This window comes from Tetrao urogallus (genome assembly GCF_951394365.1).
Source record: "Tetrao urogallus genome assembly, chromosome: 1".
Lineage (NCBI taxonomy): Eukaryota > Metazoa > Chordata > Aves > Galliformes > Phasianidae > Tetrao > Tetrao urogallus.
This window is the reverse complement of record NC_136813.1, coordinates 73786149-73858237: the sequence shown is the minus strand read 5'-3', so window position 1 is coordinate 73858237 and position 72089 is coordinate 73786149. Positions and strand designations below refer to the sequence as shown.

The following is a 72089-nucleotide window of genomic DNA, read 5'->3' as shown; positions in this document are numbered from 1 at the left end:
ATTTTCAGAATTGTTGGATGAGCAGTACAGAAAGGCACAGGAGCATCACTTTTCCTGGCACTGGCTTTGACTTGCTGTTATCAAATGGTACACAGGATATACCTACAGCAATGCAAGTAATTGCTGAATATCTTCCCTTCAGCTCTCACACCTCCACCTCCTCATACTCAAGGTAGTAATTTGATGAATCACTGCTATTATATTACAATCTCCTAACATTGCATTGACAGGCTAGATTGATGTCTGTATATTTTCCTTAGTCTCAGAAAACGGTTTCATAACATACAACAGAAAAAGGTGAAGAGCTCTGAAAACACCTTTCATAATCTTCTCTTAGTTTCAGTTATGACATTCCCAATGTATTGGCTGTTCTGACTGCAGATGGTGTTAACTGGCTGTGCAAAATCATAGCATTGTAATTTTAAAGTTTAATTAAAGTTTAATTTTCAATTCTTCTAAAGGGTAGATAACTGCAGGACAAGGGGAAGTGGTTTTAAGTTGAGGGAGGGAAGATTTAGGTTGGATGTCGGGGGGAAGTTCTTTACAGAGAAAGTAAGAGAGAGTTCTTTACAGAGAGTGAGGTGCTGGAACAGGCTGTCCAGAGAGGTTGTGGATGCCCAATTCCTGGAGGTGTTCAAGGCCATGTTGGATGGGGCCCTGGGCAGCCTGGTCTAGTATTGAATGTGGAGGTTGGTGGCCCTGCATGTGGCAGGGGGGTTGGAGATTCATGATCCTTGAGGTCCCTTCCAATCACGGCCATTCTGTGAGTCTGTGATCCTGTGATAAAGTAACATTTTTTGACACCTACTTTATTTTGGTGCTGCCATAAGGTCCATCTGTGAGACTTCCTAGCTTCTTTGAGTAAAGAATATTATCCCAGCAACAGTGTGTTGCCACATAGAGTAGCAAATCTCTGGATCATAGGAAGGATAAGGGTATAGAAATGAAGACAGCGCTGCTGGTGCTAGCAGGGACCCCTCTAATATCTCCTTGGACTTCTGTGAACAGCCTGAGCTTTTGCTGGAGACAGCTGATGGAGATTGCCTTTGATTGTAAGCACCAACAGGAATTGTGGTCTAACTGCAGTACATTAAGTTGTGTCTGTATGCCTTAATATCAAATTATTTCATGGATTATATTTCAGAATCTCTGGACACCTTGCTGGAGAAGCAGGCACTGCTTGACATGGTCATTGTTGTTTTCTCCTTCCCTTTCTGCTGCATTAACCTATGACAATCCACAAATTCTGGTGATGAAACTCAGTGATTCTTAGATGGACTTAGTGTTCAAAGGGGATGGCTTTGCAAGATGCTCTGAAAAGAAGACCAATCTAGAGATGGGCAATCTCTGAAATTGAGCCTGTAAGCTCAAGAACAATGTCTGTAATATAGACTCCTTGTGCTGGGCTCTGGGAATTAGCCTGGTAGAGTCAAGAGTGAGCCAAGAATGATGATGGAACAAGTCAAGCAACTTCACCCCGGGCAGTGACTAAGATTGCTAGAAACTGAAACAAAGATTTTGGAATGACTGAGAAAAATGATGATAAAAAATGAACTCCAGATACAATGGACTGTGCATGGAGAAATTAAACAACTGTTTTCTGCACATAGTGAAGTAGTCACCTATGGCAGAAGTTTTTGCCTGTACATGTAATCACCTTATTATGTAATGCCTTGCTTTATTAGTAAGAAAGGAATTTTGGCACAGAAAGGCCTAATAAATTAAAGCCTCCCTAGGGGTGGTAATCTCTCCCTGAAGAGATTTATGTGATGTGGACACTGTTTTTTTGTTTGTTTCTTTTGTTAACAAAGGTATAGGAAAGTAAGCTTTGTTAATTTGTTAAGAGTTAGAATGTGTTTTGACTAAGTGGAAAGAAAAGTTACTTGAATTCTTAAAACAGGTAAGACATTTAATGAGACAAGTTGCTTCCATTTGAAAATATTTGATATATGTGTAAGATAATCGTGAAGTAAATGCAAATGAAATTAAACCAAAGCAAACCAGGACACTAAGTTATTGAGAGGTGCTATATATCATCTCTAGCTAATTTATAAACATGTAAATTAGGCAGGCTGAAGACAAAGAATGTGTCAATCATTTTTTGGAATGATTTCTCAAGATGATGTCATCGTGCTGTGGAGGACCAATGAAAAAATGAAGTGATATAACACACACTTTTTTTTTTTTCCCCACTACATTGAGGTTGTTAGTATAGATAAGCTTGTCTGTTTTGGTAAAGATGCCTTGGATCTTAGTAGAAAAGGTAGGTTTTTTAGACTTTTTTGACTGTTTAAAGGAACAGATTCCACCCAAGCTACAAACTTCACAAACTAGAAACTTCATTAAATAAGATTAAGGCATAAGAACACAGAAAATGAGGTAAACTTGGAGGATAAGAAAAGAAAATGATTGGAAGTGCTGTTTATATCTAGCTCTAAGGTTAAACACGGAGTCCATCATCTTGAGAAAGAAGAAATTAGTACTTTATGTGAGAGGGAAAGGCAAAACACTGCTACCTGCTAATCAGGTTCATCTCCATCCTGCTTGGACCAAGAGAGACCTCTCCATCTGAGTGCTCAGAATGAGAGCAACATAATATAGTGGCATGCTGAAAAGGAAAAAGTGGTTCCCAACTGCACTCAATCAGGAGGATTAAGTCAGGGCAGCAAAGGGACTTCTATGACAGGGAGGCAGGAGTACGGTGTGATTCCACGTGATCTGTGGGACATCTGTAGTTGTAGATTAGCAGCCTCGTGGCTTTTGGACACTTATCAGACAGAGGCTGCCATAGGGAAAGGCAAAGAGCCCTGCATTTTTAATTGAGTTTTTCATCTCCTTTTCTTTGATTCCTCCTCCTAAAAGCAACGTTCTTAGCAGATCTGAAGGAACGTCTCTCTTTTATTGCTCTCCTATAAGAAAGCATGCAGTCGTTTCCCTGACGGTAACGTCCACAAATATTGATGGCTTTGCAATTAAGTTTTAACAAAACATTTAGTAAAGAGCAAACCAAACTCAAACTGTCAGGGCTGGGTGGCCCTCTCCTGGCCAAACAGTGCCATGCACTTGCCTCAAACGAAACCCCATTGCAGAGTGCACAGCCCGCAGATACCCGTGCAAAATAAAGCAAGAAGCCAAATACATTTCCTTTGGATCCAACGGGTCGCTTTCTTGTTTTATGTGTCAGAACTTTACCAAGCAACACGCTAAGTATGACCAAGCCTCCTTCATCACCTGCAACGTGAAAAATCATCAATAAATGGTTATTTGTATATTGATCATTAAAAGTGGGATCCATTTCTCCTAGCTTAGTCCCTTCAGATCTTTTGTCACCTGCTTTAGGTTAGTGCCCTTTGGTTCTAAAAGTCTTTCAGGTTGAGATGAGTTGCTTGTAAACATGCCTATTTCTCTTCACCACAGTGCTTCCACGCAGAAATTGGCAGGTAGTTTTCCTCATTCGTGTTTCTCCTCTTACTTCCACTACAGTGCAAAACTGCTATTCCACCGAGGTCTGTCACATTGTGTTGTGTGTCAAATGGTATAAATATGTAGGTTGCTCCAAAAGTAATGCCTCCTATATATTTCCACGGAAACCACAACAGATACAAAGCATACAATAACACTGATAGAGCAAATTCTCAGCTACAAAACACTATTTTTCAATATAGTCACCACTATTAGCTATGAACTTTTATCAGTGATGAACAAGATCCTGCATGCAATGCTCATAAAAATCTGCACCAGCAAAGGTGACACACTGTTGCTCTTGCCACCGCTGAAACAAACCACCCAGCACCTCACTGTGCTCACATCCACTGGTTGGTCTCCACAGATGTTTAGCAATCATCAACGAACGTCAGTACATACCATTTTTTCTGCTCAGAAGAATTCAGTGACACCCCACTGCCTCATCCGTCCTTCCATGTCAGATGTCATTTTGCCAGACTGTCCCTCCCTACCATCATGAGCAATCATCATCACCATCATCAGCATTGCAACATGAGGGGATATTGGAGGGAAGGTTCAACCTCTATTTCCATACCAACAATATCCACCTCTGACATCGTGCGCCAACATAATAAAACAGGACATATTTCTTTCAGAGCAGCCCTCGTAAAATAATGAGGCCTAAATCTCTTTAAAGAGAAGGGGATTTATTTTTTTTTTTAATCATTACTGGCATCCTTCCCTTTTCCTCCTTTCTCCTGGTTCTCCTCCTCCCTTCATTCCCCTTCTAGAAGTGGGGAGGTAACCTGAGTTTATGAGTCTTTTCTTTCATCTGGCAACATAGCAAATTCTTCCTGTCTTGTCTTTAAATATTTCACTAGCATATCTGAAATACAGTGCACTGACAGCATGCCTTTCATAAAGACTGATGAGTCACACAGCAGAAAAAAAAATGAAAATGCCCATTAATCATAAAATGCTGATGGTGTTTGCAGGTGACAAAAAAAAGGGCATTGCTAGGTCGCTGTTACAGCATGAGGTCTGAATAGTCTGGTATAGCAGTCAAATAGAAAGGTGTATATTTATTATACTACCACATGCTGTATCGTGCAAGTGGGAACACTAGGATCCCCACAGCATCAGTGACTTTGTCCTGAGAATGGTAGAATCTTTCAATCATAGAATCATTAAGGTTGGAAAAGACCTCTAAGGTCATCCAACCACCAACCTACCACACCATGCCCACTAGCCATGTCCCTTAGTGTCATGCCTGCACATTTCTTAGAATCATAGAATCATAGAATGGCCTGGGTTGAAAAGAACCATAATGATCATCTGGTTTCAGCCTCCCTGCTATGTGCAGGGTCGCCAACCACCAGACCAGGCTGCCCAGAGCCACATCCAGCCTGGCCTTGAATGCCTCCAGGGATGGGGCATCCACAACCTCCTTGGGCAACCTGTTCCAGTGTGTCACCACCCTCTGGGTGAAAAACTTGCTCCTAATATCTAAACTAAGCCTCCCCTGTCTCAGTTTAAAACCACTCCCCCTTGTCCTGCCACTATCCACCCTCATAAACAGCCGTTCCCCCTCCTGTTTATAAGCTCCCTTCAAATATTAGAAGTCCACAATGAGGTCTCCCCAAAGCCTTCTCTTCTCCAAGCTAAGCAAGCCCAGTTTCCTCAACCTTCCCTCATAGGAGAGGTGCTCCAGCCCTCTGATCATCTTAGTGGTCCTCCTCTGGACCTGCTCTAAGATCTCCATGTCCTTCCTGTGCTGGGGGCCCCAGGCCTGGACGCAGTACTGCAGATGGGGCCTCACAAGAGCTGAGTAGAGGGGGATAATCACCTTCCTGTCCCTGCTGGCCACCCCTTTTTAATGCAGCCCAGAAAACAGTTAGACTTCCAGGCTGCAAGTGCACACTGCTGGCTCATGTCCAGCTTCTCATCCATATTTCCACATATCTACATCCACATTTCTTGAACACCTTCAGGGACGGTGACTCCATCACAACCCTGAGAAACCTGTTCCAGTGCCTCAGCATTCTTTCGGAGAATATTTTTCCTAATATCCCACCTGAACTTTCCATATATAACTTGAAGCCAGTCCCTCTCATCCTATCAGTATTACCTAGGAGAAGAGGCCAATCCAAATCTCACCACAACCTTTCTTCAGGTAGTTGTAGAGAGCAATAAAGTCTCCCCTGAACCTGCTCTTCTCCAGACTGAACAATCCCAGTTCCCTTAGATGTTCCTCATAAGACCTGTGCTCCAGACCCTTCATTGTTCTGTTGCCCTTCTCTGGATATACTCTAGGGCCTCAATGTTTTTCTTGTAATGAGGAGCCCAAAACTGAACACAGCACACAAGGTGCAGCCTCACCAGGACTGAATACAGAGGGACGATCACCTCCCTGTTCCTGCTGGCTGCACTCTTTCTGATACAATCCAGTTGGCCTTCTTGGTCACCTGGGCTCACTGCTGGATCATGTAACTTTTTATCCAGGTGATCTTGAGTCCAAAGCATCAGCATGGCCTCAGGAGAGGCAAACCACCAGGGATGAGAAGACGCCACTCCTCCTTTCCAGCTTTCATAAAGCTACATGGACCCTTCTGCTGCAGCTGGCTCCCCAAACATAAACAGCGCCGAACAACAGTGCCAAACAACAACAACATCAATAAACAAAAAAACAAAAACCACCAAAACAACCAAAACAGGCATCAGAGTGGTGCAAAAAGGAAAATCAAAGTAGTGGAAAAAATTCTTCCCTTGTAAAAGACAGGTATCAGCCCACACAGCTTATACAGCGGTGGGCTAAGGGTTTGAACAAATTTTCTAAGACTCAGATGAGAAGAAAACTTGGTTAAGCAGCTCTCAACCTGTGGGATATAATGAGCTACCGGGATGGGAAGCAGATGTGAAGAATTTTCTTCCTAAAATAAAGATAACTGGCATGTATGGAAAAAGAGGAGGAGGTATAAAGGCATAGGGTAACATCTGAGAATGAGACTGTTAAAGGCATGTGGATACCTAAAAGCAAGAAGCAGCTTTTACTGAGCGTTTCAGAAGCATGTGTAATACCGTACTCTTGTTAAATTGTCTCTGCAAATCTGAGACTTGGGGTTAGGTATGAATACATACTATAAATTGATAGCTAGTCTAACCTTTGTTTGCAATCATTTGGAATGCTTAGCACAGAAAGAACTCCTAGGAAGCTGGATATATCACTCTTACTTGCAGCAACGTGATTGCTTTCTGAGGAGCAGGCTCAGGGTATAACAGTCTGGTGATACAAAGAAGAACCTGGATGTCCAGCTAGCACAGAATAGCATCATTATTACAATCTCTTTTATACTCCATATTTACTCATGGAGGCAGGAGAGTTCTGTGTAACCTCAGAGGTGATGAGACCTTCCTAATACTGCCTGTGTTTAGCACATTTTAAACTGCTAGTACTGAATCTGTCTCACACCTTTAGAGCTATCCCACAGCTGACTTCTGTAGATTTTTGCTGTTGGAAGAGCCAACAGTTCGTACACATCCTGTACTTTATATTTAAAGCCCTGAACTCTGAATTCAAACAGAGATCTGCTTCCTAGACTTTCTAGCTTTTTCGCATCTTCCATCATCTGTCCAGTAATATAAACCCCTGTTTCTCTCTGGTAGCAAACACAAAGAGAGCTGTCAAATGCTAAAACATAAGAAGTCTCGGATTGTGAGAATAAAGAAAGCAGCTGCCAAAATGTGCCTTGTCACCTGTAATCAAAGAGTTTTTGATCTAAAGGTCTGAAAAGAAAGAAAAAAACATATTATTTTAGCTTCTGGGGTGCTAAAGCCATTTTGAAATCACATTTAAATGTAGTTGAAATACAATTTTACTTTGAAATGAAAAATCAGTATTTTGTTTAATAGCCAAAAATGCTTCTAATGTTTTTACCTTTTGCTTTTCCAGTACTCTAAGTGATTCTGCCAGTTTGGCTAGAACTTGCAAATAATTTCAGCCATTGCTCAAATGGCTTTTCTTTTTTCCTTTCCAAAAAATGTGCTTTCTTATTCTCTCTAAGGCAGGAGATGGAATGGTTCTTCTTTGCGGTACCTCACCCCCTGCACACAGCACTGTGCCTGATCCTTTGGAGAGGGAGACACGGCTAATTCTTCCTTCAGCTGAAGGGAGAGAGAGCAGAATACTAATGAGCTGCTAGGACATCCCTCTCCTGCTTCTCTCTCTTTTTGTAACTCATGTACACAAACTTAGGTGCTTGTGAGAAAATGCCTTTCCTTTTTCTCCCTAAGAAACCATATTTCTTATAAGTATCTGCCCTTGCACTTTTAGAGCACAGAGAGCACTGCTTGGCTATTTCTAGCTTCAAAATACTGGATTAGACAGAGCAAAGGTTCAGCTCCATACAATCCTACTGCCACAGTCCTTAGCAATGACAATGTCAAGTTGCGCATGTCCTTGTTACTACAGAACAGCACTGCAGCTCATTTTTTTCTAAGTAACGAGCATATGCCTTCAATTTCCCAAAGCGTCTGACTCCCATCCGGAGTTCTACATCAGTGCTAACTCATTCTGCCTCCCTGCTGCCAAGTACTGTGAAGGTGTGGCACCGAGGAACACCATTAGTGGGCATGCTGGTGAAGGGATGACTTCTGGAACAGTGATCTTAAAGGTCATTTTCAACCTCAATGATTCTGTGATTGTATGAGTTTGTACTACACTTATTAAGCAAGAACTGTGCAAGAATGGTGTTTGGTTTCATCTAATGGCTACAACTGTATCTGGAAAAGAAGAGCACTATTAATATTATGGAAGGTGTAACAATTCAAGAGTTACTTAACTTGCAAAACTTTCAAACGAAGATCCAATAAAACTGCTCAGATGCAGCAACTAAAATTATTTCTGCTGTCAGAGTACATAACAGTGAAATAAAATGCATTATTAAAACATCAGTTTGAGAATGACAATATTTTCATGGAAGACTTTCAGTAGAAATATTTTTCTATCATGTGACAGCCTTGAATATCAGCTCTGGGTCTAATCTGCATTATCCAAGCAGGAATAAGCCACAGGGCTTGCATGGCCCAGAATGAGGAGAAGAAGTACATTTTATTTCTCTTTGCAAGTCTTGCTAGATTAATGAATCTGCCTCAAAATAGCCTTGAGATACACAAAACAGCATCCCAGCTGATGGTGAGTGAAATATTTGGCCTTAACTACCTGTAAATAATTTAAGTGCTGAAAAGTTTGGTTGATTAGCCTAAGGCAGTTAATTATCTAACAAGATTCCCAGGGAACTCCAATAGTGTTTTCTTCTTTATTAGGACAATTAGGACAGAATTTTTTTTCTTCCCTCCCCCCCCCTCCCCCCCCAATCTGGCAAATGCCTTCTAAACAGAAAATAAAGTGTGCAAGTTGAAAGTTAACAACTGGTAAAAAAGAAAAAAAAAAAAAAGGCATTTCAATCTGGAGGTTTTTTAAAGAAAACACACTGAAGGCCATGAAGATTTTCATATGTCAATGGATGGAAAACAGAAAGTTTTATCTAGCCTCCATTGCTATTCTCTGCATTGTCTAAAATCGTTTCCTATTATTAAAAGGAAAAGAAGGTGCTGTAAATCAAGGTAACAAGCAGCTTTCCTAGAGCTGCCAACAGAACAGTTACTGTATCACATGCACACATGTAGGCATGAATGCCTTCAACCAGGCACCCCTCGGTTTATGCATTTCATTCTGCATATTAATTATTTTTCTTCAATATGGCTGGCTATGAGTACTTAGGAAATGCCTTCCATCAAAGGACCACGTTACAGTCTCACTGATTTTGAAAATGAAGCCATTTTTCTTTCACTTTTGCTCTTGTAATTTATTGAAGGAATCGAAGACGGCTTTTCAAAAAATGATGGGCTAACCAGAAGGCTTTGAGCTTCCAGTTTCCAGGCTGTTGTAAGGCTGGCTGTCAAGGATGGTGCCTATTTATTGCCCTCTGCTGGTATTGTCCCTATATTTGATATTTCAAACCTGACTTGTCTACCATTTGTCTCATCATTTATTTGCCATTCCCTAACAGTGCAGATGATGTTTTAGAAGAAAGACAGATTTGAAGATTGGTACTGGTAGGATGAAATGTCATGTGCTTAGTTGTGCAGAAATGATGTTCACAAATGAAGTGCTGGGGAACTGAATTTTTTAGGCTGTTTCTTTAATGGGATCTTCAAATGCGAGAAATAACATGAAAACCTTCTCTACAGAAACAGACCCTCGAGAAAGGGAATCATGCTTTGAGGAAACTGAAAAAATTACTGCGGATTTCCTTTTAATAGCAAGCTATTACTAAAACTGAAAGATGAGGTTTGCTATTCTTTAAGCATTCATTACTTCACTAAATCATAAAAGGAATATTTTAGAAAAGAAAATAGAATAACCTAGCAAATAGACTGCAAATTTAACATTCCAGATCACATTTTTACAGACAATATATCTGTTCTTAATACTTAATATAACAAGGGATTAAGCACTTTTGATGAGAAACAGTATCCCTTTCTCTTAGCTACTTGTCCTCAGTCATGGTAACATCTGCCAATAGATGAGGTGCTTCTCAATTACTGGAAATGATAAAAACAGGTTCATACGTGGGGCCTTTCTGTTCCTAAAAGAAGAAACAGCAGCTTAAGTAATGACAGCTTCTGGGAAGTCTCAGGCTGCATGGTCTAGCTGGGTTCCCTCTGGTTTATGATCTAATAATTCAGTTGCACAGCTGAGCTCTTTCTCTCTCTTTTCTACATGTTCCCTCCCCTTCTTGATCCTTCATCCATTCTTTCTTCCTTACTCCTTTCTTCCTGCTTAGCTCCAGTCTTCATCCTGTCATTATCACTTTTCCATTTTGCATATCCAAGGAGTTCAAGACTAAAAGATCTAAAAGAAAGTTTTACACTAATTTACTAAATAAAACTAGCTATAGGCTGCCACCTGAAAAATAAATGAAGCCCAAAATACTGCAGAGATCAAAGCAGATACTGAAGAGCCAGCAAGCCTGGATGAGATGTCAAAAGAAGTCTAAATGATGGTATCCTAAAGAAATTTGTTCCAGGAATTTGTTGTGCTTCCTTCCTTAACACCACTGCCTTTAGAAATGTATATATATATTTATTTGAATCCAACTTCCTATAACATTGTTACAATACATCACTGAACTTTTCATGGATGAAAGACCACTTTGGTGCCTAGCATTTCTTTCTTATGAAAATCACAGAAAGCATATCACCTCTGAACTTGCTTTTAGTTAAGATAAATAGGCTGAAAGATTTAATACTGTCATTATGCTGTATTCGCAGGAGTGTGTTCTCTAATTTCAGCCCTGAAAATAGATCACTTTTACTGAAACTTTCTTTCCTCCAAGGTCCCACTCCTCCACCTCTGGAACACACCAAACTCGCAGACCTCACCAGCCTGCCAACACTCCACACTGAAGTTATACACAAAGAGCAGCAGGGTCACAGCATAACATCCATGTCAGTTGTAAGGCTGCAGTAGGTCCTGGATCTTACAGAATCCATTATCCTTTTCCTAGAATTACTCTTCCTGTAGATTCCTATGAGTCTTTTCCTATTTTGGTACTGAAGATCCCAGTATTAATATAATGATGTTAAGGTGTCCAAAGTATATTTGCCGACAATATGCTGAACTTAGCTAAAAAAATATTACATTTCTTCAAACACAAGCCCCAGTTTACCTGATATGTTTGCACATGTGTTCTGCATTCCACTATACAAGCTATAAACTTCATTTTGAACAAGCATTAGATAACATGTTTATATACTCCTAATTATGCAGTCCCTTTTGACCCTTGCTTTTCACAGACTTTAATACCTATAGAATTACATGGAGAAAGGAAACACTGAAACACCTTTGCTAGTTTTCTGTCCTTTTTTTAAAAAAATCTTGCAAAAGGACTTATGAATATTTATTACAATCATATATTTAAATGGCCCTTATAAAAGCTTTATCCACAAACGAATGGTGCATAGCACAGAATGAATAAGAAACTGCTGAATACATTGGAAATTCTGTATGACTTCCTTTGCGGTTCTAAAGATCCCCTTCTGCTTTTCCATGGAAGAGAGTTATTGAGATCTGCTGCATGAAGCTGGCACACTTCACACCACAGAGGAATACATCAGTCCTGACTAGCAAAGCAAAAGAAGGACCATGTTGCATAAGGAAGGATGAAATTGAGTTGGGCAATGTTAAATTAATGGGTAAAGCTTTCTGAAATACAATTTTATACATGAAGCTCTGCTACTTTCACAAGTTGCCCAAAGCAAAACTCTTCAGTTGAATTATTCACTGAGGGCAGAGAGAATTCTTTTCTCCCCTGAGAAGTGGACTTCTAACCCCCCACCAAAGCTGCATATTCTTCCATCTCAGAGCTCTCCTCCGTGCATAAAGCTGGATTGCTGCTCCGCTGCTTCCATGTTCCCTGGCACCTCTTGCCAGGACATCTTGACAATGTGAAACCAGTTGACTTTACAGCTGCTCTCCTCTTGGCTAATTTGTTCGGGGACACCAGATTTGCACAACTTGTCCTCAGCTTTTCATAGGCTTCTGCTGGATACAGCATCCTTCCTGCTTATTAATCTCTGTGGATCAAACAATTTCAAAATGGGGGCAGGTGCCAACCCCTCCCCAGAGCACCAGTTGGTGCTGAAGGCAATTAAGGTGAACACTCAGAGACAGAGGTTGAGAAAGATTTGAGGTACATAGCATATGCTCAATGTGAGCTGCAACCTGAATGAACAATATCCACTGTTGCATTTTCAGAAAGCCTCCAGGAACTTGCTGTTTCAGCATAAATCTTGTGAGTGCTATGTCAAAACTAGCCAAGAAGCCTTTCTATTTCTCATGGCAGCTGAGTATCACATTCAGTCCCTGAATGTTCCTTGAGCACACCTTGCACGAAATTCTGCAGTGCACAAAACTTCCCCATGTGGGGCCAAGACCAACAGCAGGACTTACAGGAATACAGAATGGTTTTGGATGGAAGGGACCTTTAAGATCACCTAGTTCCAACCCCCTGGAATAGGCAGGGACACCTCTCACTAGACCAGGTTGCTCAAAGCCCCATCCAGCCTGGCCTTGAATGCTTCCAGGGAGGGCACATTCATAACCTCTCTGGGCAACCTGTTCCAGTGTCTCAACACCCTCAGAGTAAAGAATTTCTTCCTAATATCTAGTCTAAATCTACCCTCTTCCATTTAAAACTGTTTCCCCTTGTCCTGTTGCTACGTGTCCTTACAAAAAGTTCCTCTCCAGCTTTCCTGTCAGCCCCCTTCAGGTACTGGAAGGCCACTATAAAGTCACTCCAGAGCCTTCTCTTCTCCAGGCTGAAGAGCCCCAACTCTTTCAGCCTGTCCTCATAGTGGAGATGCTCCAGCCCTCTGATCATCTTCGTCGCCCTCCCCTGGACTATGTCACAGTTCCATGTTCTTCTTGTGTTGGGAGCCCCAGAACTGGACATAGTACTCCAAGTGGTATCTCACAAAAGCGGAGTAGAGGGGCAGAATCACATCCCTCAACCTGTTGGTCACACTTTTCTTGATGTAAGGAACTCCCCTTTCTGGCACTGTAGGGCTTTGTACCTCTGAGAACCTGCTTCCCAACAGTGATTTTGGCAGCAGGCAGCAATTTCAATGCATAAACACATCTTCAGTGCCACAGAGCACTAGTCTTTCTCTGCCCAGCTAGTGCAGCTGAGCTTGTGTTGTCCATTTATAAAACGCAAGTAGGAGCCTAAAAAAAAATAAAAGATGAAGGGGGAAAAGGGACATGCTGGAAAAGTAGGATTTCATTTCCAAGTATATCACCCTGGTCATTAATTTGTCACCTGTGGTCTTGGCGTTACCGCTGCGCCAGAAGCGGTGGGTATAATCAGGTGTCAGCACTGTGAACCTTAAAGCACAGGGTTTATAAAGCTCTGTAGCAATTCTGAAAAGAATATGAATAGCAGGAAGACTCTTTAAGCTAAAAATACGCTGTTCAGTAAGGGCTGCAACATCAGTTCACGTTCACAGGAACTCCTGGGACTGGGAAACATCCCATTTAAGGCCTTCGCAGCTTGAGTATCAGAACTGTTCCAGGGCAGGAGAAAGGAGTGTAGGGCTCTCTGCTGAGGAGGGAGGATGGAAGAATCACAAATGGTCACTGTTAGGTGAGATGAAAGGGTCCAGACACACTGAAGCTACGCTTTCAAACCAAAGAAGAGATGGTTAAGGCACCCTGCTGTCTGACAAGGCTGATAGGGAAGACTTTATTTGGGTCGAAAATCAAGAGAATATAAACTCAGAGAGCATACACCTTGGTGTGGGGGGATCACACTGTGAAGGCCTCAGCTATTTGGAGATGTGGGACCAGCTGTAATTGCTAAGCAGTGTGGAGAATTGCACTTCAGAAATTCATATTTTTGCTCTTTTGTTTGCAGTTCCAATTTCTGAAATGAAATTACCCAGTCATCCCTATTTCTAAAATAAACTTGCTGTTTTGTTTTTAAGTTTGTATGTTATCAAGACTAAGTTCATCCTGGATGACATTAAACAGTAAAGGACCAATAAGTCACAGCCTAAGGAGCCCTTCATGATGTGACCAGAGCTAAAGAAACTCTCCTGGGAGAAAGAGAGAGGCTACAAATGACTGTGCCCCTTGGAAACCTTGGTTTCCTCTAATTATTGCTGCTATCACTTCTAGTGAGATATCCAGACAAATATCACTTGGTGAATAGCCCTTTATTTCTAGAAAAAATTTCTAGAAAAGTATTTACTTCTGTCATTATTCATTTTGCCTCCAGCTATCGTAGCGAGAAGTAAGTTTGCCTGACTTCAGTGCAGAAATATTGCAATCCCCAATCTGATATCAAACAGGCTTAATAACCAAAAACAAATTTAGAAGAAAATAAATAGCTTCAGTCAAGTTGGGAAATTCACCACTGTAGCTAACAGCATTTTTGAGGTTAAACTCAACTCATAACTGTAGTGTACAGCTTCTTCTATCACGAGTTATTTCAAATCACTTGGACCTTTCGATTTCGATAGTTTCATCGAGCAGGGGAGCACAGGTAAGCCAGGAAGATGCCATGAAGAAGGTGTCTACTAAGAAATAAAAAATATTTTGTGAGGTTTCTCTGTTATCCTCTCAGGCTTCATCCAGGGCTTTAGAAGCATATGGAAAAACCCTGAGCAAAAATCGTTCAGACTTGGCAAGCTTTCCTCCACACCAGCTTGTTAAAGAACCTATTAGGGAATTTAATGATGGACTACAAGAGTTCATTGGCCACAAATCATATCAGTCCAAAACCTGGCAGAGGTTCTAGTTAGTGTATTAAATAACTTTTGCCCTTGTGAATGGATCAGGGGGCCAGGGCATGGAAGAATAATGAGCAATATAATATCTGCTCTTACTGAGTAGCCTTTTCACAGCTATTGAGATTCAAGTGTTAGCTGTCAGCGGTGTTTGTATTTTTCCTAAATTGACTGATTTTTTTTCAAAAAACACTACTAATTCAGCTAAGTAGGGAAAGAGAGGGTGACTTGGGAAAGATGCTTTAAAAGAAGGCTTTTCATCAGGCTGAAAGGAAAATCCAGTTTCCTCAAACTCGCACCTAATCTGATAAGTATCTTATCCCAGCATTAGGCTGTTGATTCTCACACCCTACTGCAGCACACTGTGCTGCTGGTTGTGCCAACCACAACATTCAGCTCCAGGCATAATATAAGCTGTTCTTTCATCCTCGACATACATTGCTTCAATGATCTAGTCACCAATGCACTGCTAACACTGCTACATCCTTGCTAGTGGTCTCCTGGACTTGAATCCAGATACAGGTGGCCCCAAGAAGCTCTCTGCAGCACCAGGTACATTCTGAGCAATTCAAGATTTCCACTGCTGTTTTCCCCTTCTTGATTTTACCATGCATCTTCCTGAGGGCATTTTACATCTTGCTTATCTTCCTTGGATGAAGATAATCCTTGATAGTGACAGCTATCAGACAGGATCCCCAAGTGACACGGGTTTCCCACAGATGGAAAACTGCCATCTGTGGCAGTTTCTGCCCAGATGGCAGTAGCTGGCAGCAGTGGCAGTCAGGAAGGCCTCACAACCAAAGTAATCTAGCACATTTTTTTCTGCTGCCCAATTATCCCGCAGTGGGAATCTCATCTCTCCCACTTTGTGCAAGGTCAACAAGCACCATGGGCGGAAGACAGGAGGGTAGAAGAAGAGAGACAACATGCAAGTATTGTGAGTGTCCTCCATCTTAGGGGCTACACTGATAACTCACCATCCCTATCAGTAACAGGTTGGGGTACAGGTTCTTGCTCTGAAGTCTTTCTCCTATTACTCTGAAGGTAATTTAGGTGTATCTATATTATCTCTTCAATTCATTCACTTCCAAAATTGGCAAAATGCCATGGTACAGAATAGGGAAACAGATTTTACAGACGTTAGTTTCATAAAAAACCTATAGACAGATGTTTTGCATAGCTAATTAGCCTTTCTTTTTTAACATAGGACACAAATGACAAAGAGAGAAACTAAAATGTCTTTTGTTTTTGAAAAACTTGCACTGAAGAGCAGAGCAATTTTGCTTTTGGTTTTTCATTTTGAATACTAAGCAGTTCCTATGCTGTAGCATATGCAGGGGATTCTACAGTATTATCAAGAGATTACCATTTTTACAATGGATGACTGAGAATTAATAAAGATGACACGTGCTTGATAGGGATACATTGTTTAAGTCTGTCTAAAATTAGGAAGTGAGCCTGAGACTTTCTTTACCTAAGCATTAGTTCATGGCTTATTGTATGAAATAAATTCTACTGTTCAATTATTTACAATCCTAATAGTGCTGCTTTCCCTTAATTGTTGAATATAGACAATATTTTATTTATAGATAATATATATTATATTTAATATAGCAGCTATGGGAATGCAATAATTAAATACACACAAAATAACTGAAAAACTGCAAATTAAAGAAGTTAATACTAACTGAAGAGACAAAATTATGTTGATATTAGTAGAAAAATTATTTCGTATTTCTGACTAAATTCTACCAAAAATATATTACTGCTGTCCCCGTACTTTGCACTATGAAATTAACTTGTCACTTCCGCAGTAATGCTTTATTGGAGATGTTATTAAGGTCATGTCAGAATTTCTAAGCAATCAGAAATATCTCACAAAAGCAAAGATCAAATGTTAGAAAGTAAATAGGAATCCTACTACAGGATTACTTCATAAGTGAGGGTTTTGGCCACTGAATCTGAGCACATTGGAGTCTGTTAAATATTAACAGACAAGTGCTACAGAAGGATTAGCCTGGACTGTGAGCAGATGTATTGCGAGAGGCAGTGCCTTCTTGTTGGGTCTGAGTGGAACTGACAGAGTAATATTTTCCGACACCTTTGAGCTGAAGGCAGGAAAGTGGATGTCTATTTGATATTCTAAATTGTCAGATTTTTTTAGTCAGAACATAAAGTAAATTGAAATAAAGGCTTTTTTTTTTTTTTTCCCAATTCTTAGCACTGATCACACATTTGGGAGTTATGAAATACTGCAGATAAAGATTATTGCATATCCTTTTTTTTTTTTTTTTTCTTTTTCAAATGAACATCTTCAATTTCACTTGACCATAAGGCCTGAAAACTAGTTTCTGATGGCTATTTACCAGGAAATACAGCTAGTGGGAGCAAGAGGAAAGTTGTGGCCTGGGAGGCTGATGAGGACCTTGTGAATTTTCAATTAATCTTTTAATCTTTCTGCAGGTGTATTTTCACACTGAGTTACTGAGATGCTGTGACTGTCTCTTATTCACATCATCCACATTGTTAGAGAATAATTGTAACCAGCTATACAAACTCAACTGGGACCAGAGCTGGCTTTGGTAAAAGCTCAGCCACTGTATTCAGGTGATTATTTTGCTGCAGGAATCCACCTTAGCATGGTGGTTGGTGGCTGGGTGCCAGAGCCTGGCAGTTCTCCAGGCTGCTATGCCCTGGTGGCACCCAGATTTAAGTACTTCTCTTTGATTTCGGGCTGCTAAATGCTTCCTAGGTAACTAAATATGGGTCATGTAATTTTTCATAATATAACATAATAACAGAACAGTAGAGATTGGAAAGGACTTCTGGAGATCATCGAGTCCAATCCCCTGCTAAAGCAGTTTCCCTAAGTAGGTTCACACGAAAATGTCCAGGAGGGTTTGAATACCTCCAGAGGAGGAGACTCCAGGTAAGTTTGAACTGGTAATCAGGGAAGGATTATTAGGATTCAGAGAGAAGCAGAAACTTGAACTTCAGGAGGAACATCTGACTTTACTGATTAGACCATCTGCAACCATGGCCTGCAGGCACAGCCAGTTCTTTTGAGGACTTCTTAGCCATCCTATTGGAAACACAGCTATAGACCTGTGTCAGCTGAGGATGTGGACTGCTAGTCACAGAGAGCAATGAGCTGGGAAGAGCTTGATGATCATGATAACATGGAAAAATCAACACAATAAAGAGGGCTAGGGTAGGAAAATGATCTAATCTCTGCACGTAACTGTTGTCATGCTGTTGCTAGAATAACCTGTGTACAGGGAGGGTGCAGACAGGAGGGAATTCACGGGGGGAACAAAACTGTGAGGCAGAATGGGGAGGGGATTCCTGTGGTGCAGAGGAATCAAGCTATTCAACATGTAGAGGCACTAAGTCCTTCACTGTGTTCATGAAGGTATCTCACAATCATTTTACATAGGTGAAATGCTGGCACATAGGTGAAATGTTGCTTTTGCAGCTATGAATACATGGGGGATGGGGAGGAGGTGGACATTAGTATGGTTGCAGCTCATTGCCAGCATTGTTTGGGGCTGATAGAGGAGCAACAAGCACAGGTCTCACCTTTTCTCCCATTGAGAGCTGCCTCCAGCCCTGGTTCTCCATCCTGCAGGCAGCAGCTGACCAATGCTTGCTAGCTGGAAGCAGAACTCTGTGTATGTAAACTCAGCCTCCACACAGGACATAGTTTCCTTGAAGTAAGGAAAGCAGCATCTGGAATGCTTTACCAGGGGAATTGCACAGGCTCTTAAAATGAAATTGTGTCTTTCTGAGCTGGCTGTCATCCAGCTGCAGAGAACATCTCCATATCCTGTTTATACAGAAGAGCAAAGTGCCTGAGCACAGGGCTCCTTTCACCTCTGCTGTCTGTGCAAGGCACACCTGACATTTACAGATATTTTGGTTCCTGGTCATGCTGACTCTGCAGCAGAGTGCAGTGCTGACTTGACCCAGGGCAGGATGCGGTGCTGCTCTGTTTGCTTCTTGTCATTGCTGGCAGATGGAGGGAGAAGGGAAATGAATCACTTTTATTGAATTTTTCCCTGCCTTTTTGTTGTTGTTGTTGTTTCTTAGTGTCAATCAGCATCACAGATGATTAAAAAAAATGGGACAGGAATAAAAAATGACAACATTTGGTACAGAATTTCATGATTGCTTGCTTAAATTTTCAAAATAATGTGTGGATGGAGAGAAATCCTGCCTATGCTGGCAGAAGCAGCTGTAAGGAACTGGGTCGCTTGCTCTGGCAGCTGTCCTTCCGCTCAGCTCCATCCATTTGGGCAGGTCTGAGCCCAGAGCATTAACTGCTGTGACTCTGCTGCTGCAGGTAGTATACGCTGGGTGGGACAGGAATATATCCCCCCCTCCCTGGCTTTATTCTACCATCCCAGTGCCTCGTGGCTGTGAAACAGTGATATGCCACTTCTGTTTTACAGATGTTGGCTGATGTTTAATGTGTGTTCAAAGCAAGCTGGCTTTCTTGGGCATGCCAGCTGCAGTGCGGAGTGAAAGAAAGGCAAAGAGGCACTTAAATGAACTATTAAGCCCTCATTGCAATGCAGTGAGAATAAAAGCCTCTCTGTTGCCAAAAAAAAAAAAAAAAAAAAAAAAAATCAATTGGCAGTGGTACAGAAGCTTTCTTTCCCCTGTATCCCATGCTTGGATTCACACCTTTTGCTATATTACTCATCCACAAACTGATACCAGCTTGGACATGGCAACACCTGCCGAATGGAGGTGCTATGGGGCTGGCCTGGACACTGCTCTCTCATCAATGATGCTCATTGGTGAGCATCAAAACGTGGCTCAGGGAGAAACTTAGGGGTAGACACTCTGTGTGCCTGGGCCCATAAACCTGATAGCTGATCAGCAAGCATGGAGTAGCACAGGGGCTATGCATGCAGTCAGGGATGAGGAACTCACATGGCTTGTGAGTACAGATGTACCGCTGCAGCCAGCATGGTGTGAGCCAATACAGCAAAGATGTCCAATGCCTGCAGGCAGGCAGCACACAGCCCATCCACAGAGAGCAGGTCCTACAGATGTAGGCACTGATTTTTGAAAGCAACCCCAAAGGGGTGGGAGGGAGAGCAGCTCCGTATTCACTTATTGCTTTCACTTCCAAGCTGGTCCAGGAGCTAGAGTTGTTTCCAAAATATTCAGAGCTTTGCTGCCCCTCCTATAATGTGGGGCACCTCTACCAGAGCATGTGGGGCAGTTCCAGCAAGGGAACCTTGATGGCAGTTATCCTCTATTGCTAACATATTTCTGCAACCACACTCTTGACTTCCCCATTATTTCCTGAAGAGCCTGGATTAAGAGAAGTGGGGGTTCAGGAGAAGGTCAGCTTGGATAGCAAGATAAAGTTCTTCACCAGAGAGTTGTCAAGCCCTAGAATGTGTTCCCCAGGGAAGCATTTATGGCACTGAGCTAGGCAGAGTTCAAGAAACATCTTGATAACACTCTCAGGCATAGGGTTTGGTTTTTGGGTGGTCCTGTGTGGGGCCAGAAGTTGCACTCAGTGATCACTGTGCATCACTCCAATTTGGGATATTCTGTGATTCTTTGTGGATGTTTATGTTGCACAAAACATAGCCAATCATTGGAAATGGCCTATCAAAAGCGATAGTTTGACTCTTAATTTCACAGGTAATCCTTGAATAACCAAGGGGGAAAAATTCCACATCTAAGTGCACTCAAATTCTATAAGTTTTGTACTCCAATCAGATTTTGCATATTAGTATTCTTATCACTCAGCTTTTTACCTGAGGTTGAGAAATAAGGAAACGTGGAAAACAGATGAGGCAGTCCTAAAAGCTATTTATATCAACCTAAATTATGGGAATCACAGTCTTTCCCCTGAATAATGCTTGCACTACCTTTTTCCAAGCAGTTGCACAAAATCATTACACTTTGCAAAATTAATATGTTTGCTTGACTTCAGAGAAATAAATTGCATATATCAGCATTTTCCTTTCATAAATTCATAAATGATTATGATCTCCAAATGCCGGTTTCTGGGCTATGATTAAAAGTAGGCCATTTTACTTTAAAAGCTTTTGGGTATTAGTGGAGGACCTGGGTTTATAATGAAAACTGAAAACGCTGTGTTAGTTATTTAGCATCCCCAAGCTTCTCAGAAAAGCAAGCTCAAGCCCGCGAGATGAAAATCCGACCGCTAGATGGCATCTCGTTCTCACAGAAACGGGCAGAACTCTTCCTGAAAAAAACATGAAGCAGCGGTGGGCATCTCGGTAACTCAAACCCACTGTGGGCAGAACAGGAGCTCACAGCACTGCCCAACGCGGGTTGGAATGGCAGAAGCAATGCAAGGAGCAGTGAGCTCATCTTCTTCTCGCCCTGCGGGTTCCCTATTCATGGCTCCTGATGGAAATGTTGTTCTCATGCTTTAATTGCTGTCATTAAACAACAGCAAAAATCAGAATCCATCACGAGTGTAATGCGGGCACATGGAGGCTTTTAAAGAGGAAGCTGATCATTGCAGTGGATTTGATAATGACAATATAAGATAGTCTGGCTGATTTTCTTGACAGGAAAATACTTTGTCATTTTCAACAGCGAGGCCGCTGTTTTCTGTAATGCTTCATTTCCAGTACACACCTAATACTTACTGTATGCTTCCAGTTATCTAAGAGTGATGTGAATTCAGCTAAGAATTGCTTTGGTAAATATTACCATGGGGAAAATGTGACTGTCTAGAATTGATGTAGTATGAAAGCTAAATTAAAAAATACGCCCATTTCAGCTGATATTGCTGTTTAAAACGGAAGGCTTTCGACACAAAATTTCTCTTATTTCTTATGTGCCCTATTAGGTAGTACCTTTTTGGTCTTAAAGCACTACCTGAAGGAAGGACTTGACGTGGGGCGAGGACCTTCTCCAGCCCCAGAGATTCCCATTCCCTGAGTGCTCTGAGTTGGGTGGCCATGCCCTGAGGTCTCAGCCAGGGTTTGAACTTGGAAGAAGGAATGCAACAGGGATGAATGCTTTGCCTCCTAGCTGGAGGCTGCTGACATCTTCCACTTGGTCTGAGTTGTTCTGGGGCTATGGGCAGCCCCAAGCACAGGGCAGCTGGGTGAGCAGGCTGAAGGATGTGCTGCCAGGAAGAGAAGTACACCATGACATTCCCAAAGCATCAGTGCATTTGGAAGGGAGTGCCTTGCAAAGCAGGGCCTGTCTAAAGGCTGCTCCTCTTGGGCACACTGCCCGGCACTCTGCTGCTTCGCTGCCGCTGCTCTGCTCCCTCCAAAGTAAAATATCCTGCAAACCTTCTGTAAATCATGACCTAAGACAGCAAAAATGCTGCATTCGGCTGAAGCTGCAGTGCGAGTTTCAGGAGACAAGCTGTTATCATCCGCATTGGATTGACAGCCACCCCCTTACAAAATTGGATATGGAGTTTGAAATGACTGTGAGAGGTCACAAGCCCACTGCAAGGGCCCAAGAGGAAGACAGCACTGGCAAAATACTTAGGCTTCAGCTCATCACTGACCCATGAATATTGACTGCTGCAGCACTCCTGTCTCATTGAAGGCTTTCACTAAAGCGCTGGACAAATATTCTGCTGCAATTAGCATCTGAAATCTAAGAAACAAAAGCACAGCCCTCTTCAGCTGCGGCTTGGAGAAATGCCATATCAAAGTTTTCCCAAGCTCTGCCCCTTGTGTAGCTGTGTAGGAGACTCCTTGTTCCACAACATTAAGCAAATGACTGTGTGCAACTCCCATTAGAGTTTATTAGTGGGAGGCGATACTTTCCAAAGCCTCATCTGTTTATGAACCAAAAAGAATTGCGAAGTAAAAAAAATATAAAAATAAAAAAATTATAAGAAGTGTTCAGAAAATAGCAGGGAAGATATAATTGAAATTGTCCTTCCCTTTCACACAGTGAATTCTGTGTCATTTTTATGCTGCCTGTTTGAAAATGGCTCTGTTCTGTTTGCAGTAGGAAAACAATGGTGTAGACAATTTATTCAGAACAATCACTTATTTGAGATCTGTTATAGTCAGAGAGCTTCGACAAAGCTTGTGTCATCACAGAAGCCCATGAATGCTATTACATATCCACACACACCCGATGCAGCGTTCCTGACACTTCATTGCTGTCTGAATTGCTGCAAAAAATATACTGTAGGACACACTTCAGATCTGGGAGTATCTTGCAAGAGTGTCAACAATTTAAAAGACAGAATTTAGCTGATTTTTTTTTTTTGTTTGTTTGTTTTAATAAACATTGCTAAGAAATCTATGTTCAAAACAAGTATTTTTTTTCTATTATTGCAGTAATTTCAGCTTTTCTCCTCTGTGCTGTTTGCATCCAGGAAAGCTACTGCTATCCTCTGCTGCACCTGGAGAAAAGTCCACCTTGAATGCCATTGTGCCAGCAGCTCCAGAACTTGGGGAATTTTTGGCTCCCAAAAACTGAATACTACAAAGGCAGACATGACTGCTTTGCTTGCTTACCACAGCTACAAGCTCCTGCAGCCAGTGAGGGAGCAAGACAGTCCCAGATTTGAGATCTTTCCGTCCAGTCTGGTCTGGGGACCAGGTCTTCCACTTGCACCTGAGAGCTGGGACTTCACAACAAAACTGTTTAGACCTGAAGATTCCCCCAGTCTTACCTCTGTTACCAAATCTGGGAGCACTCCAGAGAGATGTGAAAACAAAGAACCAAATGTAAACTGGCCTCCTTCCTCTCCTCCACTCAGGAACCCACAGGCACAAAGATAAGCTTCAGTTTAATTGGCTTAAAAGTAGGTTCTCCCAGAGTTTCAGCAATAAGAGATGTCAAAAAAATATGTGATGTAGGTAGCATATGATACATGCAGGCTTCTCAGATTCCAGAATGAGTGGACCTTTCCAATGTAAAGAGAAGAGACAGACAAATGAAACGGTAAAGGCAAAATGTACTTCCCTTGTTTAGTATTCCTCCAAGCTGGTACCGGATCATCCAAGATATTCACACAAGCCCCACAGCTTCCCTTCTGACCACAAAGATTCAGTTGCAACTGAAGGTCAGCCTTATTTGACATGACAAATTCTGTGCTTGAATGCTGTTCTCATCCATCATCCCTTCTGCCAAAACAGCCTTCCTTTTTTTTTTTTCCTAAAACACAGCACACGGCTCAAAATGGCCCATTCTGTGCTAGGATTGTGATCAGCTCCAATTAATACTGTGTTAAATGGGATCAGACAGGGTCCAATACAGACATGATGTCCAAGCCTTAGCCTGGATCAGGGTTAATATAGATTCCCCAGTCACCATAGGGAAAGGAAACCACACAATGTCCTGTCAATATACACTTGGTAATGCTGCCCATGCAGCTCCAGATTTCACATTCCTGCCACACTGTGTCCCATTGTGTTGTACTGTCAGAGATCACGGAGAAACTCCTTGAAGCCATAGGTCAGAAGACACCTTCCAATCTATGGCAGCAACTTCAGGCAGCCTGCCAGCAAATGCTTGCTTATTTAACAAGGCTTCTTTATTTTTCATTTTAAAAGGCATTATCCAAACACATTTTCTTCTGCAGATGTTTTATCTGGATACTTATTTCTACAGGAAGTTTATATTTTTCTTTGCTTGTGCATCTATTCATTGGTGGCGTAAAGCTTGTGAAGTTTTTAACATTTATTTATAAGCACATTATTTTGACACAAAATAAATGTTCCAGTTCAGAGTGCACATAGCCTAAGGACAGATCACAGACACAGAATGCGCCACAGAAATACACCAGGGATGGGTATCGTTCACTGTTTGGTTAGCAACAACCATTTTAGATGGAAATGAACAAAACTTCCCGCTGTGCCACTTCCAGCTGCACCTACTACAAACTGATTTCTGGGTTCAAGCTGCAGTTCTCAACCAAAGGTACAGGTGCTGCTCCAAAGCGGTGGTGAAGATGTCCTGCATGGCACACAGAGGATGGGAAGGCTCATATCAGGCACCACGCAGAGCTTTGTCGTTGCCCACACAAAGCCAGCCAGATCCAGCTGGACACCAGTGGACACAGATGGGGAGAGACGAAGCCCAGCGCTCCTGCATCTGAAAGTGAGGTCTAAAGACAGCTGAATGAACCCCTGGCATAGCCTGTGAGCACGAGGACTGCACCATGCCCAGCACACTGGGTTTTAAAAACAGGCTCTAGGGAACAGAAAATAAGATTTGTTTTCTAGATAGGATTTAAACAAGCACCATAGAATTATTTTAGCAAATAAATAAGTATGCATTAATGTGCTAGATTGCTGCCTCAACTCTCAACTATCATAACCTATTAAAATACCTAAATGTTTCAGGCAAGTCACGTTTTAATCTGTGTGACTTAAAAGAGGATTATGATGTGGCCATACTATTTATGTATTTTTCAGGCAAGATTAAGAAAAAAGTAGTGATTGAGAAGGTATCCCAATGGGGACAGCCAGCATTTATGCGATACGTGGGCTGATTGGAGATTTAAAAGTGCTGTTTGTTATGCAGCAGCCAGTTATGAAACAAATGATCTGGTTCCAACATAAACTGTTAAACTGAAAACATGCCAGAGGGAGACAGCTGTCAGTACATTAAAAAGTCATTTTCTCAGACAACAAAGACTTAAACCAATCATTTTATAAACATATTTCTTTGCCCAACCAGATTTCCGTAACTCTAATGGTTTGTCTGCTGCATGGAGAAATAAAGTAAGTTTTGCTCATATGATTTGTCAGGAATTCTTACTTGGAAAGAACAGATGGTGCTGAAAAATTGAACAAGGATAACCGCATTATCAGGCTTTCAGCTACAAATTTCATTCTTTCTACACATACTTAAAATGGAAACAATGCATACCACAAACCTTTGACCACGGCCAAGGCACAGTTTGCATTTAAATGACACTGTTCACAGTGTATAGAATCACATTTTGGAGTCAGCTTCTCCAGATTTGAGACAAAGAGTTTGAATTATAAATTAAAGTTATGGCCAAACTTGCCAGGGTGTGAACTTATGCATCTCTATTGAATCAGTGAACACAGGGATTATGCAGCAAAAGGATCCTTTCAAACAACCCAGAACAATGCTGTCTTTGGTGTTGGCCCAGGTGACACTTTTCACTTTTCACTTTAGTTCAGTGAACCAAGTCTTGGTGGTGCCATTATCTCTGCTTATATGTGCAATATTGTACCTTCTACTTACCTTCAAATTACAGCTTCTGATGCAGTTTTGTAAGAAGTCTTTTTCTCCTTTTCTTCTTGCTTGCTTGCTATTCCTCTCTTTTTTTTCCTCCCTCTTCCCTTCCCTCCTTCCATTTCCTCCTTTCCTTTTGCACTTCCCTCTCCTCTTCCTCCTTCTTCCCCTCGCCTAAAATCTTAGCCTGCTGCAGAGAGAATAATGAAAAAAGACCTGTGTGGATGCTAAAGACCTAGGAGCTTAGCTGCAATGAAAAGGAAGCCTCCTCCAATATATTTATTTCTAAGTCAAATCATATAATTTGGGGCCAGCCTCCTGTGGGTTTTGAAAACATGGAGCTGATAATAAGGTCACCCACTAGGATTTAAAGCCAGGGCTGCTTCTGCAGCGTGGTACAGAGTGGCAGGTGGCAGCAGTGCACAGATACAATCTGCTAAAGCAATAATAATGATTACTACTCAGCATTCCTCTCCAGAAGCAGCATCACTAATGAAAATGTGAGCTGCTGTAGCCTAAATATGTCATTACTAGCAACTTTTAAGATGAGTTCAATGGCAGTGGTTGCATCCACCACCAGCCAGGCCCTGAGTTTCTGCTTCCCAAGGGATGGAAAGGCTCCAGCTCCACTCTATGGCACAAAAGGGGAAAACATCAACTCCATAAATCTGCTGACCTGGGGTCCAGTAAATCTGCCTGTTTCTCGGGGTTGAACCAGATGCATCTGCCTTCAGCAGGTGGCTGTGGCTGCACTAGGAAACCAGGAGCATTCCCAGCCCCAGAGCTTGCCCCAGTCCCAGCTGGGCACAGTTCCTTGGCAGGGCAGCCTCAGCCCGACTAAGCAGGATGATTCAGCGCCCACTGGATGCTGCCAAAGTCTGCTCCAGTGCAGTGATGTTGAAACTGCAGAGAGATTCAGGGCTCCCAGCCAGTTCCTAGTCTACCCCCATCCATCATCCACCCTTCAGACTGGTGGTTTCAGCCTGGCACTGCTTCCAAGCCCCGAACTGCTTTAGTGCCCATCTGTTTCTAGGACTGGGCTGATTGGCAGTGAGGGCAGAGACAAACCAAAGTGCTGTCAGCCCTGCATCTCTGTCCCCATCTCTGCCACCCTGCATGTGCTAGGGCCAACATGGGTGGCACAAGGATGGGTTGCAGCAAACAGAGCGCAGCCAGCTCTGTGCTCCACTGCCCAAGAGTGGTGCAGAAACAATGAGGGAATGAGAGCATCTTTCAGACCTTGGCATAGAAATGTTCATGCAGTGGGCTAATGTGTAAGCTAGGGCCTGCATAACTCTTGACGCAGGTCCTCAGTGAATAAATACAGCAGGCTGATAGCCTACAAGCATTGCATCTAAATATGCATGCCTTAGTCGTAAGTGAAACTTGCTGTGTGATGTGTCGAATCACGCAGAAAGAATATTTTGAAAGCACGCCACTTCTAATTAAGTAAATGCTCACTCATAGAAGTTGTTTTGAGCATTTACTACATATAAATGAGATAGGATGTGTTTTTTTTCCTGCTGATTATTTTTAATGTAATCAGTTAAATCAGCATATTCTAAATCCCCTTTCAGTTAAGACTTCACTTGCTTTTTTATGAGGTTACTTTGCCACTGTACACAGGATTTTCCCAGCAAGGAACAGAAGAGTGTATTCGGTAATTCTTTTGATTTATAAGTGTATAGTCTTTCATTCTTTTATAGAGATAGCCTCACACACATAAACACATGTTTTGGGCTCATGCTGAACAGAGGTTTCTGTACCCAGGCAGGCTGTGAGGCCGAGTCAGACAGGGAAGTGGTAGTAGTATCCAGATCTCTGGACCACCTGTAGTGATACCCATTTTAACAAGTGATGACCCTGTCCCTTGCCACTAGTTAGAACAGGAACAGGAAATTCAGCTCCTGTCTAAATATTTACAGACTAAACATTCATGTTTCCATTTTTAAATCACTGTTTGTTCATTATATTGCTCATCCCATTTATGGTGATTTAATCGATGTTTTCTTCCATCTCCACTTTGGTATCACAAGCAGTTCCTTCCAGCTGCCCATGAAAATATTATCTTTCTTCTTGAATTTCTGAATGAGTTAGATATACAAGAGAGAGTGGAGCCCAGCTGAATCAAACTGTTTCAGAGGAAGTTAAACAAAAACTATTATCTGTCCAGTATGACAACTCTTAGATATGAGGCATTCTTCTGGGGAAATTCACTTGAATTTATTTCTATTTATTTTATTTTCCTCATACAGCATTTCTTAGCAGATGTTTATGACAGGCATCCATTTGACTAGCCGCCATCATCTGTCAGTCATCACCTTATCTCTGGCTGCTAGTGTGGTGCATGGAAATAAAAGGGTAATGTGGGAAAAGAGTGGCCTAGCTCAGTTTGTCTGCTGAATATTTACAAAGAGAGCAGTGAGATAAATTAGGTCTCTATCTCCTCCGATAGTGTCTGCTTCTATAGCCTCTATAAGATATAATAGCAAAGGCATACTCCATATTTGGGAGAGGAAGAAATCTTCTGAAAATGTTCCTTCGTATACAGACCCAGTATCAGTAAAGCAGGCATCCATGGTGGAGAAACAACTGACCTCCAGTTTTGGATAACTATGCCACTTTTCTCGGTTTTACATTTGGATCTATTTCCTTTTTTTAGCTACTTAGCTGTGTGATGAATTGTAATGGAATTTGTTCTGGATAATGTAAGTTACGAGTGGGCTAAAGAAGGCGAGTTGCTATATAAATTGGGCTGTTTCTTACAGCTTTTAAGGTTGCTTAAAAAGACGTAATGATGAAATGTTGGTAACCATCTGCTACCAATGTTTGTAAATAAATATAAACTAATCTAAATATGCCCTGGTTTGCTGCTCTGTTTCAGGTCTGAATCACTTTTCTGTTTTTCCTTCTTTACTTTTTCTCATTTCCTTTCCCTCTTTTTCTTCTTTTTCTCTGTTTCTTCCTTTCCTTACCCCTTTTCTCTTTCTCCTTTTCTTGTCTAGATAGAGTTTATGAACTGGCTTTATTTCTTCAGAATCTTTGGTTGCCTGGGGGTGATTTCATTACACTATTTTTTGGTACCACTCAATACTAATTATTCATGACTGAATAGAGAGAAAAGATGCCTAATTCTGATTATTCAGTGGCGAAGCAAGATGTTAAACTGTAATTTCTTCATGACAGACTGGGAAGAGAGATGAATTACAAGCTTCCTTTACATGAATTCCTTTTGCAAATCTGAGCAAGTGGGACAAATTTGTTCTACAGATAGAAGTCAGAGACTTCATAGCATTTATGAGCCTTAACTAAAGCTCAGCCATGCTTAGTGTTCTATAGAAATAAAAGCTGGGATTTTAACAGTTGACTCTTTAGTTTTGGACTTACATCAGAGTTGACTGCATTGAAGAATCACAACAGCTCTGGAATACCATTCATTTCAATGCATCCTCTCCCACGCAAACTTTGTCTCTGACTTGTGATCGCAGAATATCTCGTTTGTTTCTACAACAGGTGCTTACTGGGAAAAATAATATTATGAAAATTGTACTAAAAACAGCTGTTGGATACTTCTTCAAGCACTTACCACAATAAATGCTACCTGTCGACTGTTGCTGTCATTTTGTACCATAGTGCCCCAGGGAAATAAAAGCTGCTTGCTCTCAAATATGATTTCCTTTCTGACAGTTTTGTCTCTGCAACAAACAGTGCCTCAAGGTTAAGAGCACTCAAAGGAAAAGTCACATTTTGCGGAAAGCGTTTAAAAATGATGATGAGAGAAATAAGGTCTTGATATCCAGATTATCCTGTTGGTTACTTTCTGACAACTGGTAGTTAAGTTTTACATAATTTTAAAACAACTATAACATATTAAGGGCCTTCTCCCAAGATATCCTTTTTCCTTTTGTTGACACTCTACATTGAGTTATTATGTCTTACAGAACATGACTTCTAAATACATTTGTTAAATCTAACACAGTAGAAACCTATCTTGATTAATTTTTTTAAGAAGTTTAAGTATTCCTCTCTCACTAGAGAGCAAGATCAAATATGAGCTTAGCTGTATTATTTTGCACAAACCAATGATCTTTTTTGCTTCCAGATGACTGCAATGCTTATGAAAGCTGCCAGAATGGATTAAAATCAGTCATGAATTTGTAATAAGGGTCTTAGGCTCCACACAGCAAGTATTTTGCAGTAGAAAGAATGCACTGCCAAAGGATTCATCCTTGTTGATAGCACACTCTGCAGTTTTGAAACACTGGCCTTTCAGAATTGCACAAACAATTGAATCTCCTTCTGGCTTTGTTCCACTAATGAGCCATTGGAACAGGGAATTCTAAAGTCAGAGAGTAAATAGGGTGTTTTTACTGGGACATGCTTACAACAATGTTTCATATGCTACAGCAGAGATGGAAATAAAAAGTAAGGCTTGCATTTGAGGAACAACGTGTTCATAGAAGGAGGAACTATTTGGTTCTCTTGCAGTGATTTCTAACTGATATTAAAAATGGTACTGACAGAGTGTGGGTGGCAGCGTGTGTACACGTGTGTGAAAGCACCAGAAGCAGCAGCAGAACATGTATTAAAAAGGAACAAGATGACCTAAAGATAGAGCATCAGACAAGATGAAGAAACAGCCGAGAGACATAAAATACCCAAATAAATACAACGTATTTATACAACCAGGCACTGAATCCCAAACATCACCTCCTCCCAGAAATTAAAAAAAGGGAATCTAATGTCACTTCAAGTCGCCAGTCAAGAAGAAACTCAGAGAAACAATGAAGATGTAACAGAGAACATTCTCGTCCTGTGTATGATCTTGGCCAGCCCATCTGGACAGACATATTTAGACGCTTCGGGGTATGTGGGTCTGAAAGCATAAAGCTAACAGTACGAAGATTTTGTTTGTAAAACTGCATTCCTTTTTCACAGCATATCACAGTGAGTTGTATTACACGCATTTCCTCTGCTCTTTGGCTCTTCCTGCAAAATCTAGAGAGCACAGGTACATGCTTGCAACTAAAGCACACATCCTCCTGGCAGAGATGTTTACTGTGATTGCTCTTCAGCAGCCTAAGGTAGGACAAGGGTGGCACCACAAAGTTAGGCCTTAATAAGCAAAGGCAACAGTGGGGGCTCTAAATAGCTTGATGAACTATAATCCACACAGATAAAACTTTAACATGCATGGACAAAGCCAGAACAAAATCTATGCATCATTTAAATCATTCTCAAGTTTTCAAAATAAGAAGTAAGTTACAGGCCTTTGGCTGCACCAGTTTTGTACTCTTTAAACAGTTCATCCAAAAAGATTACGTTAAATATTAGAAGATATTAGATATTTTTCAATCAGAGGGTGGTGACGCACTGGAGGTTGTGGATGCCCCATCCGTGGAGGCATTCAAGGCCAGGCTGGATGTGGCTCTGGGCAGCCTGGTCTGGTGGTTGGCGACTCTGCACATAGCAGGGGGTTGAAACTGGATGATCTCTGAGGTCCTTTTCAACCCAGGCCATTCTGTGATTCTGTGATTCTGTGAAGATGGCAATAAATGAAGACCAGAAGCATATGCCATTCCGTTACGTTACCCTCAAGAACTAGACAGGGCATGCAATATATTTTCTTTCTAGACTGATGGAAGAAGTTGGATTGAGTTATCTAGAAGGATATGAAATGAAAGCTTAACATAATACTGCAGGATCAGCGTGGAAGCTTGGAAAACTTGAGAGCCTGATTATGACACTGAACACTTTAGTTTTAGCTTACTATTTCAGATTTAGACCAGTTTTCATGTTCCCATGAAATATTCTATCTGCTGCATAATTAGGACACATGCTGTGCAAGCCTCTATCTTCTATCCTGGTTGCACAAAGCAGCATGCCAATCTGGGAACATCAGAAGTTGGCAAATGGATTGCCTCTTTGGTGCAAAAGGCAGCATCTTTTGAGCTATCTTGAGACTAGAGCAGGATCAAGTGGTCTTGCAGGATCATCAACTGGATGTCTCTAATAGTGAGAACAGGTGTACATACATGATTAAATGAGAACTTCAGTGGATTTACGATGATCAAACTATGTTCAGAAAACCAACACAGTGCATTTTTATATAGCAGAGCAATACTGGCACATACATTAAAAAAAATTCCATTCCTGGGCAAAACTGAGCAGCTTGCAGAAGCTTGCTCAAGTACATCTTTCTCTGAGGAGCAAGACCCAGTAAGTACTTCCTGCTTAACCTGCAGCATCAGCCACTTCACATACTGCAGTCACAGCTACTGCTTTGTCAGGAGCGCCAGAGGATGAACAAGATGTATGTGAGGTGCTTTATTCAATGATTCCTTCAAGTACTGATACAGTCTTACAAATCCCAGGCCCCATCTTTCCTTTTCTTCCTCTCCCTCTTTCTTTCTCTCCCAAGCAAGTAAAAGTGAAAAGCCAACTTTCCTCATGCACCTGCTTTTGAAAATATTCAATTCTTTGCTGCTCTGTGGCACAGTTTGTACCAGAGGAGCAGAGAGGGGCAGCAAGAGTCGTGACAATTTCTTCATAAATCTCTGTGGAGCAGATCATTTCTACTTCATTTCTAGGGCCTTTGAGAACTGCTCCAATATAAACTCCGAAAAAAGATCAGAGCATCACCTAAGTAAAAGAGAGAATCCTGCTGCTGACTAGCCTAACAGACAATGCTGCCAGCTGGCTCATGCATGTTGTATTCAAATGGCTGCTGTGCTTCGCACCAGGCTCAGGCTGATGAACACAGTAAACAAAGGAAAGCCCAGGCTGACTGGCAGCTACCACATTTCCTCACTTCATTTCTGCACGTTCAGATATTTTCAAAAGCAGGTATTTATTTTCCAAGGAAAATCACTTGTGTAAGCCATGGTTTAGGTTCTGTAATTCACATAACCATGCTGGAAGACCGTCACCTCATCTTCAAACTACTATTCCAGCTGTGAAATTCAACTTCAGGGATGCACAGCCCTGATGCTCATTTTGTGGCCTTGCCTATCACACATCTGGCCTGACATCCATGTCCCCAAAGGAGAAGCTTACACAGCTGTTTGAAACCAATCATATTTAAGACGATTTCAATGACCAGAAGTCTCTCTTACAAACCTGTAACACTTACATGGAAAAACAAGCAGATAAGTGTTCCAGGCAGGATCTGATGACTTAGTAGCATCCAGCAATCAGACTACTAGATGGTGCTAAATAGTATTTCATCAAGACAGAGAGCTCCATACTGGAGGAAAAAAAAAAAAAAAAAAAAAAAAAAAAAAGCATTGCAATGAAAACTGTCATTTACGATCTCATGTATACTTACTTTGGCTCCACTGAGATTAAGTGTTCTGTATGAATCAGTGGTACATGATAGTCTGGCCAATGCTCAGACAGTACATCAGGGAAGAGAATTGCATGTAATAATGCAGCATCCTGTTTAGAGGCCTAAGAGGCAAAAATCTAGCGGTAATCACTTCCAAGGCTAGTAACTCAGTTCTTATTGCCTTCATAATGACTCCACAGTTATTCAGTCAATGAAAATGGAGCCTGATATTGTGCATCAAGAAGATAAATTAACAATAAAATGAGTCTCACTGATACATCCACTGACTACTCCAGTGGAGACCGGCAAAGATACAAAATGTGCTTTTAAAGCATGCTGTCTCCTCTTCAGGAAGATGAAGACAGTGAAAAGGGAGGCAGAAACAAAGACTTTTCTAAACATGGGTTGGGCATGTCTGGAAAAAAAAAAAAAAAAAAAAAAAAATCAGCAACCCTGCTTAAATTTAATAAACAAATACTCCATTGGAATTAATAAACAAAAAGCTACTTGGTTTAACCATCTTTTTGGCTAACACTGAAAACAAAACAAAATGCTATCAGGGACTCCAGTTTAGGTACTAAAACACTGCACAAAGTGCCAAATGCCAGGATGCTGACCTCATTCATTTTGATACAAGATCCATATTCCAGAGAAATTCACAGCATCCTAGTTAATTTATAAATAAATGAATATCAAAACTCAACAACTGACACAAAACTGTATCAGGCAAAATCAAGCAAATGTAATCTTATTTTGTGTAAGCTTCCTTCATCTCTCCTTCCCTGTCTCTCTCCCCAGCTCCAGGCAGTTCTTTTCTGTGTCTCCAGTCGTGCTGGAAATAATCTAGAGAGCAAAGTCTTGGCTGGAGATCCCAAATGTTTTATGGTCAATGAACACATCCCCTGCCTTATGTCTAAAACAGAATACAAAGGATTTTATAACTATAGCAGTTACAAAAATCCATCCCTTAATAATGCAGATTGTTATCACTCACAACTTAGAAATCAAACTTCTGAGGTCATTCTTTAAAATCCATCTTGTTAAGGCAGGCCATAAGACAATAAGCAAAGGCTAATGAAAAGAAGATGCAGTGTCTGTCTAAAATTAGAATGCATGACATTTGCATTGTCACGGGTTTGTGGAAAACGTGGAGGCTATTACATTATTGGTTTAAACATCATATGTATCTTTATCAATTTGCTAATTACAGCTGGTTCAGTATATTGCAGGTTCAATGGCTAAGTGACAGGATAATTTCTTACAGGGATGAACAATGGAGTAGGTATAAAGAGGGGTAATTAGTACAAACCACAGCACTGGAGAGGAAAAAAAAAAAAAAAAACAAAACAAAAAAACTGCCAGGAGCAAGTAGTCTGAAGTTCTTGAAAGGAACAGCACAAGCAGAAGGGACAGCATTACCTCTGCTTGTCACCACCCTCCTGACACAGGTGCTGGACCTCGAGACAGACTCATCTGTATAGCTCAAATAAGCCTTGTTGGCAATGCCTTGCTGCTGAAGCAAGAGGCAGCACAAGCTCTTATGGCAGCGACGGGAACAGAGATGGGAATATGTGGAGCTGGGAATGCGAAGAGGAGGTGGGAAAGCTGGGATTTAGACCATCTGAAAACACCACGGAATCACACCTTAAGCTGCTTAAAATAAGCCAGCTCATTTTGAGAGAAATGAGTTAAAGACTGATCACGCAAACAGCAATACCAGCAAGCCTGAGAGAATCACATCCTCCAGCTGAAATGGTGAGGAGGAGACAGGAGCAGGCCAAGATTGGCCTGACTGGACTGCTCCCACTACACCTGACATTTCTGAGCTCTCCCTGCCACAATGACGCTAATGCACTGGAAATAGATGAGATTAAGTGAAACGTGAGTAGGCTGCCGGCTTAAAATCATGATTCAGACGATCCAGAAACACTTCGACTGTGGAGAATCCATGGGATATGGGATGTTAGATTCAAGAACAGGAAAGCGACGATTAGGAACGAAGCACTCTAGTGATAAAAGGGTTCTCCAGAGCGCCAAACATCCCACACCATGCAGAAAACAGGCAGGAACACCTACAACAGCAGCTCCCACTTTCAATGCAACATTAGAATTGCCTCGTCCACACAATTTCATGCGTGTTTTCTTTCTCTTGCAACTATAAGACAGGAAAAGCAGTGTATCTGCAGCTTTCCTCAAATACAGAAGCTGATAGCATTCCCAGAAATGCCAGCAAATTGGCTCTCCTAACTACCCACATTCCACACAAAAGCCTTTCCAGCCCCGCTTTCCACTGCCACAGCTATTTCGTGGCCAGAAGAAATTTATTTCTCTTAACTGCCAATAACAAGAAGAGATAAAAGCAAAACACAGCCCAACGCGACTGCAGTGCCTCCCAGCAGAGGCGCAGAGAGGAGCGCGCTCTTCTCCTCGCTGTCAATCACGGGGTTATACCACCAGACCACCTAAAAGTCTCATCTGCGAAACTCAACCCCCCCTAAAGATGACCGTGATTAATCCAACGGCTCTAATTAAGACCCACAAAGAAGGTGACTTCGGGAAAAAGCCTTTCTGACAAAGCACAGACCCCTCCCCACCGCCATCGGACAGCCGCAGAAACAGCACTCCGCCCTCAGCAGTAACCGCCCCTCCCCGCCGCCTAATGGCTCCCGCCGCGCGCTCCGCCCCGCCCCACCCCGCTCCGCCCCGCCGCCACGCGGGGCACGCACGTGCTAGAAGGAAACACAGCCCTGCGCACGCGCGGCACCGCCACCCCGTCTCTACACCCCCAGCTGCCACTCTCGGGGACCGGGAGAAGGAAGGAGGAGCCTCTGTCTCCGGGCTCCTGATTGACTGATGTCACTGCCCCAACTCCGAGCCTCGCCGGCCCATTGGTGGCTTGAGAACCGCTATCTGCATCGCGCCTTCTGATTGGTTGTTGCCGCGGCGGCTGTTGTCCTATCCTAATTCGGGCCACGAGGATTAAGCCCTTTAACCCCGCCTCCTTCCTCGTCCCTCCCTCCGCCGCGCCGCGCTCTCCAATTGGGCGGCGGCGAGCTCCCCTTGCTCCTCAGCCTTCCCCGCACCGCACATGCGCCGCGCTCCCCGAGCCGGCCCCTCCCTTGAGGCGGCGAACGAAGTTGTGTCCGTCCCCTGCTGGCCCCGCCCCCCCTTTTTCCCGCCCCTCGTCCGGGAGCGGCATCCGTGAGTTCGGCCCCGCCCCGGCCAGCCCGAGCGAGGCGGCGGGTGCGGGGGGGGGGGGTGCGGGGGGGGGGGAGGCGGCCGTTGAGGCGCGCGCGCGCTGGCGCCGGGCTCGAGCCGGCGGCGTCTCCCTTCCCTCCCCTCAGTCCCGCGCGGCGGCCGTGGCGGCAGCAGCAAGCTCGGGAGCGGTGCCACCTCCTCCTGCTCTTCGTCCTCGCTCGTCCTCGCTCTTCCCTCCGGGGCACGGTGAGCACCGCCGCGAGGGGACGGACTCGCCTCCCTGAGCGCTCTCCTGCCCCGCGCTGCGGGACTCGCTGCTCTCCGCGACGCCGCTGACGGCTGCGGGAAGAGCGGCCGCCCGCTCTCCGCTCGCCCCGCTCACACGGCCGCGTTGGGACGGGCGGCGGCTGCCCCGAGCGGGGCGGGCCCGGCCCGTTGCTCCGTGTGCCCGCGGCTCCGCGCCCTTCGGCAGCTGCTCGGGGCTCCGGGAGGGTCCCCTGGAGGCGGGGGGGTGCGGCGGCGGCGGCCGGAGGGAGGGCGGCTGCGGGCTGCCCGTGCGGGGGCTCCGGACTGCCGCCTCCTGCTCGCGTCGGACTGTCAGCCGGGAGCGGGCTGGGCTTCTCCGTGGGATTTCACGTCTGCCGTATCGCCTGGGAAACTTCCTCAGCCCGACATAACTTCGAGCGAAAACGGGGAGGAAAAAAAAAAAAAAAAAAAGCCATTTCCTTTAGTATTACAGCTGCTGGAAAACACAGCCGACAAGTTCCTCTAAAGATATAATTGCAACATCACTCCTGTAGAGGAAGCGAGACCTGGAACGTAGGACCGCAGGGAAAGCACTTAATCTCTACTCCTTTTGTGCAGTGCGAGAGAAGGCAAGGCTGTTCGATGCCGTGGGACTCTCCGGTGGGAGATTTAATGCCTCTTAAAGTATTTTTAAGGCTTTTCAGAAAGATCTTAAGCGCAAATTGCTCCTGCTGTAAGGCTCTAATCCTGCGAATTGGAAATGAGGTTGGGTATTGGAGGAGACGGGTGTGCTGCTTTCTGTTGTTTTCTGTAGTAAATGCAAACGCAACCATACCAGTACTGGACGTGGTTTGCCAGAATTCCGGGTGTAGTCGCTGCCTGCTGGCTCTGACTCGCGGTTCTGAAAGTTGCGCGTGCTTCCTACTATCTCTGCTCTGACTGACCTTGTTCAGCTGAATCCTTTGTGTTTATTGGTGCTTCCGAATCTTGTGTAACATCTGCCACCGTTGTAGAAATACATCATGTAGATAGGCTTTTGGATGGCTATCTTGCTTCCTGCTTGGTTTTCCTCGTAGAAATCTTCTTAGAACTAAGAGACTGAGAATAATCCTTTTTTTCCCCTTCTAATTCAACAGATGCAGTTTATGTTGCTTTTTAGTCGCCAGGGGAAACTGAGACTCCAGAAGTGGTATGTCCCACTATCTGACAAAGAAAAGAAGAAAATCACAAGGGAACTTGTTCAAACAGTATTAGCCCGCAAACCGAAAATGTGCAGCTTCCTGGAATGGAGAGACCTGAAGATTGTCTACAAAAGGTTGTTCTTTCTCACTAACCTCGTAATTGACATACATCAGAAACAGTGTAATAAGTAGCAAGAAAATAATGATGGTTGATTTTTTTTTTTTTTTCTTAATTTATCCTTTCTTTTCTTCCCTCTACTGGCTTTGGAGGAGACTGACTTCCCTTGAATCTAATTTGATAACCAAGTAGGAATCATTCATGTGTAGAAAGTCATTCATGCATTTACAAATGTGCTGAAGAGATGAGGTTTCCTTCTTCTTTCATGAGGAGTGGTGGTTTTCAGTTGTTTAGAAGACCGCAGTAAATAAGTGCATAGAAATATAAGGCATGTAAGCTTTAATGAGTATAGTAAAGAAAAACTAAATTTTATAAACATTCACCTCAGGCAGTGACTTCATAAACTTGCAAATATAATTTGCTTTTAAAGGCTGTTAAAGGCTGTCACAGAAATAAGAGAAACTTTTTCTTGTTTCAGACTACGTAGAATGTTATTTTGCTATGAACACGAAAGCATTTTTCCAGCTTAAAAAAATCACAGGCAGTGTTTTTCTTTTGGTGAAAGTACCATATGATTCTCTTTGGCATTGTTTTTCTTTCTTAGTTGTTCGCTAACATTCTGGAGTGTGTGACAAGAGTTTTCTTAGCTTTATGCTGGTGTTTAGCATGTATGACAATGAAGAGGTGTAAAAATAATTGTCCCTACAAATAACAGTAATTCTCATTGCGGTTTGGTAGACTGCATCTCTTCCATCTAAAGGTAGTGCTACGGAACCTAGAATTAACTCCCTTCCCTAGTTAGTTAGAAACTTCAGAAGGTTTATACATTCTTATTTTCCTCGAGGTAGTAAACAATTCCAATGCTTGACAGTATTGTTACATGCTGTCTTTAGGAAAGACAGAGTTGAAACAAAGGGTTTCTAACATCTGCAATAAGCCAATTGAGTAGAATTAAAAATAAAAAAAAAAAAAGTATTAGATGTATACATGAGAGCAGGACCTACAACATCTGTGTATGTAACATCATACACCTGAAGACTGCTGGTAACTCTGGAATACTAGGAGGAGGGAAGAGGAGGACCAATGCATAAGTCTGTGCTTAGGAAGCATATGTGTTTTCTGCCTTTAATTTCCTCTCAAAACTTCTTGCGTATACGTGCAGACAAAGTTGCTGAAATGCTTTGTGCATTCCCTTCAGCTGAAAAAGCACTTGCATGCATTATCACTTGGCTTTTATGGGACTAGATCAGAAAAACTGGGAATGCATAGGCAAGGCTGTTCCCCTTCCTAGCCTTGCACAGTGGTAGCTCTTCTGGTGGTAAGTTTACTCCACAGCTGTTTTTTCTTGTTTCTTTACTACTGTTAGCAACTACTTTTCATGGGTGCTTTTTGGTTGTTTTTTTTTTTTTTTTTTTTTTTTTTCCTGGCCTAGAGGGCTGATAGAAATCTGAGTATGGCTTTTTGGGTTACTGTAAGTTGTGGTGTTCGTGTATCTCGGTAATGTGCTGTGGGATCTGTGGTCAAGGAGAATAGTGCTTGCTGCTGTGTATCTGTAGACTGCAGTCCATCTGCTAGACTGCTGGTGTGCACAGCTGACTGCAGTAGTAATTTTGCTGTCTGCAAACCAATCTGACAGAGTTAGCCTATGAAATTGCTTAAGATTAGCTTGTATCAAGCTAGTTAATATCCGTTTCTGCTCTGCTTTTGCTTTATTAGCAAGTAACACAAAGCTAAAACATCACCAGAATGACTGGGTGGCAGGGGATAGTGAGTTGAAAATCCTGTGCTTGGTAACAGTAACTGCTTTCGTGTCTCTGTGGAAAGACTTTTTCCAGTCATCTTACTGTAACTAAAGTTGATGAGTCCCAACTACTGTAATCGCTTTGAGAAGACAGATCTGTTACTCAGAAGCAGACAGTAATACTGACAGCTACAGTAGTCAAGGTCCGGTACTTCCTGAACAGCAGTCAGCTAAAAGAGCAAGACGTGTAACAGAAACTTTGCATGGTTTGTGGAATTGCACAAGGTGCATACATTTGTTTGCAGACAAAAGATTCCTGCACATCTCTCCTAAGATCTATTCTTATCTGGTTGAGTATTGGGAAATATCTGAACCTTCCAGTGCAAATGTTTTTCAGTATAAGTTGTTCATATTGCTGTTGTACATTGTGTACGCATAGCTATTATGAGTCTGAAATTGCTGAAATTTGTGCTATGATTGCTTTTAGAGTGTATTAACTGTCAACTTTTCAGGTGCTAGAGTTGACCTAGATATTGCAACTCAAAGAATGGCTGGCATTATTAAAAGTATACTCTAGAGTCTCATTGATGTACCTTTTTTCAAGTACAAAACCAGCTCAAATGCAAAATTGACAAGCTGGTAGCTTTTGCTGCTTTCTTATATTTAACATTTATCAGGAAGGCTGGATGATTTTGATTAGCCTCCTTAGCTCTGTTTTATTTCATCCTTATCATTCACATGGAATGATTTCTGGACGAGTTTTCAAGATGATGGAACTACAGGGGTCTTTAAAATCCATGTGAATATTTTGCTTTTATTTCTTAGTTCCATGTATGTAGCATTGATATGGTTGCACAACTAGGTCAGTCATTGTTACCTGCATTTTTTTTCATTGGAGAAACAAGTTCTTTAGAGATCTGAAAATACGCGTGGAAGTGTGCCCTGTTTTTGACATTGCTCGTGAATTGGGTGGATATGTTCTGCAGTTGGTTTGGAAGAGAGATTTTCAGGCTGGTAGGCACTTAAAAAGAATCTGAACTTCTGATTTCAAGGGACAGATTTGAAGCGGCTTGCTGGATAGAAAATTGAAATATGGGAATCCATTAACAGTTGTGCTTTATAACAATTGAGAGGGAATTGGCTGCGGACAGCTGATTAGAAACGTAGCGAATACTGTTAATGTTTGCTCTTCGTTTTGTCATTTTTTTAACTAGTTGTATTGGATCATATAGGATAGAAGTTCATGCAGCTTTCCCCTTTTGGCAAATAAATCAATATTAAATGTTATGATTTCTAGTATTTTAGTGAAAAAGGACCTTAAAATAGGATTTTTTTTTCTTCAAAGATCTCAACTACTTACTGCTTTAGCTTCTGACAGTGTTATTTATTTTCATTTTGCAGTATATTGCACTCTAGGAAAAAGCGGAGTAAGTTCTTGATGTAAATTTTTCTTGTTAGCATTTGGTATGCTGAGATTGTAGGACTTGGTTATCATTGATAGGTAATGTGACCAAGAAATGTGACTTTTATATGGCAGTTTGGGATTGTGTTTATGTTATATGGTTTTACATTGGCACAGTCTGCACTGCCTTTAATGTTGTGACAGTCATCTGTTGCTGCACAATAACCTTAATCACAGGTTACTTTAAAGCTTTACAGAAAAATAAATTTTAAAACTCCAGTCTCTCCTACTCCAAAGAAAGAGCACGTTCTGCAAGTAGTGTGCATCTCCACTCGAAGCATTTTGATCATCCCCCAATGCTGTCGTGTGGTGAGGGGCACAAGCCCAGCACAGGACACGATCATTATCTTTCCTTATGTGCATCTAATTGCCAGTTGAATCTGTTAAAATATAACTATGGGGTTGAGTAGGTGACTATAAAACTAAATGGATGTATTGATAATAGTTAATTAGGTTTGGTAGTTTAACTTGATCGGGTCCTCTGTGCAATATTCTCATTCGTGTGGTACTAGGAGGACCTCTGTATACTTCCAAGTAGAAGCAGCATCTTTATCTTACAGAGGTTTACCGAGTTTTTTGCACATTTCTTAAACTATTGAAGGTTATAGCCTGCTGAAATTGGAAACTGCAAGATAAATCTTGTATAGCTTTATTATTGTTGTTTATTTCTGTATCTGAATTAAATAGCGATTGCTCTGCGTGTTCTAGAATCTCAGAACTTCCAGTAAAAAAATATGTAATTTCTTTGAAAGAGGAAAAAAAAAAAATCTTTTCCCAAGGAAAATTTTAATGATTAGAACTTTCAGTGGGTCAACTCTGATAACCTGTCAGCAAATCCAAAACTCTCAGGCTATTTGAAGCACCTGTTTACGTGTTAGAGGTGGTGTTGTGGTGTCTTTCAGTTACAGAATCATAGAATTGTTTGAGTTAGAAGGGATGTTTAAAGGCCATCTAGTCCAACTCCCCTGCAGTGATCAGGGACACCTACAGCTACATCAGGGTGCTCAGAGCTTTGTCCAGTCTGACCTTGAGTGTCTGCAGGGACAGGGCTTCCAACACGTGTCTGGGCAACCTGTGCCAGTGCTTCAGTATCCTTACTGTAAAAAAAAAAAACAAACCTTTTTTCTTCTATCCAATCTAAATCTCCCCTCTTCTAGTTTGAAATCATTTTTCCTTGTCTTATCACAACAGACCCTGCTGAGGTGTCTGTCCCCTTCCTTCTTTTAGTCCCCCATTAAATACTGAAGGGTTGCTATCAGGTCACCTCGCAGCCTTCTCCAGGCTGTGCAGCCCCAGCTCTCTCAGCCTGTCATCACAGTGGGGCATTCCATCTCTTGAATCATTTTTGTGGCCTTCCTCTGGACACACTCCAACAGCTCCATGTCTCTTCTGTACTGAGGACTCCACATCTGGATGCAGTACTCCAGGTGATATCTCACCAGCGTGGTGTAGAGGGGCAGGATCACTTCACTTGCTCTGCTGGCCGCGCTTCTTTTGATCCAGCCCAGGATACGGTTGGCTTTCTGGGCTGTGGAGGCATGTTGCTGGTGCTTGTTTAGCTTGCCATCCACCAGTACCCGAGGTCCTTTTTGTCAGGGCTGTGCTCTGTCTTTACATCTGTACATGAGATTGCACTGATAGTGGGAGTTGCCATGATCCTGGTGCAAGACTTTGCACTTGGCTTCATTGAACTTCGTGAAGTTCTCCTGGGCTTAAGCTTGTCTAGGTCTCTCTGAATGGCATCCCATCCTGCAGGTATGCCAACCTCACCATGCACCTTGGTGTGATTTGCAGACTTGCTCAGCGTGCCCTTGATTCTAATGTTGATGTTATTGATGAAGATATTAAATAGCACTGGTTCTATGTGCTGACCTTTGAGGGACACTACTCATCACTATCTCCATCCAGACATTGAACTATTAACCACCATTCTCTGGGTATGATCTTGCAACTGATTTCTTGTCCACTGAATGATCCACCTGTTAGTTCCATATTCTTCCAATTGAATTCTGTTCCTTCCAAGCGCTGTAGGCCTTACATGTCTGTAGTTAGAATTTACCTGCAAAACAACTTAAATGCTGAATGTTCTCAGCTAGCAACTTTACAAACTTTCCAGTGATGTCTTCAGTGGATGTTCTCTCATATAGTAGAGCACCATTAAAACGGTAGGTTTTGCAAGTTAGGCTGTACTTGTAGTGACCTGGTACCTCAGCAGAAATAGTGAGCATAGAGGAGCGCTTGGCTGGAGGATTAATTGCCAGTTTTCGGGCTTCCCACTATTGAATTTCTGTAGCTGTTGGGGGATGTTGATGAATTTGGTTCCCTCCTCAAAAATAAACACCTGTAAAAGTCACTTATCTAAAAGTAGAAATTTGAGTGTTTGTATTGTTTGCAGTTCATTTGCTCTTCCATTCTGTGTTATGTTTTCAAGTGATACTTTCAAACTGTTTTGGATCTTTCTGCATTAGCGCCCCTTTTCTGACAGGTGGATGATGCTTATCATAAAGTATTTCCCTAAACACTTAGAACCAAATTACTTTAGGACTGAGGATTCTACTGAGATGGGGGAAAAAAAACAACCACAGACTACAATAGGAATGAATATGGCAGAGTACTTTTTACAGGTTGGGCCATATTTGCTCTTTAGTGTGGTGTATGGCTTGTGCTGTTTTCAGAATTTTCCTTTGTTTGGTGTACCTTTGAGTTTTCTGACAGACTCGTTAAGAAGAAGCAATACTTCTGCAAGGTAGTTAATGTTTGCTGCTTGCATACAGAAATTTGTTCATCTCTGTATGGTTATTCTTCATGTAAGCTTATCCATTTGGCAGAAAAGTTCATTTATCCACTTTAATATCTAGACACCCTTTTTTTTTTTCTGAAGCCACGGACTACGAAGGAAAAAAAAAAAAAGAGAACAAACTAATACCTTTAAAAAAATTAATCTGAAGAAACTTATATTTTTGTGGTTTCAACATATTCTTAGTAGTAGTGGCTGACATGTATTTCTTATACTGTTTGCAAAGTAGGTATATTGAATCTGCATTTGACAGTTACTACTTAAAAAAAAAAAAAAAAAAAAAAAAAAAAAAAAAAAAAACGAACAAAAAACCTCTTTGGAAAATGTTCTCTGCATATTTTGATAAATACCCAAGACTCCATTTTGTGTTACCATGAGTAGTTTTTGTTTCTTGAGATTCTTTCTCCAAAACTGCAGTTGGCAGAGCTTGAAAGTGTACTCTGCTTAATAGCTGCCAAATGAAGTCTTTCAAAAGTATGTTTCATTTTCTTTTAAATGAGAACACTGAGAGCAGACAGCTTTCCTGGAAAGTGTTCTATGCAAAGTAAAGTGTTTTTTCTCTCTCCCCTTCTTTTTTGTACTCAGATAAAATAATTCTGTGCATCAAAAGAGACTCTCAAGTAATAGAGAAACACAAGGAGTCTCCTTTGTGGATAAATATCAGATATTTAGGTCAAATTTAATGAGATTTATCAGTATAGAATTCAACTTGTTTAAGCACTGAAAGGGAATGGTTTACCCATGCTCATGTGAATATGAAGGAAGTTTTGTGTAGATGAATTTGACCTAGGTGCAGGTAATGAGTGTAAACATCAGCAAAGCAAGCTAATAGTCTAACATGGAGTTAGACTTAAAAAAAAAAAAAAAAAAAAAAAAAAAAAATACTCAGGAGGCTTGAAAACTTCTTTTCTTTACAGCGTAACTCTCCAATACTTTTCTTTTGAACAGCTTTGTCTGAAAGATGTCTTAAACAGATAACATCTTGTAAGCTGCCACAATGGCTGTAAACGTCCTTGAAGTATTAACGAGAGGGAATAGCATAGCAGTGTAAAATCAAAAGAACTGTTCTCAGATAGGACTTAAGATGAGCTGACAAGTCACTGTGGTAGAGATATAAAAGAGCAATTAGTGTGAAGTGTTTCACTGGAAGTGCCTTCACCCTCATCACCCTAAGTTAGGTTTTGTGGGATAGCTTTTTTTTTTTTAATAAGAGTTTAGAACTTTTGTATGAAAGTGTTTCTGATGAGGTGTTCATGATGAAGTAAGCCACGGCAATCTGACTTGGTAAGAGAGAGGGAGTGGAACTTGCAGCATTGTCATGGATGGTGGCTTAGTGACTGGGAGACAAATTGAAACGTACTATAAAATAATTTTTATGTGAATCCTAAATGAAACCTGTGGGAGTTCCTTTTGGGGCTTACGGAGTCCCAGCTGGAAAAATTTCTGTGTAGTGTTAAAAACTTGTATCGATTTCTGCATACAGGAAAAGAATATGCATCTTAAACTTAGCATTTAAATCTTGATGACTTTTTTCTTTTAAACCAGATTGGCTTCTCTATTTAATGCTGCCAGTAACTCTCTCTAAACAGGCAAACCAAAGCAGCTCCTCATTCACAAAAAATATCAATTAAAACAGGTCTTACTTGAGATTTCGTTTCCGCCATGTGTATTTGTGTGGCATATGGTTTTGGCACTTTTCTAAAGGATGAGGAGGTTTTCCTGATTTGGTTTTCCATCAGCTGTTTTTAGGCAGAAATTGAACAACTCTGTGGTAATGCACAGTAGAATGGGATGGTCTTTTTGTTAAAGTGGAGCTCAAGATCATATCAGAGGTAAATAATTCCTTGTATTTGAAGGTGGAAGTAAATGCTGCAGTCAAGCTGATAGCCTCTCCTGACGCCAGAACTGCTGGTAGTAATCAAGTTGTTGACTTAATAGTGACTGGGGTGTATGACCTTAGTCTTGAATTTTTTTGGCATTAGTTGTATTCTCTAAAGACCAAATCCTAAATTACTAGTTCAGTTTATTTTTCCCAGGACATTTCAATTAGATGTTAATATCTATATACCGAACTTGTGTGATATAAATTTAATATTTAATCTGTTGATTAGTATACCATTGCTTGGATGTTGCGAGTACAGTAAACATCTTGCCTCAGAACTGCCAGGAGGCCAAATAATTAAATGTATTTCCTTTTCCAACCACCACTTAAGCTAATTTAATTCCATCAATTAAAAAATATTAAAGACTGAAATCTTGCTCGACTCAGACAGATCCTTTTGTGCCCACGTGCATGTCTGGTGGTCTCCAAGCTGTTGGAGGAACTGTTGATGGAACTTGCATGGCTGTTGATATAGAGTATCAATACTGTAAACTTGAGTTTGAAGGACTACAGAGCATTTAATACTTCTGAAATGCATTCATTTCACTCGCCTTTTGCTAACATGAGGATAACTTTGTTATTACAGATATGCAAGCCTCTATTTCTGCTGTGCCATTGAAGATCAGGACAATGAACTAATAACTCTGGAAATAATTCATCGTTATGTAGAACTTCTTGACAAGTATTTTGGCAGTGTGAGTTAGAAACTTCTTTCTGGTTATTTTTTATGGATTCACTGTCTGTATTGTGTTGTTATTTTATTTTCACACAGCCTTTTTAAGAGCACAAACTAGCTGTTGAAGAGGTATATCTTAACAGTTTTTCTGTTGCTTACCTGGCCAAACTAAACTGACAGTTGCCTGTATAATGCCTACAGTATAAAAGTAAACTAAGAATTTGGAGAACAGTTCTTAATCTGATGTTAATTACCTGTATTTATTTCATTTCTTAGTGGTCTTGCTAGAGGTTAGATAAAATATTATCCTTAGCTTTTTGTCCAGGCTTCCACTTTCGCTTCTCTCTGGCAGTGTTCTGTACATGTGTATGTACATTCTGCCCTCCCCCAGCACTTCTTATGTCTTCTTTCAAATGAGGCAGTTGGTTGTGAACTAGCAAGAAGGGGAAGAAAAGAAGACATCTGCTTTCGCAGATACCAAAACCAAACAACAGAAGCAGTGTGCATTTGCACTTCTGGGAAAACTGCTCATCCTTTTGCTTTCCGACTCCTTTTGACTAGGATACACACAGAGTGAATAAGAAATTGACTGTTAAAAAAAAATTTCTATAAAATTGCATCATCTGTGCCTGGATACTTCAGGGAAAAAGAGAACTGTAGTGATCTTCTGTTGCTTCATGAAGAGCCGTGTCGGACTGATAGCTGTGAATTGAGCACTCTTTGTTCAACAGTGAAAATGCTTTTAAAAGAGGCTGCTATAGTTGTTCAACTTGAGGAAAAAAACAAAACAAAAAAAAACCAACAACAAAAAAAAATCTTGGTTTCAGTTCTGTTGTTAATTTTGTTGTTGTTGTTGTCCTACTTAAAATGTTATAGCCTGAGGCCAATATCTTGATTTGGTGAAGTTTGTTGAAGATGTAAGTTAAGTTTTTTGAGGGTATCCTCAGAGTATTCTCCCACTTTGCAGTAATACTTGATCTTTTCAGGTATGTGAACTTGATATCATCTTCAATTTTGAAAAAGCCTATTTTATTCTGGATGAGTTTCTCTTGGGAGGGGAGGTCCAGGAGACTTCCAAAAAAAATGTTCTCAAAGCCATTGAACAGGCAGATCTTCTACAGGAGGTAAGCAATTTAAACTTATCTGGGCAAAGTATCAGCATGCTGGATTGTAGTTAGAAAAAGCTACCATTTCTTTGAGCTTGTGGAAGGTATCTTCTGGCACGTTTAGCATGTAGCTACTGCTTAGTTGTTCTAATTGTGCAACACTGCTGCATTATCTGCTCTTTCCATCTTGTTTGGCATGAATGTATTGTAACCTACTGTGATTTTTGTGTTCTGCTAGAAACGTAAGTGGCTGTTTGTATGTGTATATCTGGGTAATTATAGATTGTGCAGCTGTAATTTAGTTTTGTTCACGTCTTTTGTTTATTTTTTTTGATTAATCAGCGGTTAGTTTTTTTTTGTCATACCTGATGCATGTTCACTTCTTTACTGTTTCATTGCTGAAATCCAGAAGCTAGACTGTCTTCTTTGAGACTCATACAGGTATAGTTCTTTAGATTCTAAAGACCTTCTTTTCTGCTGTAGGTTGCTTACTGTGGCACATTTCTAACTTTAAAGTTGACAACAGTAATAGTATTGCTTAGAAACACACAGAATGAAGTATAAAAACATCTGGGTTTTCCCCTTGAATGCTTTTGTCTGTTACTAACTTTGAAGAAATACAGATTGCATTTTTTTATTATTTTTTCTTTCAAAAATATTTAATGGGGAGGAGTTCAATGACACAACACTTAATAACATATACCTCTTGTTTCTCCATTCTGTACTTTTCTTTGTAGTTAATTGCTGTAGCTTTGAGGTCAGCATTAATGCCTGAATGTCTAAATGAAATTCATTAAATTCTAGTAGGCTGAAGAAATTATCAGTCTCTTTATATGAGAGTCAGTGAAACATGGTTTAGCAGAGGTAATGAATCGTATTTTAAACATGCTAAGTTTCTCTTACAAGGTACTATATAAATGTTAGCTGAAATATTATTACAGTTAACATGAACCTTCCATTTGTTCACTTGCCCAGTTTGTTGTTTAATTCTCATGTGAATGTTCTGTTTTCTACTTGTTGAATGTTGTATTATTAGACTGGGGAATCACAAAGTTCTTTATCATTGTAGTTGTATCTGTAATCCTTTTCAGAGTACAGGCAAATCCAGAACATGTCGAAGTTCTCAGCAGTCAGCAGCTAGTTACTGTTATGAATAGAGCCAGCATCACACAGATTTGTTAGCATCTTTTTTTAGGAAGGAACTATTTGAGCAGACATACAGCTTGTATTCTAAAGAAGTTTCGGTCTGTCCTTTTCTAACACTTAAAAGGAATTATTTTAACTGGAAGTCTTGTTTTAGTTTACAAAGGGGGGGAAATCTGTCAATTTTACCTTAAAATCTTTTGCTGTTCTCAGTATAAGATCATATTGGAATAGGTAACTAACCTATTATATCTGTCTCCTGCAAATGCAGAGCTAATTACATATAAATTGAAGGTATTGCATTTTCTTAAACTTCAGAGCCCATCAGAGTATTTTCAGCATTTTCTTAGGGCTCTTCTAAAGCAAAATCTAGAAATTAATTACTGAGCTTGTCCGAGCAATTCGCATTTTCTTTTTAGACTTAAATAACATAACTTCAAGTTAAAAATGTGCACTCAAATGGGAGTATTGCTTTTTCAACTGGAGACTTTTCCCTGGCTGTGATGGGATTACCTTGATGCCCTTTACTTCTGAGACTCTTTACTCTTCTTTTTCCCATCTCTTAGATGTTCTATCAAGTTTTATTAACTATTTTCTGAATAAATTGGAATTCAGCAGATGACCATGGATCCACTGTATTGCTTTGTTTTTTTTATAAGCTAATTGATTTTGTTTTATTCTTAGTAGAGTTATACTGACTGTTGGTCAAGTATAAAACTACTCCTTATATGTGGTTTTTAGTTTATAAGAACTGTGAAGGCCTGAGTATATATTTAAAATGAGCTTCCAATAAGGTTAGACTTATTTTGTGGATGACTTTTTTTTTTTTTGTATTAACTGCTACTATGTGCATGCTGAGGCTAAAGAAGAGGTTATTAAAATAATAGTTTGCCACAACTGGAGACTTCTTGTATTTCTATTTAATTTTGCTTCCTAGAATACCCCAAAGCTACTGGAATGAAATGTGTTTTGATTCCAAATGCAAACCTTTTCTTGCAGGGTTATGGTGTGTTTGTTTTTGACCATCTCACATTGTAATTATGTGCAACAAAAGGACTTTTATTTGGACCTGAGAAGTCATATATTGCCTAATTTAAAAACTATTATTGAATATGCAGCATTATTAATTAGTAATGATGCATACATTAATGCATGAAGCACCTTAGACATCAAAAGCTGTACAGAATACTTACACAAAGGAAAATCATTACAAATACATTAAGTGGCTGTTTGAGTAATGTTAAAAGAAAATGCAGAGGCATAAATTGCTGAATAGTGCATCAGTTCTTAATAGTCTTGCCTACTTGTTTGTATTCTTGTGGCATTTCTCCCGGTGTGCTTCTGTTTCTGAGCACCTGCTTCAGTGTACAATTAAGTTTCTTGGTGCTGTGCAGTCCTCTTAATGCTAGGCTTCACATGACTGAAACATGTTAAGTTTTTAAGCCTTTTTCCACCTTCAGTTTCTTGTTAGCTCATAGTATTGCGATCAGTTCAGGTATTTGTTCCCTGCCTCCTATTTATTAGCACCTGACATAACTTACCAATAGTTGGTCATTAATACTGACAGCGTTACCCTGTGAATGACAGTGAAAAGGAATCCAGTGCTTGTGTGCTTCATTGGAAATCTGTTGCTAGGAGTGCATCTTTAGAAAACTCTGCTGTTGTGTGTCTTGTTTGATAATTGTTCTTTTGCTGTAAAAATTCTACATGCTTAACTGGGGTTTACAGAGACAAGTGGTTCTGAAAAGGTGGTATTTCATGTAGTCAACTCAATTATGCCAGGAGAAGAATATTTGCATGCGGAGTATAGCTGTGTATGAGATGTATACATGTAGTCTTTGGAAGAGCTGAAACATGCTTGATTTCATAACATTTAACATTTTTAATGCGTGGAACTTGACACGGTGCTTTTATGGAAAGGATCGGTTCTTTTTCCACTTCATTTGCTGTGTTTACTTGGATCATCAGGTAAAACTAAAATAGTGCTTAGAATTGTGCTAAAATGGTAATGTTCAGTAATATTCTAATATATAAACCAGGCAATTGAACTTGCACAGAATTGCTGATCTTCATTTGAAGTAGGTGCAAGTTCCTAAATATTAGTGAAAATTCTTTTTGGTACATTTCCCATGTAGTTTTTGATAAAATTATTTCAGAATTCTTTTTTCTTTTTTTACCATTATTTTTTTTTGTGTGTGTTTTCAGTAGTCGATTGCAGAACATATAAAATACTAAAAGAGAAAAAAAAAGGTTTATTTTTGAAGATTTCAATGAAAAAGTCAGTGCATCTATTCACAAACCACTTCTTCATCACTGCTTTACTAACAGTTGAAAGTGTAGAAGCTGTGTGAATGTTCTTGCTAGGCTCTTGTAGTTTGTCTTCTGACAGTGTCCACTAATCACAGAGTCACAGAATGGCCAGTTGGAAGGGACCTCAAGGATCATGAAGCTCCAACCCCCCACCACAGGCAGGGCCACCAACCTCCCCATTTAATACTAGACCAGGCTGCCCAGGGCCCCATCCAACCTGGCCTTGAACACCTCCAGGGACAGGGCATCCACAGCCTCTCTGGGCAGCCTGTTCCAGCACCTCACCACTCTCTCAGTAAAGAACTTCCCCCGACATCCAACCTGAATCTTCCCTCCTTCAACTTAAAACCATTTCCCCTTGTCCTGCCACGGGGAATTGTTCCACATGAAGAATAATAGTTATGAATTAACTATTCTGATACTGATTCATTAATATGAATCAGTGTCACTTTACTGTTTTAAGCCCTTACCTCATCTTGTATACAGAATGGTGCTTAGTCTATTAATAGTGGCTGAACTGTAGAGGCAAGCTTAGACTTGCTATGTAGATTTAGTATTAGAATGAGCATCTTTGACATTGAAAATTTGGTCAGAAAAAAGTTGGGGATGAAATGTGCTAGTTGGAAACTGTAGGCTTGAAGGTAGTGCAAAGTGTATTAGGTTGTTCTTGAAATGTGAAAAAATGTTAGCATTAGCACTGACAAGCCCACAGCAGGTTGGGAGTGCAAGGCTTTTTTGGGCTGGTTTTGGAATCAAAGCACCTGTTTCTTATGATTCTTCTGAGCATCTTACCATAATCAGTGTTATTAATGTAGTCTTGATATTAGCTTTTTAATATGAACTTTTGAAGAGACTTCCTTCCTGTGTTGGCAGTGATGTTTTGTGCTTTGGCCATACCTTTGTGCCTCTCAGCATGCAACAAGTGGGTAATGAAACCATTATTGCAGTGGAGATCTGACTGCCTTAATTGTCTCAGTTCTAAGTAACTTCTGAGTCAGTTCCAAGTGGACAGCTTGGTCAGCTTAAGACTGCAGTTGTTAGAACACATGCTTTATTTTTATTAATAAATAATGGTCTCTAATTTAAGTTTTAAAGATGTTTGTAGATGTTGTGAACTGTATGGCAGGTACTGTGATTGAGAAAAGATATACTTCTAGTTGATACAAGGAATGGGATGTACTCGAAGTCTGTGTTGACTGGAAATCTCTTTCTTCTCTTGGAAGAAGTTGTGATAGTATTCTGGTAGTTTTTCTAAAACGAAGTTCAGATTTCAGTTCCAGAAGAGTGTTGGATTTATGGCAGGGCAGTTAGTCATGCTGTTAGGTTGCCTGATCGTTTGACTTTTACATATAAAGTGTGTGCCTTGTCTGCTTCTATAAAAGTTCTTGACTCTTCACATACTGATCAAAAAAGAAGTGACCTTGTATGTGGTGCTGATTAGAGACAGTATTTAAGAACCTATAATGAGACACTTCCTGGCTTTGTGTGATTGGTGTGAGAAACCATGCTTGTTCATGAGATGTGTAAAATAGGTTGACAAGTGTCTTAGGAAAGTATGTTAGAGAAGTGTTCTCATACGGGAATTTACCACCTTCTTGAGGTACTGCGTGTTTAAAATGTACTGTTTAAAATGTAGATGCTTGTAAAGCAGTAGGTGAAAAAATGCATGCATGTGGAAAAAGGCTTTTTTTTTTTTTTTTTTTTTCTTTGGCCTTGAGATTCTTCTTTTCACATTTTTGGGAATAAAAAGTTTGTTTGCTTGTTGTTAAAGACCAGCATAGCTTGCTTGTGACTATGTATATAACTCAAAACCATGTAAATGGTCAATTGCTTTTTTGTTTACTTTCCTATGTGAATTGAACAGATGTTTACTTCATTCAGAAAAGTAACTACTATAGAACATGACTATAGTCAAACATATATACATTACTGTACGCATAATATGCTTCAGTATATGGGAAGAACTCATTTGTACCTTCTCTTAGGAAAACATGCTTATCAATTTGTTGGTGCTATGAATTATTCTCATGGTCATGAAAATTAGCCTGCTTTTTAAATTTGGGATTCGCAGGATGCAAAGCAAGAACATAATTAAATATTTTGTAACTTCAGTAAGTGGAATTGCTACAGTCTGGCATTCATGAATATCATAGAATCACAGAATGGCCTAGGTTGAAAAGGACCTCAGAGATCATCCAGTTTCAGCCCTCTGCTATGTGCAGGGTCACCAACCAGCAGAGCAGGCTGCCCAGAGCCACATCCAGCCTGGCCTTGAATGCCTCCAGGGATGGGGCATCCACAACCTCCTTGGGCAACCTGTTCCAGTGCGTCACCACCCTCTGTGTGAAAAACTTCCTTCTCATATCTAACCTAAACCTTCCCTGTCTCAGTTTAAAACCATTTCCCCTTGTCCTATCACTATCCAGCCACGAATATGAGTATGTCAGTTTAACTTCCAAATTTTTTGCTCTATCATCTTGGTCTGTTTTCTGTTAACTATTTCACTCTCTAGCAGTCTGTTTAAGTAAAAAACTGTAGTCCCAAATTCCTATAAAAATCTGTTTATAACTGTCTTGATTTTAAGTTGGTGACAAGCACTTATGAAAACTGCCAACTGTTTTTGAAGATGTCTTTGTAGTTTCTGATATATTTAATATAAATTAAGCTGGGGTTCAGGTGGAATGAGCTCTAAGAATATGCTTAATCAGAAATCATAGGAAACAACAAGCCTCTGAGTACTCTAAGTTGTTATTTTAATAGTTGCAGAAAGTTCTGTAATTTTTGATAGCAAAGGTGCTTCCTTACTTACAATACATAGTTTTCAGCTGTCCTCTTGGGTGCTGTAGACTAGACTTTCCTGCAGATACTTAACAAATGATAGCATTTTGTTTAAAGCTTTAGCAGTTTGTCCAAAAAATGAGTAGTAGAACATGCAACTCTGCTTTTTTCCCAAATAGGAGTGAGAGGTGGGGAAGCTAATCTCATTTTCAAGACATTTGAGACTGAAAAAAAAGTAGCATTGAATATCCAAGCAGTTGTCATACAAAGGCTGCTCTGAAAGTAATGCCTCCTATTTTATTGTGTTGGCCCATGATGTCAGAGGCAGATGGTGATAGGGCAGTAGAGGTTGAACCTTCCCACCAATATTCCATTACATTTTATTGCTGTATAACAGATGGCAGCAGAAGGGCAGTCTGATACAAATGGGATCTGACATGAAGTGCTTATGAAGTAAAGATGTGAAACTAAACTTGTCGGTGGGTGCCATTTTTTTGCACACAGATTTGCTGATGCTTGGTGAACACTTCTGGAGACCAGCCAGTGGATATGAGCACGGTAATGGGTGGGTGGTGTGTTTCAGCAGTGGCAACAGTGGGTCACCTCTGCTGATGCAGGTTTTTCTGTATGCGGGCTCTTTCTTGTTCATTGCTGGTGAGAATCCATAGCTCATGTAGTGGCTATTGAAAAATAGTGCTGAGGATATCCTCCATCACACAGTGGCACTGCGCTCTTTTATCTGGTATAGTTTCCTTGGAAATAAAAGGGACGCCTTACTTTCAGAGCAACATAGATACTTCATCCCATTACCATTCTTAGACTGCTTTTTTTTCCTCTGATAACTTTAAATAACAGTTTTTTTGTAAGAGGGTGTGTGATTTGTCTTTTTTTCTTTGCTTTTTTTTTAATATGAATGTGGTTATATTTTTGGAATTTTCTCACTTTTTGGGATGTCAAGAAGCTTAGGGCTTTATAGGTTTGCAGGCTTTGATTTCTAAATGTTCTAAATCCAGTTGTCTTTCCAGAAACATGGTCAGATCATAATCCGTCCTTCACTTTGATTTGAAAATGGTAGATATCAGTCTGCACTTCATTTTTTGTGTGGACCTTTAACATCTTATTTTAACAAATCTATCTCCGTAATGCTTTTTTCCTTTGTTTCCTTTTTTCTTCATTTGGGGTGTGTGCATGTGAGATGTGAGTAATCTTTTTTTTAAATCAGAAGTTGTTTACAATATTGTGAGGAAAGCATCTTCCATGTAAGTGTTGTGTGTGCATTCAGTTTGTTTTGCAAATTGAAATGCTATGAACAGTTATTAGTATGATGAATTAGTACAAGTTGAGTTCCTGCTTTTTCTGGTAGATATTCAATACACTCTCTGATACGCATTCCAATACTATTAAACAATATCTACTGCATACAGATTTCTATGGAGTTGATTATTTGTTGATATAAGCAATTCTTATAGAACTGTTAAGGGTGTATTAACAGTGTACTGAACTGATACTTAATAGTTCTATTAAGGATATGATTATTATCTCTGTACACTGAACTCTCCTGATAGATTTTTCCAGAAATAATTTTCTATGGCTTTTCTGTAGAAACAGTGCATCATGGTGATGTGAAAATTTTAGCTCTGCTGAATAAGCCATCTTTGTTTTCAGGAGCTCTGTTGCGTGCATTCAGTCAATAAGCAGGAAATTCAAAGAGCAACTGACCAGGATTTCTTGAGTTTTGTTTGACAGTAAGGAGACAGTATCTTCAGAATTCAGTGCCCCTTTTTAAATGGTCACATAAACCTCCATTTTAATAGCACTAAGTGTTTTCTAATTCTCTCAGAGTGCTGGAAAGAGCAAAGCTCAATGTTTGAACCTTGTGGTAGTAAGGAAGAAATTCCATTTTATTCTGGTATCTGAGATGATGAGTCATGTTGCAGTACTACTATTGTACACTAAAGCTCTCACAACCGGTGGAGGTGTTTCTAGAGCTCCACAGAACAGTAAATGAAAAAAGTATGGATGCCCCCAGGAGGGATCCCACAGAGTTCAGTTTAAGTTCTTATTTTTGTGTCTGTCTGTGTGCATTTTGAGTGTTAGGTGTGTTGCTGGTGTGTATGGGAGCTCTGCTTTCTATTGCCAGTCTGCACAGAGTAGCGGTGCTGGCTATCAAGATACGTTGGATGCATACATGTTGTAATCATATTGAAAATTTGATTTGAAATGGCGGAAAGAACAATTCTCAAAATAAACTTGTTGACTGTAGGCCTTCTCAGACTAAGTACATTTGATTAATGAATGGATTCATGTGAAAGTGTTCAAATTCTTGCACCACTCATTACTACATGAAAATGACAGGGTTATCACATACAACTTGGCAAGTAATGATATGGCAGCTGTTAGAGGAGGAAATGCCATTACATGGCTCTTGAATTAAGTTGTGTGCATTAAAGTGTGGTAGATAAATAGAATACAACTTTTATCTCCTTCTATGGAGCATATCTTACTTGGATACCAATGTTAGTAACACTGTGGGATACGGTCACTAGATTAATTATATGCTAATTTGATATCATCCTGTGCTTTTGTGTTCTAAAATCTGTTAAGGTTGCGCTAATTAACTGATTTTAAGTTCTCATCAAGCACAGGTCAACCTTCCTAAATAACTATAGAGTTCTCTAAGGTATTTATATTGTTTAGCTTGTTAAGAAATAAAATATAAACTAATGCACGTTTTTAATGCATCGTCTTGGAATCTTTGAGCATATATTCTTTATTGATGCCTTTGTTTGCTTAACAGTGAACTGTTAGTAGGACCTAATAAAATTGTATTAATGAGTAACTATAGCTGAAGTAAATCTAAGTTAACTAACAATTTATTTTTGTATATAGTGCAGAGTATTTTTTCTTTTATTTTAAATGGAAATAAGCTGTGAATTGTTTTTGTTTTTAAAGTAGATGGTATTACATTTTCTTGCTTGATTTTGTTTGTAGAGCCAGAATGAAGACTGGGGAGGTTTGTCTGAGGATATCTTATGATTAAGAGCAATCTAAGACATTAGCCCTTTTGACCCCCATCTAGACGATTGGTAACTACAAAGTTTACCATTTTGGTGGCATGGATTAAATGGGTGCTATGCAAAGACTGTTGCACGTGTAATTAAATCCTTGCAAGGGTAAACAAAAATGGGTGATGGGCTTAACCTTCTGCAACACTTGCATGATGGTCTTTGAAGAGTGCTTTGAGTGTTCCCTGTTTATTTTCCTTTTTTGTACTAACTGCATCAACTCGAAGCGTCTGACTTCTACTAGCTTTCTTTTGGTGTTGATAATTAATGGGATAATGCAAGTTAGTGAAATGGATACCAAAACTAATAACTAAACTGAGTTTGGCTTTATTTACTTACAATCAACCCATGCAAAAGTGTCTTTACTGGAAAATGAGCTGTTTACATCTGCTGTGCAAAGAAAGTAGGCCCTAAAAAGACTGGGTGCTGCTGCAGTTGACTATATATCAAGTGCCGGATGCTGCATGACAAAACAAAGCTTATTTGCATATATAGTGCATTGCAACATATTTTTGTCCAAAGCAAAAGTGGAATACATTGTGGCAGTCCTACTAATAAAGGTAAGATTTTATCTTAAATAAGGCAAGTTTCAAACACATGAAGATGATTTGCTGGAGGAAAACTTAATTAGTTTGCTGCTTCTTTGATACCATGATGTACAAGTAGTTCAGTAAACAAATTGGTTTTTGTAATGTGGAACAAGGAATAGATACAATTTCATGTGCAGCTTTATAGATACCAGGATTTAGTTAACAGACTAGAGAAAATTACTGTGATTGACAAATATTTTTGTAACATGTTCAAAATCAAATTTACTGTGGTATGGATAACTTTGTCATTTAAAAGTTACTTAGTATATACTGTAGTTAATCAATGCTGGGGAATGGGGAGTAACTAATATGATAGCATATGATAGCATATTATACCTGTGGAATTAGGGCAGCCAGCAAGAGTCCCTTGTTCAAAAACAGAATTACTTACATGTATCTGGACATAATCTAGAACTAGCAGAAAGTCTAAATGATAAAAATAGATTTCTTCCCACATCTTTCTCTGTACAATTATTGTTTTCCCTCTCCTTCATGGTAACAAGTTTATACATAAGGGGTGATTTTCATGGTGAGGTTAGTATTGATTGTGCAAATGTAAAAAATTGTGACTGGGACTTCAAAGAGCTATAGGTAAGTTGGTTTAGACCTATGCTAAGCATAGAGCTTTTACTTAAGAGTGCTAATTTATTTTGTTGACTTAGACTGCCACAAAGACTAATTCTGGAACATGCAAGCTCAAGCTTATAGAATGCTGGGAGACTTGAGTTTTATCTACAGAATATGTCCTGGATGGATTCTGTATACGGGCATGGTTTTAGCTGTTCAGGTGTGCTTTGTCCCTACTGATTTAAACAGTGTTCTTAGCAGTTTCTCGTGGAATGCTTCTTCCTGGCCTATACTTTTTCCTGAAAGAAGCAAAGCAGTAATCACTGTGTACTGAGCACGATTTCTACTTGTAATGACTCTACAGTTGGGCAAATGGGAGTGGTGTCTGCTGTGTTGAGTGGAGAAGTGAGCTGGTAGATGAATGCATATAATGAGAGGAATAGTTTGCGTGCTGGAAGTTACTGCTGCTTGTGTATTCAGTTGAGAGTGTTCAGCAGCAAAGAAAAATACCCTGAGATAAAGAAGGTCGGCTGTGGGCAAGAGGAGCCTTTGGTTCATAAAGCTTCTGTGCACGGATTATCCTGATACTTAATTAAGAGGTTATACAGGTTCAGTTTACTTAATCTGTATTACTCTGTCCAGCATAAACACACACTAAAAGAGTAGAACTCAGGTTTTTGAGGGTTATTTCAGAAAGGTTTCCTAGTGTTCTGAATTCTGCCCATGCTAAGTTATTGCAAGTGTGATAAGACATTCAGAAATAGTCTATACTGTACAGAGTTTGGCTAAATTTTACCATTTTGTAACAATGGTCTGTGTATCTGTGTTGTAAAAGGCCGGTGTTCCCCAGATGTTTTGTCTTGACTCCTGTCTGCTGTGCACCCTGAAGTCAGTGTAGTTAAGTTCTAATTTACTTTTACTGCAACCCTGTTATTGGCTGGAGTCACGGGAGTGCATTAAGGAGCTTCAGCAGCAGTGGGTGGACTTGGAGTTTTCAGTTGTTCTATCTCTTCCTATTTATTATATGCCCAATAAACTATTATTATGGCCATACTATAACTGGATTTCAGATCAAGCTGATTCTACTGAAATTGTTCATTTATGAAAACACAGCAGCTTTTGTTTTCCTTGTTAACAAATTAGCCCTGCAAACGTTTGTTCGAAGAACTGTAAGAGAAGAAAGTGTTGCAGGAACAATAAGGAGTGGAACTGCTTAAGTGCTGTTAGCAAGGAATCTGGGTGATATGGGATGTGACATGTATCTTATGATAATGTATTCTGGTCATCCCTTCAGAAATTCAGCCCAGCAGTTTAAGAAATGCTTTCCTTAAGCAAAGGGGAATAAGTAATGTAAGCCTCTAGCTGCAGTGCAGGACTGGAAGAAAATGGAAGAAAACACTAGTGAATCCTAGTGTGTGAAGTGTGGCAACCTGCCAAACACGCATACACTGGTAGAGGAAAACTCAGTGACTTGTTAGAGCTTTGGCTTCAATACAGAGTATTCAGCAGCAGTGTTTGCTTAAAACATTTGTGTGCCTGTGTTGGGGTAGCGGAGCTTCCAGTGGATGTCAAGAATAGTCCTTCCTTAAAGATTAAACTGTTAATTCTTTGTAGCTCGCTTTGTAGCAGCCGGTTGGCAGAGATAATGCACTGCCTCCCAGAGCGATTATCACCTCTGATCCAGCAGATCAGAAATAGCAGGTAAGGAGCGGGAGGCAGCCAGCCTTATCCAGTTACAGTTCATGAAGTTTCCGTGGGTATTTTTACTCCTGCTTTTGAGAGGGAGGCAGACAGGTCACTGCTGATCTGCTGTTATATCCTCTGTCTGCTGAGGTAATGTTTTGGATGCAAATAGTATGCATATGATAGAATGTTTTTCTGAGAAGGACTTGCATGATTACAGCTGCTTCAAACAGTGTTGTAATGATTAATTTGTGTCAGTCGTGAGTGTTTTTTGTTTAGGTCCTCTGTGTATGGGAAATTGCAGGCAAGATTTTGACTTGGAGTTGGCACTGATGTAGGACTGTACTTCGTTTTTGAACAGTATCATAGCTAATAGTTGAACACTTGCAAGATTTCATGGTTTTTTTTAAGCTCTCTGTGGAAACACATTACTCACAAAGGAAGCAGACCTTTCCCAATAACTATGTGACTGCAGCTTCTGAATACTTAACTAAGCAAAGGTTGGGATACAGATGCTCGACTATTTTGAAATCCTTGAAACTTCAAGTGAACAATAGCAATTTTCTAAAGCAAGTTCTCATTAGAAATATTTCTTAATAAAGACTCACAAATAGAGTGTAAAAGAAATTGGTAAACAAGTGCTTGGTAGTATTAATCTTTTCCTACTGTAAGAGCTTTGTGTTTTTAAACAACAAATAATTCAGAATAATTCCCAAACTGTAATGCATTCCATGATGCAGTTTTGTCTGTTGTTCTTATTTTAGATGCTAGGAAGGGGGGGGGGGGGGGAAACACCAAAACAACAAATTACCAAGTCTTTATCAAAAGATAAATGCTATATTGTTTTGCCTGTGTGTTAGCATGGCTTACCTTACTGGATTTGTGCTGTTTTTGATTGCAAAAAGCTGAAAGTAAAACTTATGCAAACTTTACCTGACGAAGGAAGCATGCCAAGTATTCATGAAGTATTCACTGCCTGTTCACACAGTAAACTGTCAGCAGTGCAAAACACTGAGCTTGAGGAAGCTTGGTTTTAAGCATAAATTGTTTCTTCTTTCTTTATTGCTTAAAGGAAAGAGTGTTTTCTTGTCCACTACAGACATAAAATAACTTAAATTGTGGCTGGAAAATAAATTTGAATAGAAATTAGAAAAATTTCAGTGATTATAATAATGAAACATTGGAGTAGAGTGCCTGGAGGACATTAAAAAGTTTCCATCGCTGAATGCCTTTAACAGATTAAATACCTCTACATAATGTTACAGGTATGCTGTTTGGAGGGTGGATTAAGTGAAATCCCTTCTAATTTTATTATGACTAATATTTTTAATTACACTTAGTCCTGACAAAATTGGTTGAGAAGAATGTCAGTAGAGTTGGGCTAGCTAGATAGTGCTGTGACTCAAATACTACAATTTTTCTAATTTAAACGTCTCTGAGAACTTGGGCTGAAAATTTCAGAGTTCTGACTAACTCTTAAAGCGGCTTGCAAATGCAAATACCTTTTAGAAAAGGACAATAATTACAATCTCAAAACTGTGTTTAAGTCAAATAAGCAGTGTACATTCAAATTTTTAAAATAAGTGATGAATGTCTTAGAGGTAGTATTTTGTGGTAGTTTGACATTGTATAGAGTTGTAAGAACCTCTTCTGCAGCTGCTAGGTAGACTTAGAAAGTCATTAGAACAGATTGCTACCTGAGTCTAAGGACATTCTTCAGAGGTTCAGGTGTAGCCTGAGGTCTGTGCAGTCCCACACAAGGAAGGCAATGTAACCTAGATGCTGGTTGCAGAAGTTGGCACTTGTCCTTTGCTCCCCACAAGTGCATTTTCCAGTATTCAGACACTCACTTCTTTGGAGGCTGAATGGCAGGGAATGATGTAGTAAATTCAATAGATCATGGCTGTGTAGCATGTGGGAATTTCCTCCTAGTATCTAATCTTAATCTCCCATCTTTTTGTTTAAAGCCATCACCCTTTGTCCTATTACTACATTCCCTGATGGAGTCCCTCTCCAGATTTCCTGTATGTCCCCTGCAGGTACTGGAAGGATGCAGTGAGGCCTCCCCAGAGCCTTCCTTTCTCCAGGCTGAGCAACCCCAGCTTCCACAGCCTTTCCTACTCCAGCCCTTTGTCTTTGTGTCCTCCTCTGGACCTGCTCCAACAGCTCCACATCCTTCCTGTGCTGGGGAGCCCTGATGCTGGATGCAGTACTCATGATGGGGCCTCATGAGGGCAGAGTAGATAGTAACAATCCCGTCTTTTGATGCAGCCCAGGATGCAGTTGGCTTTCTGGGCAAGTGCACAGTGCTGGCTGTGTCAAGCTTTTCTCTGACTAGAAATAGTTGGTCAATATTATTTTTCCTTTTTGTGTTTATCAGGCTGCCACAGCACCAGCCTGCCTCTGTAGTAATGTCCTAGGATGTCCTCAGTGGGATACAGAGGCCTCACTAAAACTGCAGTGTTTTCTGTTTCACAGTTTTGCTGTTATCGTTTCGTTTCTCAGTTACAGTTGTCTTCCATTTCATCTTTTAGATTTACCTCTATAATGTCAGTTTATTGCTAGACTAGTTGCAGGTGGTGTTCACGTGTTCCATAGGCTAAAAAGCTGGCAGGATTGAAATGGCCATTTTCTTCCTGTTGTTATCTAACAATCTATCTTGCCTTATCAGTAGACAATAAATTTCTATCAAGATGGGACACTAATCCTCCAAGAGTAATTTGAGTCAGTCATCTATTTTGTGTTCTGGGGTTTTCACATCAAAGAGATTTCATTCTTTAAGCTATAAACAATTGAAAATAGGAGAACACCTGGGGGGTGCATGAAGGGGGATGGAATAGTCAAGATAAACTTGTGCAGTAGTTTGAAAAGTACTGAAACTGAAAAGTAACCAAGTGAATAAACAAAAAGGAAAGGAACACTTCCACGTCTTTGTTGTTGTGAGTGTAGAACTGATTGCAGGTAAAATCTGAAAACACAAAACTGTCACAGTTTGGAGTTTTAGATTGCTACAGTATGCCTGGATTTCATTTGTCTTCATGAAGCTGTGTCATGCTAACAGCGTGAGGAAAGCAGAAGTTCTCCAAAATAATCTTTAGGAATGTTTTATCTGTGGAGACTTCATCAGTTCTGATGTTAGTCCAGTGGCTCAAAGCTCCTACACACTGGGGCTAGTACTATGTACTGTCAGTTTGAAGTTTTCTTTTTCAGTTAAAAATATGCCTAAATTCTCCTGCATTTTGATTTTTACTGTAAACTGTCACTTCTCTTTAGTAAGAGGTTTTGAGAGTGGAAATTCCATTTGTAATTCACTGCTGTACACAGAGTTCTACTTCACATCACAGGAGACTTCATGTAATTTGTTTGCAGCTGTCATTTGAGAACTGCTGGATTTGTAGATGGCTTGTTTATAATGATTTTAAATAGCTAATATGAAATAATGTTCAGATTACTGCTACTGAAAAAGCAGTATAAATGCTGTGAACCTTCTACTATATTTTGGGGGGGAGATTTCTAATTGGAGGTAACTTCAAGACATTTGAGCTCGTATGTTTTGTGGATCAACTGAGATGACAGTACTGCTTTGAAATGTACGAGACAGAAGAAATAGCTTGAGAAGTCATGGGAACTTTCTCTTTTTTTTTTTTTTTTTTTTTTTTTTTTTCTTCTGAGACTCCTTTTATTTTCAGGGTGTGGTGCTAAATTAGTTTGAAGCTTTTAATTGATACAGAATGAAAGATGGTAGCTCATACTCAGAGAGGTTTTTCCTCACGGAAGATGCTTAATTGCATACCCAGAATATATTCTTCTCAATAGCTGCTGATCGCATAAAGGCTATCTTCAGAGCACTGACTTATGTATGAAAAATGTTGAGTATTGTGTGATTGGTAACTCATTTTTCAACAAATTGTGTACTAAGTTTCATGCTGATAAAATGAGAGTTGGGGTATTAAGTTCAGTGGCATAATTAAAAAGCAAAGAACTTTGCCTGTTGTGATAGGTGTCTCAGATTGCTCCCGTTTTTTAAACAGGCAATCTTGAAATGAACAGTAGCTTTTATATCAAGTAGTCCACCTTGCTGCGTTGTGCAGTGCTCCTCACAATTGCATTCTGGAGGTCTGTTAGCAGTTCTGTGTCTGTGTGAGAGTGAATATGGTAGGTGATGTCAAGAGCTCCTCCCTCTGCTAGCAGCCAACAGTTGGTATCTGCCAAAGGGGCTAGAATGTAGCAGATGCATAGGGTAAGCCATCTCTGGAACTCAGCTTTAAACAATTTTTGGTTGAGAAGAATCATTAGACTTTTGTAATACAGTAATTACAATGTGAAGTTCTGTATGTTGATGCTGCCATCATGCAATTACGGGGGAGGAGGGGATAAAGCCATTATTTTCCCACTTAGGCTTGTCAAAAATACAGTATTTTATTTTTGTATAAAATGTCCTTTCATGTCAGGAATACAGGAGAGAATCTTTTTTTCCTTGCATATTTGTCTACCTTTCTGTTATGTGTAAGAATATGTGCATTTCTTTTGTAGCCACGTCATGAATACTTTAATGTCCCAGTGTACTAAATGGCTTCATTCATCATGCATGCAGAATTTCAGAGGAGATAGACCTGTGCCTTACTCATGACAGAACATTATCATCAGCTTGGTGAATCCAGTCATCTTACATCTAATAGAATACCACAACCATTCTCTGCTGTTGTACTTTCCTTTTCCCCTTCTGTTTTACAGTGTTGTCTCTTCACATGTCTCATTTCAACAAAACTTGTGCTTGTCGGCATATGGTTTAACTTTTTTTATTGTGTGTAAGCTTGAATTCTTATGCTTAAAAGTTCTGTAGAATTGTATGAACTAAACATCTATATACTGCAACACCTGTACTGTAACACTACTTGACCTGTGTTCATAGAATCATGTAATATCCTTTTAAGTGAGTTTTGGTGGTATTTAAATGTACCATTAAAACTGGAAGATATTTACAGAAAAATTAGTGAAGGAGTAGTAGTACGTGAAACTGATACGTATGTATACACAAGTATTAAACATTGCACATAATTCTACATAGACCTTACATCTTGAGTAAGGTGCTTGTAGCAGTATCCTTTTCTGAAGCTGGTACAATAGTGTGCCTTAGCCTCCAAGAGAGGGAAGATGGAATTGTTAGGACAATAAAAATGTCTTGTGTAAATGTGGAAATTACATTTGTATTTTAGTGTTCAAAACAATGATGTCAGTAAGCAGTTCCTGTTACTGAGGGAGACCTTACAGGTGGTTGGGATGGGAAGGATTTTTAGTACTTGAAATATGTCTCCTTCAGTTGATATTTGCAGTTTTAAATGTGGAGTACAGTATGTGTTAGCAAACTGCCACATGTGTAAATACGATGAACTTACAGTTAAAAACAGTGATCAGAATAGGGAGAGCATATATTGCACCCTCTGTTTGGCTAGCGGAAGAGAATATTTTGTGACCTAAAACTAGTACTATTTCTGAAAATTCCTGAAAGGTAATTAGCAAAGAGTTGGCTACTGAGGTTGACTGTAAGTAGCTAGCTCTGCGTCCTATATGTGGTAATGCACTACATTTCAAATGTTAAACTGACATAAAGATGAGTTATTTAGGGGATGGACAAAAGCTTGGGTTAGACATGCAGCATTCTGAAGTCGTGGAAGACAAGATCATAGGAGTGGTTTTCCATTTCCAAGTTTGCCTTTTTTTTTTTCCTAAGACATTAACAATGTGTCTAAATGTCTGGTTAATGCTGCTTTAGCCTGCATTATTTCATGCCTGTTGGCTTAAAATGCTATGCATTGAGCTGTAATGAGATGCTGTTTTTCTTGTTACCTGTATACAGCTGCTTGCTTCTAAATGACTAGGTAATGAATTAGCTTTCCTGGCATGTTTGAAATAAAAGTATTGCATGCACTTTTGTCTCATGTGAATGGCTTTTTTCCTCATCTGTGTTGTGATATATTTCATATTTGCATCGTTTGCCTTGGGTGGTTCTGAACTGCAGGTAGGGTATAATACTGCAGAATGTATTCTGTAACAATTGCATAAAATGTTTGACACTTGCTAAGACAAGTAACACAGACAAAAAATAATACAATCTATTTCATTTGTTTCTTAAAAGTCATAATTAATGAAATTATTCTAGCTAAACACACTAGCTTTTAGATGTTACATTGAGATAATATTGTCAGTGTGCACATAAGGGCATGTCTGCCTCAAGGCTAAGGCTGTAGTACTAAAACAGTAACATCTTACTGAGTTTTACCAGTGAGGAGTACGTGTGGGCAAGTAGCCAATGTCCTTGAAATACATTGCTTTACATTCATTGTCAACTGAAGACCTTGATTTATTTGAAGATACTTGATTTAAGTATATGCCTGGTGAAAATTACCTGCAACTTCCACCAGGCAACAGGGATGATAATGCTGAACTGCTTTAAAGACTGTAGCAGTGTTGTACAGTATTTCTTTGGAGTTACTGGGCAACTTTTTTGGTGTAATTTAATAAATGCACTGCATCACCACTGGCTAGTGGTCAACTTTCACTCTTGTTTAATCAGTTTAAAACTTGGAAACAATGCTTTATTACGAATGCTTTCGAGAACTGAAATCCTTGAAATTAAATTTTGTGGGTTTTTTTTTCCCTTTTATATTCTCTTGCTATAATTGGTTAAAAGTCTAGAGTTGTTTTTTTTGTTTTGTTTTGTTTTTTTTGTTTTTTTTTTTTTTTTTGGAGCAAAATTCTTGAAGTTATTGGAAAGGGGAGAAGCATATCCTTTAAAATGAATGCAAAAAAAGTAAGAGAGCCTTCCTTTCAAGCAGTGTCTCCTTCAGGGAGATTTCTTTTAAAATGCACAAGTAAATCTTAAAGCCTGCCATACTGTCTGTCTTCATCAAGGTCACTGTGTTCTAAGCGTATTTAAATATTGCATCAGTGAGAAAACCCTACATCCTTAATATCCTGAATACTTTGTGACCAGATTTAAGTTGCTTTTTTTTTTTTTTCTTAGAGTTTATTTGGAAGCCACCTCCAAGTGCTCAGCAGCAGCCTTTTCCAAGCACTGACTTATTTGCAAGTGAATTTGCTTTAACATAGTATCGCTTTTCCTTCAATGTTCAATAGTCTTACACATTAATTGAATTTAATGAGAGTTGTGTATGTGATCATATTGTGCTACGTAGTCAAAATTGGTAGAGACTAAGTTCTGATGTTTACAAGATCGAAGGCTTTTAATTATGTATTTTACTGACAAATTATTGTTAAAAATATTTAGGAAAGAATTGAAATATAATTTGTTTGCTGCTTTAACTGCTATCTGCCTTCTTCCTGCTTCATGATATGTCTTGTTTTAGGATGCTAAAGTAAGTTTATTCATACTCTGGATGTTAAAGCTACTTACGTTTCCATAAAGACACAGTATCCCTTTTTATATACTATCATATTGTTAATAATTGTTGAAATGTGCTATCTAAGATATCAAAGTACTTTTTTTCCCAAGATGCTGTAGGTTTAATGAATGCAGAACTGATGATAACTCTTTGGAATTGTGTATGAAACTTGCTCTGACTATAAACAAAGCTTTCTAAGACTAGAACTAACCTAAAATTTTGTATTCTGCCTGGTGTGGAAGAATTCAATTTCAATCTTGCCAATTTGTCTGTCCTGGTCAGTTTATTGGCACTAGCTGTACCAAGGTACCTTGACTTGGTTTTATGTAAATGAAGCTTGGGACCAGCACAAAAAAGTCTTTGCTCTTCATAAAGAGCTTGAGGGATACTGTATCTAAGTAGCATCGGTCATTTCATTCATCTGTTTATTCATTTCTTCCCTAGCAGAGACCCATGATACAATTTACCACAAACATAACTGACAAACTCCATTGCAAGATGCTTCGCCATCCTTCCCCCAGTTCATATCTCTATTATTGGGTTGTGATTTGATCCCTGCTGGTGCATCTCAATTGCTTCTTTTTATTACGCTTCAGGGCAATAAAATCTGCCAGCTATTCCTGTGAACCATGACAATCTAATTAGCAGCACTTTGAAAAGTGCAGCTAATGCCATGTTTGCAAACCACAGTGCTTTTATACTTCCATGTCTTTCAACTTCTCTTTGTTAATTAAGCATCTTTCGTACTAACTCTCATGTACGGTACTGTTCAGTAGATGTGCAGGATCCATTCACCACTGTCTCACATTTTCCCTCCATAGGAAGCAGAGACCCCACGTAGTGTACTTGAAGAAATTGGATTGACATAAGTCTTCACTTCAGCTGATGACATCTCAGTGTTTCATACTGTAAATGTTCACTGCCTTCATTGTAATGTTTAGCTAATGGTGTAAGATGCTGTTTGTCAGTATTACTGTTTTGCTAAGCTGCTTCATTCAGGCCTACAAGGGAAATACTCCTTTGAAAAGGGAACGAGAAATTAAAGGCCAAAAATCATAAATGAAAGGGAATTTGATTTAAATTGACTCAGTGTCTCTTCTCACTGCATTTATAGAAAAAAAAAATGCATTTAATTTCAGTAAGTGTACTGTTTTTATAAGCAAATGACTTCAGGAGATAAATGTATCGTTGACATAACATATCTAAATGAAAAGAATACATGGACACCTTCAAGTATGAAATGTTGTAGAAATTGTGTTTATGCAACCAAAGACTTTTTGTTCATCTGCATTTTTAGTAAATAGTTGCCATAATTCTGCTTTTATTCAGTTAACGCATTAAATTGGAAATAACTGTTTACTTCTGAATTTGCCATTATACCAAAGAATCCTGTTAGGATCTGCATATCCAACTGGTTAAAACTGTTAAGGTGGCATTGCTTTTTGCAAGACAACTGCAAACTGATCATTTACTGGCAGTGAAAGTGTATTTACATGTAATTATCTTGATGAAAACTGTGCAAGTTACTATATTAAAAAGGGAATGCATGTAGTTTAAAAAAAAAAAGAAAAAAGAAAAAATATCAAAATGGGGAAACTATTTTTAAACCAGTACTGGCTTGCTCTGAACATAGGCACACAAAAAAAAGGGAAGTAGCCTTTTTGACTGTATAGAGAGGTACGTAATGAAAATGGGATACTTTTGAACATGGGAGCTTTACAAAAGGGAGTTTTTATGATTTTCTTTTGAATTCTACAAATTAATTTGTATTTATTCGTGTTTTGTAGTTACGCTTTAATGGGTGTCTGAGCACCTTTAAGAAAAAGCATCAGCTTAATTTTGACTACTTTTTCTCGACTTACTCCTTTCCCATGTGGCACATCCCGTAAATACTGTGCAGTAGAACCAACTAATTTGCAGTGAGAATTTTGTACACTACGTTCACTGCAAATTGGGGGAAGTGAAATGAAGTAACAGTTCAACATTTTGTGCAGACTCTCAGAAGTTGTATGCTAGAACTGTTTCACTTGAAGAAGTTCATTTGATGTGTGCTTTTGAGTTCTGGGAAGGCAGTGGCACACTTTGGAGTAGCAGTGCTACTGTGCGCGTGTGTGGTCCCTGAGAATGTTCAGCTTTCTTTCTTTCTCCTCCCATCCCAGGAACTTCGTTTAGAATTCAGATAAGTAGCACCATGTACGTTTTCACAAAACTTAGCTTTGGCATTGGTGTTGGAAGCAGTCGTGTGGTGCTAGCACAAGCAGTTTCACAGCCAGCTGTGGCTCAATCTGATCTAGACTAAATGTAACCCACCAGCAAAAGGCTGGCACTGACACTCATTCCCTGATCCAGATCCAGGTAGCGGTGCTGGTGGCAGCAAAGGGGCTGACCAGTGCAGAGGGGGGCCGGGTCTGGGGCTGCAGCTTCAGTAGCTGTGCCTGAGTGGAGCCTAAGAACCTGCAGCATGCAGACTTGTCCGTTTAAGCCATTTCTGGGATTTAAATATACCAGATTACTCGAGACCATGTTTAAGGGAAGGCACACAAAAGCAGTCGTTAGCATTTTCCCGGTGCACAAGGGCACGGATAGGATGAGGTTCAAGTGGTGCTAGAATGACCCTTGGTGTGAGACTGAAGTTGTGAAATTACCTTAAGTCAAACCTGAAGCGATTTCCTATGTATTAAACATTTTTGAAGTTTACACTGTCACTTGTATGTGCTTGGCTGGGTTAAGCTTTGTTGTGATTGTGACAAATAAACTGTTTGACCTTTGTCGTACTGTCCCATTGGTTTAGTTGTAATAAATGTCCATTTTTACACCGTTGCTTTGTGCTTATATGTAATTAGTTCTGATTTTCTGCAGGGGGGGGGAAAAAAGCTACTCATTGCTAGTTTAAAAAAGGGGGAATTTTATTACAGTGCTTAACTTGCTCTTGAGCACTTTATTAAAAAATGTGCGAGAATACTGTGTCCAAGATTAGTTATTTACATCCATTTAAATTCTACAGAAAGCAATAAATTAGCGAGTTCTTTGGATGGCTTATCACATTAAACATGGAATTTATTAGAAAGGATGGTAAAATGATGTGGTTGTCCCATTTCATTTGAAATTAAACCACATACTGATTGAGAGGGTTCTAGATGATGATGATACAGTCTCGCTAGTCAGCTCCTCGAATGGAATTATGAACATGGCTGTGCAGCATTCACAGTCTTACAATCCTCATTTCAGCCCCAAATTTCTCTTGGCTAATCTGCTTTCCAGCTTTCTAGAACTGAACTCCTTGATGTTACCAGCAAAAGCATGGGGAAATCTTAGTACCTTAGGTCATTCCTTCAGTCAAATGTGAAAGTAAAATTTAGTTTCTTGAATTTCCTGTCTTACCAAGAGACAAACGAAAAGAGAAGCGAAAAGCATCTGTTAGAATTTCTAGATTGTTTAGGCTTAGATTGTTTGCTTGAGTGTCTTCAGTGTAATCATGGAATCTTTGTTGAAGATTCCTTTCCTAACTCTCTGCTGTTCCCTTTGAGTCAACAGCGTAATGATGGTCATGGTGTGGCTGCCTTTGTCAATTAATGCGTTCATGGGCTGTGCCTGTACAGATTCCCTTCCAATCAGTCTCACAGTTTTCTGAACTGTAGTTTGTCAGTTACCTTTTATTTATTTCTTTACGTGTCAGTGACAGATGCTGCACTCAGCTGATGCATCAGAGCTGAATAAAAGGATGGATGGAATAATAGGGAGTTATTTTAATTACAGCAAGCTTACAGTGAAAGCAGAATCAGTGGCACTCTTTGTAAGTGTAATTTGTTTTCATATATCATTTAATTTTTTGACTAGCATAGACTTCCACATTTTGCAAAAGGTGCTGATTCAGGGCAGGAAGTAAGAGCATCTCTGAGCAGGCTCTTGCATTTCTTCTGAAAGCCATTATTTGTGCATCCCAAGAATGCTGCAACTGGTACAGGTAAATAAATACACTGAATGTGGTAATGCGCAGCTGAATCTGAGAAAGACATCCTGCTGAAGGATGTAATGCTGAAGAAGTTACTTAGAATACGTTTCAGACTGTCTGTTTCCATCAGCAAGGGAAAGACCTTCATCTGTGCTTGTTGCCTCTTCATGAAAGTGGATGCCTTGCATCTAGCATGTGAGTGTGGGCAAGTCCTCCTGACACCCGTGTGATAATGGCTACTCAGCTAGCATGGCAACCATGCTGGGAAGGGAAAAGACTTCAAAGCAGTCACCAGCACAAACCTAAAGGCATGCTGCCTTCCCAGGTGCCTTTGTCTCTCCTGTTGCAGGACACCTGCTGTCTTATTGTCTGGAAACATTTTGGGTAAGCACCTGGAGTTGGACGATTTTTATGAAGTAGCTGGACTTCAACATTCAAGTTCCTGCTCAGATACCTTACTCCTCTCCACAGGAGAATGGTCAGAGCAGTGCCTGTTACTGATCCTGACCTCCCAGATGGCTGGACCTGGCAGGGGAGCCCCACTGCTGCTCTAACCCCCTTCATGCAGCTCTTGTATAAATAATGCTTTCATCATCAATCCAAAGCACTTTAGTGATATTTACAAACTTCATAATAAAGTTTGAAAGCAGCTGCTTTAAGCAGTCATTCAAAAGATAAAAGCACACATAAAGCTGGACCACCATTAATTCACTTTACGTAGTCCTTCTATGTCGATTAGACAGAATAGCACAAAGTGAGAACAAGCTATTCCTTGCAAATCTAAATCCATCCTAAGTTGTTCTGGGCTTTTCTCCTTTGGAGAAAGAAGCTTAACATTTAGGAATTTTAGTTGCCTTGTCTCTTCAGAGTAAATA

At 40.2% G+C, this 72089-nt stretch overlaps 1 protein-coding gene across 3 annotated transcripts; it reads left to right on the top strand.

The window, feature by feature from the left end:
- Nucleotides 1-37896: 37896 nt before the first annotated feature.
- On the top strand, nt 37897-68131 carry AP1S2 (adaptor related protein complex 1 subunit sigma 2; the record flags this gene model as incomplete). 3 transcript variants are annotated; one of them, XM_079549048.1, is made up of 5 exons in its annotated part: nt 37897-38075; nt 46528-46636; nt 47604-47741; nt 67227-67235; nt 68084-68131. In XM_079549048.1, the coding sequence occupies 5 exons, from the start codon at nt 37897-37899 to the stop codon at nt 68129-68131; spliced, it is 483 nt and encodes a 160-aa protein (XP_079405174.1). The 3 variants fall into 3 exon arrangements, with proteins under 3 accessions (XP_079405174.1, XP_079405175.1, XP_079405176.1); XM_079549049.1 differs by lacking the exon at nt 67227-67235; XM_079549050.1 differs by lacking the exons at nt 67227-67235; nt 68084-68131 and adding an exon at nt 64393-64428.
- Between the last annotated feature and the right edge of the window lie 3958 nt (nt 68132-72089).